Source organism: Saimiri boliviensis, chromosome 18 (genome assembly GCF_048565385.1).
Source record: "Saimiri boliviensis isolate mSaiBol1 chromosome 18, mSaiBol1.pri, whole genome shotgun sequence".
Lineage (NCBI taxonomy): Eukaryota > Metazoa > Chordata > Mammalia > Primates > Cebidae > Saimiri > Saimiri boliviensis.
The window spans coordinates 34,238,521-34,310,609 of NC_133466.1; positions in this window are offsets into that span (position 1 = coordinate 34,238,521).

Here is a 72,089-nt window from a genome sequence, read left to right on the forward strand (position 1 = left end):
GATTTGTCATGAACAAATACACATGAAATTTTAGTGTTATGTTCAATTGAGAAGCTAACAGATACATAAAGTTAATGCTAAAATTTAGAAAACTGGAGAACTGTTCAGTATTCACTGACCATATGTAATTGAAATATTATTACGTTTATTATTTATATATGCTCTGAGAAGTCTGGCCAGAGGGTAGGAGAAAAAAAAATTCCTCAAAATGTGTCCTCTGGAGTACTTTCAAGTAGTTATATGTGTTTTAGAGTATGCATCTGGCTGTGATCTCTTCATCATAACAAATAAACTCAGCTTTTGTAATTTGGAATATGACATATAGTTATTTCTGAGGTTCTCTCTCCTCTCATAAACCTTATGCTGCGTCGACAAAGTAAGCTAGAATATTAGGAGTGATGGTTTAATTTTATTTAACTTCCAGTTAAGTGCAATATTCCAAATGAGTTCTAGCCAAGGGCAAGGAAAGCATGGAATAGAGAGAAGAGAAGAGCAAGAGAGAAATGCATGTATATCTTTGAGAAGAGTCATATAGCGTGAAGCAATCACAAAATTACGTGTCTATTTTATTCATTCTTCATCATATGGTATAAAACATGGACTAGATTTACTTACTTATTAGGAGAAACACAGCTGAAAATTTTAGTGTTTTCAACATAAATGAAATAATGTTTCTTTACTGCCTAATTACATGTAAGCCTGTGTGTGTGTGTGTGTGTGTGTGTGTGTGTGTCTGTCTGTCTGTCTGTGTGAATTAATAATTGACATGTTTTAAATTATCAACAAGATATATAATACACATGAACTCCATACTGTTTAGTCACACATTAACTAAATCAAAGGATCATTAAAAGCAAAAAGTACTTTTCATACTTACCTTTGTGTCCCTCAAAATATCTAGCATGTTACCCTTAATCAACTTGATGAAAATATGAGAAATGAATAAATGCATATTGCCTCCCAGTGAATGAAATAATGAAAAGATATGCCTTCAAGATAACTGTCTAGCATTTAAAGTAACATCTTTCTAAACATAAAATAGAGTGTTTTTTTTGTAAAGTGGTATTTAGATATATGACCTTAACTTAAACATGACTGCTATCACAGGAATGGCAAGAGATTCATCTTTGTGTGCTTGGTTGGTTGGGACCAGCTCACCAAATGACTTTGTTTAAACTACTTCAGTGATTAACACACAAAAAGTATATAGATCAGTTGGCAGTGCCTGCCTTATACTCCAGACATGGGAGTATTGTCATGCATATTTGCTGACCCTGATCTAATTAATTTATAAGGTACTTCCTTCACAATATTTCACATTATAAAATGGGCTTCTTATGATAAAAAGGAGCTTACTGAAGAGAGAAACAATATAACAATTGACCCAGAGGCAAGACTTGGAAAAAAGGAAGATACAATTAGCCTTTGGAGATTGGTGAAAATGTTAGAACATCTGAGCAAAGGTAAATGCAAAAAATGACTATGGCTATAACATATTACACATTGGCTATGAATATCAAATATAGGCAGGGCCCATGTACAAACAGTTTTATTGAGTACTTCTAAATCACTTTATCTGCTGGCTCTGTGCCCCAAAACTCTCATTACCCCAGTTTATCTCCTCTTCTATGACTATTTTTCTCTCTCTACACCTACAATTCTTCAAAAAGTGGCAATTGGTAATTGCTGCATCTCTTCTTTCTCTTTTCTTACCAAACCATTACTCTTTTAATCAATTTGAAAAAAAAAATAGTCTGTTCTTCTCAACTATATTTAGTAAGCTACAAATATTCAATAACATCCTTCTAAATGTAGAATATTAAGACTCATCTTCACTGAGTTCACTTCCCAATTAGGTATTCAGAAATGCAGAGATTCAGTTACACAATATTCAAGTGAAAGACTGTCAACACACATTTGCAAAGCCATAAATGGTACTTCAAGCATTTGGAAAAGCTTTAGTGTTAATCAACAATTAGGAACTCGCCTTGATAAATTTCTTAAACATTCTCAGTAACTAGGCAATAAATATCCATTGATGAGTTTATGGCCTTTGCCCATCTCCAAAACCAAACAGAACCTTTTCAAGAAAAGACTATTGCAGTTCCTTCCAGTACTTTAATTCATTCTTGTCTATCGTCTACTTTAGGCGCTGTCTTAAGAGGCATTTTTGAAAGTACAAAGTACTCATTTTCCACTTACACAGAAGATGTGTATCTGACATTGACCCAAGGTAGCTGTCTTTAAATTTTTGTAACCTATACATAAAATTTGGTCTATTCTTCAGAATAACTTAAAAATGAAACAAACTGAACACTTAATGATGCATTTAAATATGAAAAATAAAGAAAATGGTTGTCAAAATGCATAAATTCAGTAAGTTATCAAAACATGAGATCTGCAGATGCAAAAGACAAGCTTTTATTTTCAGAGAAACAATCTATAGATTGGAGAGACTCAGCCTTAAATGCAAGCAAAAGTGCACTCCAGAAAACAAAGGGAGGAGGGTTTGATTTATTTAATAGAGAATGTTCCTGCTCTAGCTCCCCATCAGGTTCGTTTTCAGAGATGTTGGATTAAAACTTATTTATGTTGATTGGATGTTATAGCTGAGTCTTGATTGGTCAGTGCAAAAGAGTCCTGATTGGTTAATTTTGAAGTCTGAAATCGTAAGTCATTTTTAATTAAAGATTTTCAGGTGATTGATAGGGAATATTTAGTTCTGGGAATTAGGGGCCGCTCCTGCTCAGGGTTGTACAAGCAGAATGTTTGTCAAGGACTGCATTTTCTTCCATAAACACAGAGTGTGTGACCGCTTTCTCACCTCACTGCTGCTACCTGGTTCTGCTACAAAATTTGAAGTGTCTCTGATAGCCAGAGTATTCATTTTGCCTCCAGAGATTTTTTTTTAACAGTCATATTACTATTATTTAAAAAAATGATATGTTTTTATTACTGTTCTCATTTTCAAGTTATCCTAAGTTTCCTTTTAGAGTGACCGAATGAGATCAAGTTAACTGATCGGTGGAAATAGCAATACATTTATTGATCTGTGATTTACAAAGCAATACTGCCTAAAAATTTGTACAGGAAATAATATATTTTGCATTTTGTAGAAACCACAATAGAGATTAATTAAATTTGAGTGATGTGTTCAAAGTAACACTATCAGCAAGTCAAGAAATAAAGAGCAAAATAAGCATATCCCCATTGATTGTCATGCAATCTTGCTATTAAACTGTGATGCCCTTGATTCTTTTAAAGAATAAAACTATCAAAAATTATATTGCAATAATAGCCCTATTGCAAATCTTACCCTGAAATTATCATATGATTTTCCAGTATAAAGAATATTTTGCTTAGGAATGTCTTGGCTACACAGAAACTTTTTTGGTTCCATATGAAGTTTAAGGTGTTATTTTTCCAACTCTGTGAAGAAAGTCAATGGTAGATTGATGTGGCAAGCATTGAATCTATAAATTGCTATAGGTACTATGGCCCTTCTCTCGATTTTGATTCTTCCTAACCATGAGCATGGAATGTTTTTCCATCTGTTTGTGTCCTCTTTTATTTCCTTGAGCAGTGCTTTGTAGTTCTCCTTGAAGAGGTCCTTCACATCCCTTGTTAGTTGTATTCCTAAGAATTTTATTCTCTTTGTAAGAATTGTGAATGGCAATTAACTCATGATTTGACTCCCTGTTTGTCTGTTACTGGTATATAGGAATGCTTATGATTTTTGCACATTGATTTTCTATTCTGAGACTTTGCTGAATTTGCTTATCAGATTAAGGAGATTTGGGGCTGAGACGATGGGGTTTTCTAAGTATACAATCATGCCGTCTGCAAACAGGGACAAATTGAAGTCCTTTCTTACAATTCGGATACCTTTCTTTTTTTTATTTATTTTTTATTTTTTATTTATTTTATTTTTTTTGCCTGATGGCCCTGGCCAGAACTTCTAATACTATGCTGAACAGGAGTGGTGAGAAAGAGCATCCTTGTCTTGTGCCAGTTTACAAAGGGAATGCTTCCAGTTTTTGCCCATTCAGTTTGATGTTGGCTGTGGGTTTGTCATAAATAGCTCTTATTATTTTGAGATACATTACATCGATACCAATATTATTAAGTTTTTAGCATAAAGGGCTGTTGAATTTTGTCAAAGGCCTCCTCTACATCTATTGAGATAATCATGTGCTTTTTGTCTTTCCGTTTATGTGATGGATTATGCTTACTGATTTTCATGTTTAACCCAGGCTTACATCCCAGGGATGAAGCTGACTTGATTGTGATAGATAAGGTTTTGATGTGCTGTATTTTATTGCCAGTATTTTATTGATGATTTTATTGTATCAATGTTCATCATGGATATTGATCTGAAATTTTATTTTTTAGTTGTGTCTCTGCAAGGATTTGATATCAGGATGATATTGGTCTCATAAAATGAGTTAGGAAGGATTCCCTCTTTTTGCATTGTTTGGAATAGTTTCAAAAGGAATGGTATCAGCTCCTCTTTGTACCTCTGGTAGAATTCAGCTGTGAATCCATCTGGTCCTGGACTTTTTTTGGTTGGTAGGCTATGACTTGCTGCTGCAATTTCAGATCTTGTTATTGATCTATTCAGGGATTCAACTTCTTCCTAATTTAGACTTGGGATGTATAAATGTCCAGGAATTTATCAATTTCTTCTAGATTTACTGCTTTCTTTGCATATAACTGTTTGTAGTATTCTCTGATGGTGGGTTGTATTTCTGTGGAATTGGTGGTGATATCCCCTTTATCATTTTTTTATTGCATCTATTTGATTCTTCTCTCTTTTCTTGTTTGTTAGTCTGGCTAATAGTCTACCTATTTTGTTGATATTTTCAAAACATCAGCTCCTGGATTCATTGATTTTTTGAAGGGTTATTTGTGTCTCTATCTCCTTTATTTCTTCTCTGATCTTAGTTATTTCTTGTCTTCTGTTAGCTTTTGAATTTGTTTGATTTGCTCCTTTGCAGGAACATGGATAAAGCTGGTTCTTTTAATCATGACATTATAATGTCAATTGTAGATCTTTCCTCATTTCTCTTATGGATATTTAGTGCTATAAATTTCCCTCTAGACACTACTTTAAATGTATCCCAGAGATTCTTGTATGTTGTGTCTTTATTCTCATTGGTTTCAAAGAACATCTTTATTTCTGCATTAATTTCATTATTTATCCAGTAGTCATTATATATCCAGGCAGGTTTTGTAGTTTCCATGAAGTTGTGCAGTTTTCATTGAGTTTCTTAATCCTGAGATCTAATTTGATTGCACTGTGGTCTGAGAGACTGTTATGATTTCCATTGTTTTGCATTTGCTGAGGAGTGGTTACTTCCAGTTATGTAGTCAATTTTAGAATTAAGTGTGATGTGGTGCTGAGAAGAATGTATATTCTGTGTATTTGGAATGGAGAGTTCTGTAGATGTCTACTAGGTCCACTTAGTCCAGATCTGTGGTCAAGGCCTGGATATCCTTGCTGTCTCATTGATCTGTCTAATAGTAAAAGTGGGGTGTTAAATTCTCCCACTATTTTTGTGTAAGAGTCTAAGTCTCTTTGTAGGACATTAAGAACTTGCTTTATGTACTTGGCTGTGGGTGTTCCTGTATTAGGTGCATATATATTTATTATAGTTAGCTCTTCTTGTTGTATTGATACTGTTACCATAAGCTGGTGTCATCATGCTACCTGACTTCAAACTGTATTACAAGGCTACGGTGATCAAAACATCATGGTAGTAGTACCAAAACAGAGAGGTAGACCAATGGAACAGAACAGAGTCCTCAAAAATAACACCACATGTCTACAACCATCTGACCTTTGAAAAACCTGAGAAAAGCAAGCAATGGGGAAATCATTCCCTGTTTTAATAAATGGTGTTGGGAAAACTGGCTAGCCATGTGCAGAAAGCTGAAACTAAATCCTTTCCTTATACCTTATAAACAAATTAACTCCAGTTGGATTAAAGATTTAAACATAAGACCTAACACTGAAAAACCCTAGAAGAAAATCTAGGCAATACCATTCTGGACATTGACATAGGCAAGGACTTCATGACTAAAACATCAAAAGAAATGGCAATAAAAGCCAGAATAGGCTAACGGGATCTAATTATCCTAAACTATCCAGTGGATGGTGATCCATGTCAGTATCCTGGGGAAATACAGAAATACATTTCAACATGGGCCTTGAAGGATATATTGGGAAAAGTAATTTCATGTTTTCAGAGGAAGGGAGAATATAAAAAATATTCCACAAAGTATTAATACAGTTAACAAGACAAATGTAGTCCACTTGTCAATTAAAGGGACTTTGCATGGAAAATGCAAATATTTTAATCTTGAATTATTGTTTATTTTGTTCCTTTAGATCCATAGAATTTGGTTTGTGTATCTTCTTTTAAAATAGAGATCCTACTCTCCTGTGTGGTAAAATATTTGAAATATATATAAATATATATATATATATTATGTGTATGTATATATATATACACACACATATATATTTGTATGTGTATGTATATATATATATATACACACACATATATACAATATATATACACAGATAGACACACAAATACAAATACACACAAATACACATTATATATAAGAAGAATATTTAGAATTTCATCTAAATTTTTCATAAAAGTAACTAAGTCAAATGTATTTCCATTTAAAAATGACGTGATTTTATTATAGATATTTGACAAATAGCCTATGTTGAATGTTTAATTTATGAAAGTTTCATGTGATAATATACTTTTATTTTACTGAAGTTATATTTAATTTAGGAAAACGTTAATGTGTATAGATATTCCTGATCTATCACCTTAGCTATATTGATTAGAAAAAAATATAATTTCTGGATTATTAAATTTAATCACATCCTGTAAAATGAAGGTTATCAACAGGTAGTTGTCACCCAAGTCGATGTATTTGCAGTTCTTTCTAACTTCACATCTGGCATAAACTATCCTAAAAAATAAAATGATCCATTAGGTAGCAGCATGTTTTCTGAATACTCCAAGATCAAACTCATCTCAGTGATAAAATTTCATTTGCTTTTGAGTACAGGTTAGGAAAATGTTTCCACGTTAAACATTGTTAGTTTTAGCTTAAAAGTACAGAAACATTTCCAGGTAATAAAACATGTTTACCAAGCTGCACCGCCTCAAGGCTACACCACCTACACCATACAGAGCTGATCAAATGAAATCATCATTCTTTACAACAGGCCTGTCAAAAATGTTCACTGGAATAGTGCTGTCAGGTTATCTTAAATAAAGTAGGTCAGAGTCCTTGCACACAGCATTCTAGATTTCTCCACTGTGGTCATCCTATGTCATCCTCCAAATTTCTGCTCCTGTGGAACTCACAAAAGCTGGGATCAATGCAGATCCTGCCAGCTGATCAGTGATATTTTAACCTCCCTCGTTTGATAAAATAGAATGTAGGCTACATTTTTACACAAGAGTAACAAACATTTAAGAATAAGCCTTTGCAATGGAATAGACATACAATGCCACTCTGATGACTTAACTAAAACACTCTATGTTGAATTTTTATCTTAAACTTGAAGGCATTCTTTTAGTCTAAGGCAGGTATTCACATAATGATGAATACAATTTTAATTACATGGAATAATTGCTTTAAAAATCCAAACAGTGAATTTCTAAATATTTTAGAGAAAAATATTTACTATATGAAACTTGTTTTCCTTCTATAGCTTACCTGGAAGGGACTACTGTTATGTAATTGTGGGCTCGTATATTGCCTTTCCCTCCTTTCTTTGCTTTACTTTTTTCTTCATCCTTTTTGTTCTTTCGGCTTTCCCACAAATTATACCTCTGATTTGCTCATGAAAATTTCCCAGTGAATTAATAATAGTATACCTATTAAAAAATAAACAATCTTCTATAAATCAGATTGTCAAGAGTTTTAGATATGTGTTGCTGAAACAGTCCTATATTCTTTCTTTGCTGGATTACTTTCTAGTTGGGAAGATGACAGATTGGTCAATAAAGTCATTTGAAATGCAGCACTGTATCTTAAATTTTTATTTTATCTAAAATATATGAAAATAATAGATAGTAAAATAAGACAAATATCCTAAATTTTTATTTTATCTAAAATATATGAAAATAATAGATAGTAAAATAAGACAAACAAGTAAAAAATAAATTATTTCCCTTCTAGAGAAGAATAGATAAGCATATGTTTTTACTGTTGGCTATTTAAAATGTATATGCCAAATCAAATGCATATTACCTATAGAGTTCTCCATCCCTCCTAGGAAGCAACCCATCCTGTAGGGAGGTTAGCATATATGGAAAATTATAAATCATAAATATGAAAATACCTCTTACTTTCATTGTATAAAGTGTTTGAACTGAACTGTTCTAAAATGCTATGTTTCCAGACTGTTATTCATTCAGTAGCATTCAAACCCAAGTAGTTTTTTAAATGTGAGAAAAAGATCCCCGTTAGTACCCATCTTGAATGCAAAAGCCTATAAACTATGAAATTAAATGATATAATAAATAAATTCCTTAAGAAATCTACGAAGAGAACATACTGATGATTCGTGCATCTTTAAGCATATAAAAATACTGGACTACAGAGATATTGTTATATAAAAGAGTTTATATAAAATTTATAATCTATAGTTATTATTATATAATTTTTGCTAACTCTGGAGATTCTTTATTCTTCACCAAGCACTTAGACATGTTATGAACTATGATTATTGTTAGCAACTAACATCTTTCCCTGATCCCACACATAACCATGTTAAAATATCCTAAGTCTCACATTTATGGCAACATTGCAAGAGAGAATTTGCATTATGTTGATCTCATCTTAGATATTTGATTTTCTTACAGTTTATCAAATAAAATTTGACCTAGGATAACATATACCAATATATACATTAGGTATCACATACTTTTAGAAAACCATAAAAAATATTGCCAAGAGTACTCATTCACTTTATGAGGGCAAGCGTGTGGTTCTATTTTCTCATTTGTTTTCAGTTTATTTTTGATTGTCAGTTACTAGATGTCCTGTATGGATATCTCAGCGTTTGTCAGTTTGATACAATGTACAGCTTTACCTTTCTGAACTCATATGTGGAGGTTAATGTAGGTTTGAGTAGGCAAATATTTGGTGCTTTGAGCCACTCTTTACAGAAATACAGGCATACATTGAAGACATTATGGGTTTGATTCCAGATCACTACAATAAAATGAGTATTGCAATAAAGCACATCACACAAATTTTTCAGTTTCTCAGTGTATATACAGTTATATTTACACTATATTGCAGATGATTAGCAATTATCCGAGCCTTTAGTGAGTCATAATCTGATCAAGGGTCTTGCCTCAATGTTGCTGGCTGCTGACTGATCAGTGTAGTAGTTGCTGAAGGTTAGGGTGGCTTTGACAATTTCTTAAAATAACACAACAGTAAACATTGCCATGTTAATTGACCCTTTGGTTCATGAAAGTTTTCTTTGTAGCAGTGCAATGCTGTCTGATAGCATTTTACCTACTGAGGAGCTTCTTCAAAATTGAGATCAGTCCTCTCAAAATTTGCCACTGCCTTACTAACTACATTTATGTAATATTTTAAATGCTTTGTTGTCATTTCAACAATGTTCAAAACATCTTTAGCAGGAATAGATTCCATCTTAATAAACCACTTTCTTTTGTTCATCCATAAAAAGCAACTCCTCATCCATTCAAGTTTAACATAAGAGTGCAGCAACTCAATCCCATATGTAGGTGCCACTTTTAATTCTAGTTTTTCTGCTACTTCTAACATATTTACAATTTCTTTGCTAAACTCTTAAATTTCTCAAAATCTTTCATAAAGATTGAATCAGCTTCTTGCAATCTCCTGTTAATGTTGATATTTTAACCACCTCTCATGAATTGTGTATATTCTTAATGACATATAGAATAGCAAGTACTTTCCAGAAGGTTTTCAATTTTCTTTGTCCAGATTCACTAATGGAATCAGTATCCATGGAAGCTGTAGCCTTATAAAATGTATTTCTTAAATAAGACTTGAAAGTTGAATTTACTCCTTGATCTAATGGCTGCAGAATCAATGTTGTGTTAGTAGGCACAAAAACATTAATCTTGCACATTTCCGTTGAAGTTCTTATGATGACCAGGTACATTTTCAAAAAGCAGCAATATTTTGAAATGAATCATTTTATTTTTTCTGAGCAGGAGATCTCAATGGTGTGCTTAAAATATTCAGTAAACCATGCTATAAACAGATGTCCTGTCATCCAGTCTTTATTCAATTTATGAAGCACCAGCAGAATAGATTTAGCGTAATTCTTAAGGGCCCTAGGATTTTTGAAATGGTAAATGCACCTTAGCTTCAACTTGATATTATCAACTGCATTAGTCATTAACCAGAGTCAGCCTGTCTTTTAAAGCTTTGAAGCCAGATATTGTCTTCTCTTCTATATCTGTGAAAGTCCTGTATGGCATCTTCTCCCAACAGAAGGCTGAATCATCCACATTAAATGTATGTTGTTTTGCATGGTTACCTTCATCACTGAATTTAGCTAGATTTTCTAAATAACTAGTTGCTGCAGCTTCTACATCAACCCTTACTGCTTCACCTTGTACTTTTATGTTATGGGTATGGCATCTTTCCTTAAACCTCATGAACTGATCTCAGCTAGCTTCCAGCTGTTTTTCTGCATCTTCCTTATCAATCTCAGCTTCTAAAGAACTGAAGAGAGTTAGGGCCTTGCTCTGGATTTGGTTTTGGCTTAAGAGAATGTTGCGACTCATTTGATCTTCTATCCAGACCAATAAAACTTTCTTCATAAGAGCAAAAAGTCTGTTTTATATTTTTATCTTTTATGTGTTCACTGGGTAACACTGTTAATTTTCTTCAGTAACTTTTTTTTTTTATTCACAACGTGGCTAACCAGTCGGCACAAGAGGCCTGGTTTTCAGCCTGTCCTAATGTTAGACATGCTTTTCTCACTAACCTTAATCATCTTTAGGTTTTTATTTAAAATTATAGATATGTAACTCTTCTTTTCACTGGAAGACCAGTAGCCATTTTAGGGTTATTAATCAGCTTAATTTAAATATTGTTGTGTCTCAGGAAATACCAAGGACAGAGGAGAGGGAGAGAGATGAGGAATAAATAATTGGGTGAGCAGTCTGAACACACACATTTACTAAATTTGTCTTGTAACGGTATGGTTTGCAGTGCTCTAAAACAATTACAACAGGAACATCAAAGATCTCTGATTACAGATCACCATAACAGATATAATGAAAATGAAAAAGCTTGAAATATTGTAAAAATTACCAGAATGCGACACAAAGAAAGGAAATAAGCACATGCTATTGGAAATATGGCATCAACAGACTAACTTCATGCAGAGTGGCCACAAATCTTGACCCTTTGGTTCATAATAAAGTGAAGCATAATAAAACAAGGTATCCTTGAAGAACCTTCTTCAAAGCCTCTCAAAATCAACTGCAAGGAATCACAGTTTAAAAATGTATTTTCTACTAATCTCTTGATATTACCCCAAATGACAAATACAAATCACAAATTCTTAATTGCTAGAAGAAATAGGTAAGTAATGGGATGTTTTGTTTCAGGCTAGCTCTATTGTTCATTTTCCCCTTTCAGGCTTGACGATTTTAATTATTTTCAATTTGATTGAAGGTTGTGTTTTCTATTTACTGCTGAAATAAAATTTCCATCAATGTAAATGAAATTTTTTCAAGTTTTAATTAGGTAAAAGACTCAATAGTTATGTTTTGCGGTAAGACAATTTATTTTATTTTTTATTTTTTTATTATTTATTTATTTATTTATTTATTTTTATTGCATTTTAGGTTTTGGGGTGCATGTGAAGAACATGCAAGATTGTTGCATAGGTACACTCATGGCAGTGTGGTTTGCTGTCTTCCGTTCCCTCACCTGTATCTGTCATTTCTCCCAATGCTATCTCTTCCCACCTCCCCACCCCCCTTCCCTCCCCCATTTCCCCCCAATGGACCCCAGTGTGTAGTGCTCCCCTCCCTGTGTCCATGTGTTCTCATTGTTCAACACCCACCTGTGAGTGAGAATATGCGGTGTTTGATTTTCTACTCTTGTGTCAGTTTGCTGAGAATGATGGTTTCCAGGTTCATCCATGACAATTTTATTATTTACTTTCCCCAGTCCCCACTAGATAGAAGAAAATATATACATATATATAAGTTAGAATGCTAAAATAAGCTTGGGAAGTCTCTCATTCATATATTTGCAAAGGCTAGACTCCATTATTAAGAATGTAGTTTTCTGAGCCGATTTTATAGTGTCAGAGATGATAATGTTGTGATGATATTGTAAATATTAACTCACCGGGTAGAAAGTTTTGAGACAAAACCAAAAATCTTTAATCTATTAGAAAATACATTATATGGCGTTTCAATATGCCTTTTGCTGTTGAACATACTTTCAACATGCTCTTAGTTGTAGCATTACCAGTGTTCTTATTGAATGAAAAATAAAAGCACTAAAGCTATACTTTGGTGATAAAATTTAAAAGTTAATTTTAAGTACTCTATATGTGTTCATTATTGAATACATTCTAAGTATCTGCCATTCTGTCATGTGGTCTATGCATCATATTTATGATCATGTTAGAAAGATCAAAGAGCATACAAAAAGAACATTTGTAGTTGGCAAAGAGCTGATCATAGGAATTTATATTAGTGTCAACAATTGGTAAGTTCAAAATGGATAGAGAAACTGCAGAAATCTTCATAAATGAATTAAATCTTGCTGTCATAAAAATAGAAAACATTTAGCAAATATTTGTTAACATAATGAGGCACAATCTTATAAAATATCTTACCTAGATCACTGCAGTAACTTTAGAATTATCTCCATGACCATTTTTATATCCTATTCATCCTCTGCACTACTGATATTAGAGATCAAAATTGACCTGGTTGGTTCCACAAGCTAGAATCTAGGGGTTTCTTGAGTATTTCTAAACTTTCGGGTAAGATCTATAGTATATAATCTAATTTATTATATTCTAATATATGCACATATGTACATGTCTTCTTGACTTCAAAGACCAGCAGTGGTACAATGAGGCTGAGAAAATATTTGCCTTCCTATTCTTCCAGGATTAGTCCTCATTCACTAACATCTTAGTATGTTCTGGTAATGGTGTGGTGGGTGGGAAGAAGAGGCTCTTTAAAGTTGGGTCAAGTTGAGTCTGAGAGACATGAAGATAGATATATAAGAAAAAAAGTAAAATACTACACATTTATATTGTTTACTTTTAATTTTGCCTATTCTGATATCCAATACATAGATTTTGGAAAGCTGTGAGAATCTATTTTTAAAATCCATAAAATAGGCACTTTATGCACATATTTGTTGTTTTAAAATATCAATTGATTATAATGCTCTGTTACTATTTTATTTTAAAGACTATCAAATAGCCCTCAAATCTTCAAAGCAAAGCTCATGATTATTATAAATTTAGAACATAAGATTATCAAATAAAATATTTGTTAAGAAATAACTCCTCGTGAGATACTTCCCAATAAAGAATTGAAAGTATAAAACCTGACTTTAAAACTTGGGAAGGTCTATTTTCTATTATCAAGGTCTATGTAACTAATTCTTCCAGAAATAAAACAGGAAACATCCAACTAAAAATCAATTCACCACATCTGAGGCTGTCAGATCCAGAACAAGCAAGAGCAGACATAATATGATTATGAGGACACAGAACATTCAGGACATACAACTAAATCCCACATAAATTGCCAGCCAAAAGGAAATGTTGCTGGATGCCCTGCTAATAGGGATTTAGAATGATCAAGCTTTTTGATATGTGTTTCCATGGTGAGGTAGATATCATGTTCAAAAATTAGGCTTTTACCGTCACAGATTCTGCCAAAACTTTAGCTCATTACCTCTAAACAAGCGTTCAATAATTGCAACATTAATATTGTTGGGCACTTAGTGTATTAAAACATTTGCCACTGTAATGAAGATTTTCCTGAAAAAAAAAAAAAAAAGAAAAAAAAACCTACCTGAAATCATTTTGATTTTATTGTGAATAAAACTGAGAGACGAAAAAAAAATGCTTTTTATGATACGATGCAGTGTATTAGTGTAAGAAAGTATTTGAATAATTAATTTAATACTATCTGTGGTGGTATTTAATAATAAACCTTAAAAAATCAAGACAAAAGAATTGACCAAGTTTTTCCTTTATTTATGACAGTCTGTACATCAACTTTTTTGTATACAGACATGAAATCACATTTAGAATGCAAACATATCCATTTATTACATATGTACTCAGCAATACTTCATTGTAGAAAAATATTGTGTTAAATTAGGATAATGAGCAACATTATTTACATATGAATAATATTGCTAGCATACATTTTCCTATCTATAGAGCAGATATAAGGTGGAGCATAAGTTCTTAAGAATTCAACTTCTCCGCAACAGAGACAACAGAAGCAGCAGAACAGGACCATTGACCCAGCCGCCCCACATCTAATGCTGACAGGACAGAAAACTTTCCTTATATGAGACATTATCATCTCTTTATGGACTTGAATGTTGAACTGGTTGAAAAAGTATCCAAAATGATAAATTTGAATAATGAAAATGAATAAGGTATTACCTTGCAATTATTTTAGGCATGCAAATAGTGGCTAAAATTTATTAACATACTATTAAAATAGAAAATTCTTATCCTGTTCATATGTAATTATTTTCACCATCTGTATTCTTGTGTCTACATATAGATACATATTCATTTTAATATGCAATGCTACCTTTAAATATAAAAAAAGCCAGCCATCTGTTTTATCCCAGAGATGACTAAGATAGATTGTATCTATCTCTGGTTTTTAGAAGATGAAAAAAAACATGTTTTCTCCCATGAGTGAGTCTAATGGGGAAAATGCCCCTTTGTTTTGCAGCTATTACTAAACACTGTGGCACTCCCTGTGAATCACTCCTATATATCTTTTTTGAGATAGCCACCTGACATTGTGCTGTTAAGTCACTTAAACCCCCTATAAAACAGGATACAATTTCACCCACAGTATTTCCAAATCATAATGAAGCATGCTAATAGTAGGGCTGTTTCATGTCACCATTCATGATTTCTTAACTTCCATGTTGGTGTTAACAAAAGATACAACTACCTCTGGAAAAGTATCATCTTTATTTCTCTCTATCTCATCTTCAGAATAACAGTTTTGTGATTTGGAAGAAGCTCCTAGCTAGCAGGGAAGAAATTCGACCATCATGATCCATGACTTTGAACAATTGTCATTTTTGTTTCCAGAGTCATAATTATTTGTTGCTTTGCTTTTGAATTTTTGGTTATGAATCCCTTGCTGGATAGAGGGTTTGCAAATATTTTCTCCCTGTCTTTGGTTTGTCTCTTCACTTTCTTGACTATTTTCTTTGTGGTACAGAAGTTTTTAAAATCAGTATTATCCCATCTATGTTTGCTTTTGTTGTCTGTGGTTCTGAGGTCTCACCCAAAAAAAAAAAAAAAAAAAAAATACGAATAAAACTTTGCATAGAACAATGCCCTTTAGAATTTTTCAATGCTTTTATTTTCTAGTAGTTTTATAATTTTAGGTCCTACATTTAAGTCTTTACCTATTTTGAATTTATTTTGGTGTATGATGAAAATAGGGATATCTAATTTCATTATTCTGCATATAGATATCCAGTGTTCCCAGTATCATTTATTAAAGTACCATTTATTGAAGAGACTGATTTTTTTCTGCAATGAATGTTCTTGATGACTTTGTTGAAAATGAGTTGGCTGGAAGTGCATAGATCTATTTTGGGGTTCTTCATCTTGTTTTATTAGTCCATTGTCTGTTTTCAAGCCAGTACTATGCTGTCTTAGTTACTACACCTTTGTAGTATAATTTGAAATCAGATATTGTGATGTTCCTACCTTTGTTGGTTTTGTTAAAGATTGCTTAATTATTAGGTGTTTTGTGATTTTAGATACATTTAGGATTGTTTGTTCTATTTCTATGAAGAATTTCATTGTTATTTTAATAGAGATTGCATTGAATCTGTAGATTCCTTTGGATAATATCAATGTTTTAACAATATTACTTTTCCCAATCCATGAGAATGCAGTATCTTTTCATTTTTTTGTTCTCTTCAATTTCTTTTATTAGTGTTTTACAATTTTTCATACACACATCTTTTATTTCATTGGTTAAATTTTTGTGTATGTATTTTTGGATTATAAATGAAAATGACTTTTTGATTTCTTCTTCAGATTGATCACTGCTAGTATATAAAATTGCTACTGAATTTTGTATGTTAATTTTGTACTCTGCAATGTATGAAATTCATTTATTATAAGTTTCTGGTGAAGTCTTTAGGTTTTACTAAATATAAGATCAATTTATTTGTAAAGATAATTTGACTTCTTCCTTTAGAATTTGGATGTTCTTAATTTTTTTTTCTCTTGACTAATTTTTCTGGCCAGAACTTCCAGTGTTATGTTGAAAGACAGTTGTGAAACTGGACATATATCTCTCATTCCAGATCTTAGTGGAAACAATATTTTCCATTCAGTAGAATATTAGCTGTAAGCTTGTCATATATGGCCTTTATCATGTTGAGGTATACTGATTCTAACCAAGTTTGTTGAGGGTTTTTATCTTAAAGAAATGTTGATTTTATCAAATGCTGTCTTAGCATCTATTGAAATAATCCTATGGTTTCGTTTTTAATTCTGTGAATGTGATATATTATGTTTAATGATTTGCATATATTGAAGCATCCCTGCAACTCTTAAATGGATCCCACTTGTTCATGGTGAATGATCTTTTAAATGTATTGTTGAATTTGGTTTGCCGGTATTTGTTGATTACTTTCACAATTATGTTTATTTTGTTGAGTACTTTCATAACTGTGTTTGTGTATTGTTGTGTCTTTACCTTGATTTGGTATCAGGATAATGATTGATTTTATAGAATGAGTTTGGAAGTATTTTCACCTCTTCAATTTTTTGAATAATTTGAATATAGCTAACATTAATTCTTTAAATGTTTGTTAAAATTCATCAGAGAATCAATCATATTCTAAACTTTTCATTGATAGAACAAATTTTCTTAGTGCTTCAATCTTGTTATTGGTGTTTTCAGGTCTTCTGTTTCTTCATTGTTCAATATCTACAGGTTGTTTCTGTTCAGGAATGTATCTGTATCTTCTAGATTTTCAAAATGGTTGGCATATAGTTGCTAATAATAAGATGTAACAATCTTTTGAATTTGTGTGATGTTAATTATAATGTGTCCTTTTTCATGTCTAATTTTTTAATGAGTCTTTTCTTCTTAGTCTAGCTAAAGATATGTCAATTTTTAAATTGTTTTCTGAAACCATATTTTCATTTTGTTATCTTTCTTATTATTTACTTCATCTTGGTTGTATTCAATTATGCTCTAATATTCATAATTTATTTCCATATATTAATTTGGGATTTGGTGTGTTCTTGCATTTCTTTTTCCTTTTTTGAGGTGCATTATTAGGCTGTTTCTTTGCATGCTTTCTTTTTCTTTTTTGATGTAGCATATATTGCTATCAATTTTCTTTTTCTAAATCCCATAGGTTCTAGTATGTTGTGTTTTCATTTTCGTTTCAGTATTTTTTCAATATTCTTTTAATTTATTAATTGACCCATTGGCTGTTCAGAAGCATACTGTTTAGCACGTATTTCTACCACTTCACAAGTTTCTCTTATTATTAATTTCTAGTTTTATTCTAATTTAGCCAAAAAAAGATGGACATAATTTTGATTTTTTTGGAAATTTGTTATATTTGTTGACATTTTAAAACTTTTTTGAATTTGATTTTTTTGTATATGTTGAATTTTTGGAATTTGTGAAACTGTAAATAATGCATTTTGAATTGTGTTGTACCATTCAATGGCCTGTTAGGAACTGGGTGACACAGTAGGAGGTGAGTGGTGGGTGAGTTAGCAAATCTTTACCTGTATTTTCAGCTGCTCCCCATTGCTCACATTACTGCCTAAGCTCCACCTCTTGTCAGATCAGAGGCAGTATTAGATTCTCATAGGGGCACGAACACTATTGTGAAATGCACATACAAAGAATCCGGCTTGAGGGCTCTTTATGAGAATCCGATGACTGATGATCTGTCACTGTCTTCCACCAGCCACAGATGGGACCATCTAGTTGCAGAAACACAAGTTCAGGACTCCCATTGATTCCACATTATGGTGAGTTGTATAATCATTTCAGTATATATTCAAATGTAATAGTGATAGAAATAAAGTACACAATAATATAATGCACTTGAATCATCCTGCAACCCCCCCTGAGTCTGTGGAAAAATTGTCTTCCCCAGAACCAGTCCCTGGTGCTAAGAAGTTTGGGAACTGCTGGTCTCTGGTGGGGTATGTTCCATGTGCTAATGAAAGCAGTGTGTATTCTGTAGCCATTTAAAAAGATATTATATAAATGTCTGTTAAGTCTGTTTGTTCTAGGGTATAGTTTAACTCCAATGTTTGTCAACTTTTAATGTAAATGTGGATATGTTCTATTTTATATCATTGTATTTGAAATCAAATACACATAAGTTGCAAATAAGTAAGTAAATAGCTACTGATCAGTACATTTTTGAACCTCTTTGGGTACATTGCCTTGATATAAAGACTTGATGCAATTATCATAATTATTTCTTAGTGTTTTGTTGGGATTATAGCAGAAAATGAATGATAGAGAAGGCTAACTGGTGTTTTGAATAAAAAACTTGTTATATCCTGCCAGTTTATGTCAAGTATGGGGAAAATAAAGAACTCTTTATTTACATATATGTTTATTCACTTTTCAATTTATTAAAATATTAATTAAGGGATGATGTTGTAAAGATAATATGCTAGCTGCTGATAATTAAACCAAAAACAAATGAGACTTGAAAAAGTGATAACATATTTTTAGGTAGAGCCACATCTATTGAGAGAATAACAGGATCTCCAGGTTTCGACTTGGAGCTAAGAAAATATTTTTTTCTAAATGTCACTTGACCTAAGTCTTTAGGAATAAGTAGGACTTTACCATTTATAGATTAGAGAAGTAATAATGGGATGCTAACTTCACATACAGAAAACATCATGTATAATGTTCTTCCTCGGAAAAAGCAGAACGCAAAGGGAACTGATTAAGACAATTAAGGCTGACATACAGAGCATGACAGAAGATGAAAAATTTGAAGTGGAAGTAAAGGCAAATCAGATTGTGTAAAACCGGTTGGCTATCTAAACAATACATAAACTATATGATAGAATGTGGATGCTTGAAGATTTCTTGCATGCAATCTCTCCAGGAAACATAGCCCCACTCTATGATATTCTACAAGGACAAAGATCAAAGGACCCAAATTCAAAGCTAAATGTATAAGTAAGCTCTTTAACTTCCATCATTAGTGGTTGGTCACCCACAATGACCATGCTAACAAGTGAACATGGAAGTGCTATACTGGAACGTATGAAGGGACATCTGACAGCAAAGTACATGTAGCTGTCCAGGGAATCAGATAATTGATGGGCACAGCTGAACCACAATTCCAAGGCCAAATACGGGAACTATATTGTTCCGTGGTTCAACCAGATTGATGAATGTGAGACATTTGCTAAGCTGAAAATCAGTAAGTTGGTTTTGAGTGGGATCACTTCTCACTGACTCTCCTATATGAATTCAGAAACTACAAAAACATTAGCAACCAGGGCATGAGGATATGATGGCTCTGAAACCAAGGAATCTGTGGGCCTACTAATGCTTGCAAACGTGACAACTGCCTATCCTTTCCTGACATAATGGCCTGACCATGACAGGTAACTATCACATGAGTACAACAGTGAGTATGGCAGCAGAGTCAGGGGATGTCGTGAAGTGGGGCATTTTGCCTTTTCCAAGTTTGATGCTAAGAAGCTGTATATTATTTCATTCCAAACTTATTTTTTCACTTGCCAGGTGTAATAAATTAGTGTTTCCCTAATCTCTCCTCTCTTCTACACAAAAAATAGGTATTTTAGTATAAATAAGGAAGATTTATAAATGGGATATATTAGAATACATTTAAATTAACCAACTGAAGGGGTTATCTTGAAAGTGTAGGAGAAAGTGGAAAAAAAAAGGAGTGTTAATTCATTAAGAAGATAAGACAGAATGGAGTACAAATCACATGTGAAAAAATTTGCCTCCAGTACAAAGAAGGACACTTTCTTCTTAAAAGAAAGACAAAAATAAATCAAAACAGGGCATATGGCTGTAGGTTTCTAGAGTTACTGGTGGGAGATGAAGGAGTTCCCATCTGATATCTTCTATTTTTTACAATGAATTCTGTGGCAGTATCATCTGGTGAACATGTGTGTTGTGGGAGTTAGAAAGGCCTAAGATGTTTGAGAACAAAAAAATATATAATGGCAAAGTCTTTAGGGAACATGGGAGAATAATTCAGATAGGACTGAAGTCTCTACATTAACTGGTTTTCAAGAAATTATAAGCAATGGGTTATCTTTTGTAGGGCGGTTCAAGTTATGGTACCTGAGAATACACAATTATATAATGGGTTTAATCTCCCCAAAATAAAACATAGGTATCAGATAGTGCATAGCAGACTGGGCAGGAAAAGAACATTTGTAGCTCATCTTCACCAGGTACTGCCTGCACAACTTAGACAACTTTATAACTTCTGAGTTTAAAAATTTCAACATAAAACTTTAAAATAATAACAAATCTCATCTATCTAATGTATTGAAGGATTTAATATATGTGAAGCATTTATTACAAACCCTGGTGCATATTTAGTCTTCTTTGATGGTACTGGTGAGGGTAATAGTAGAGATAGTTATTACTATTTCAGACCCCCTTGATTGGGAGAGACACTAATAGCAAAATATATCATAATCTTTTTCCCAGATTTTTTTTTTTCAGGCAAAGATCTTCTTCACCATCTGCTTACTTCCCTGCTCTCTGCATATGCTCCTTATTTTCAACTTTGTCTGTTATACTCCAGTCTGGCTGAACTATTTACAGTATTCAAAAAATGCCATGTCACCTCACACACATGCACATTTGCACAGTTTTCTTGCTGCCTGGAAACACAACCAGTTCAACTAGTACCCCTATCAAAACACACAAGTACGAACATTTCACTCCTCTTTTGCCAAAGGAGAACTTACCCTTTAAAATTCAGCTCAACCACAGGTTAGGAGCTGAGTTGAGTTCCATGAATACAGGCTAGTGGCCATTCCTCTGTCCCTTCCTCTGTTGGAATCATATAATATTCTGTGTGTCATTTCAATTGATGGTGAGCTCCTTGGAAGAAAATGAGCAGCTTTTCTTTTACGTTATGTATCATACACTGATACTCACAAACAAAGGGCTTCATACATAGTCATTCAATTAAAAGACAGCACCTCTGAAAGCAGAGACAACTCCACGCACACTGTAACCCAGGGTTCAGAGACAGAACACTGTGCAAGATCAATGTGGGAGTAAAAACGCTGTAGTTTTTTCAAGTTATTAAAATCCTACCAACTGCACTATCAACAATAACAGTGGCAGTGCAGAGATCCAAGGTGGTGCCAGGTTTGTTAAGAAGAAGGATCAATAGTTGTGAAGGAGAATAAGCCACACCACATAGGTGAAGTCAGTGAAGAGGTGAAGGCAGGAAAGACTGAAGTTTTCCAATTAAAAAAAAAAAAAAAAAGCCTCAGATCCAGAAATTCTTGAAATCCAAATAAAATGAATGATGGAAGAATCCAAATTTTCTTTGGTGAGAAAGTGATTACAGTACCCTCAGACTTTCCTTCCATGTTGGGAAATATCATAAGATGGACATATAAAAAGTCAACATGGCTTTCTGTACTACTTTTTACTTTTGGGAAATTTTGCATGTTTGCAAATTCTGTTTTTTGTTTTTGGTTTTTTTTTCCTAGCATTTTATCTATGTTCTCTGGGATTTGAGAGACTTTTGTTAGTGTATCCATTTAATTGTTTTGTACTAGATTTAAGTGATAAATGTTTGGGGTATAGGTAACCTGAAAGTCGTTATTAGATTTTCCTTTACTTACAAAAGAATGTTGCCTAAGACCTCTCTATAACTTTGTCCTCCATTTTAACAAATTTATTGTCACTTTAATGACAATGCAGTGTGTTTCTTTTATGCAAAACATGGATTTGCAGAAAGAAAAAAGAAAGAGACGGAAAAATTACGTAGATAAAATGTTTTTTCTCATCTATATTTTACAGCAAGAATATAGTAAGGATGTGACAGTTTGGGCATTATTTAATGTATGGATAAAGAAGTCCATATTATAAACACAGTTTTAAGTCTTGGTATCTGATAAACAAGTTACTTTTTACTGTGTATACATTTTCAATTTGTCCAATATATCTTCTGTATGTAGTTGTGTTTTGTGGTTTTTTTGGTGGGGAGAGGTATGCTTGTAAGACTTGCCAACAATATTTTTTCATGTTTAATTTTAAGTAGTACTTCACTGACTTAATGTTGCTTAGAAGAACAAGAGTACATTGCAGAAACACATTGTTGAACTGATTGCTAGATAAAATTTTTGTTGATCAATGTCAATTCTTCCAGGATGCCAGATGGCATTTTCACTGACCCTTTCTTACCTCAGTGGTATTGCAGAACTGCCTGTCAGTGGGGAAATACATAGGAAAGATTCTCTCTCAAAGGGAGGGACTGATATCAGACCTTAGATACTATTAAGAGTAGGAAATAGAAATATTTTTTAAAAACCACTGTATTAAAAATCAATTGCACATGAGCTAAAGTAAACTAGCTTGAACTTCCAGGAGGATCACAAAGTAATTTATTTCCAACCCAATTTGAACGCTCTGATAGTGAAGATATTCAAGGGCCATTCAAAACATCAAAGCTCTTTACATATCATTTAAAATATTCTCATGTGCCAAGAATAATTTTGTCTAATTGTTCAAAGAAAATAATGTTTTCTGAAACTTGCTATCTATACTTGGTTGATAATTCCTGATAAATTATTAAAAATAATGTCACACATCGTATCTCAACTATGAATCCATTAGCTATGCATTGTCTTATAGTCATGAATCTGTAGATTATCAATCAAACTGAAGTAATTTCTATAGGAAAAGTATCTGACCTAAGTGTAAATGTTGAAGAAATATGTTGTAGAGAAAATGATGTTATAAATTTCAGGCAGCATTTTGTTTTCTTGATGGGTGAAAAACAGTTTGTGTTAACACAGACGTGTGTGTTTGATATTCAGTTATTTCACATAATGCTAGTGAATTCAAGTTGCTAGGTATATCTTAGGAAGAGGTACTAGCTCTTAATATCTACTGTCTTTCAGTTCCTATTATCATTGCATGCCATTCTACTAATTGATTTTAAATGGGTTTGTTGTTGATCATTGATTATCTTTTTATAGATTTCTAAGAACATCGTCCCCCAAGTAAGTAAAATTTATTTTGCCATGATCAAGTTTACCTTTTAACTAAAAACTTTTCAATTTGAAGCTGCATTACACATCATATAATAACTTGTATAGAAGATAAAGGATATTTAGGTGGAGGTTTCTGCTGTGACTTCGCCTGTTAAAGGATGATTCATTAGCATACAATATTGAGAGAAACAGTAATTTGTGACTATGTCCCACTCTTACTTGTTTAGACTGAGGCATTGCCTGACTTTTCCATGTGATGGATTTCATGCATTAATAAAACTTTCTACTTTTCTCAGACCCAACTTTTCTCTCTCTTTTAATTATCCAGTGTTCCAAAAGAAAAATTTCTGTTGGAATGATGGTTCCTGATTACATTAATCTTCTCTCAGACCCCACCTTCAACTTGTAAGTGATGTTAGTCAAACCCATCAAACCCACAATTTAAACTTTCAAAAAATTTTCTTTTCTTTTTCTTTTTCTTTTTTATTTTACTTTAAGTTCTAGGATACATGTTCAGATCATGCAGGATTGTTACATAGGTATGCACATGCCATGGTGGTTTGCTACATCCATCCCCCCATCACCTACTTTAGATATTTCTCCTAATGTTATACTTCCCCTATTCCCCCCACCCTCTGCTATTCCTCCCCTAGATCCCTCACTCCCTAACAGGCCCCAGTGTGTGATGTTCTCCTCCCTATGCCCATGTGTTCTCATTGTTCAACACTCAATTATGAGTGAGAAGATGTGGTGTTTGGTTTTCTGTTCTTGTGTCAGTTTGCTGAGAATGATGGTTTCCAGATGCATCCATGTGCCCGCAAACGATGTGAACTCACCCATTTTTACTGCTGCATAGTATTCCACGGTGGATATGTGCCACATTTCCCTTATCCAATCTATTGCTGATGGATATTTGGGTTCATTCCAAGTCTTTGCTATTGTAAACAGTGCCACAATGAACATACATGTGGATGTGTCTTTTAATAGAACAATTTATAATCCTTTGGGTATATACCCAGTAATGGAATTGCTGGGTCAAATAGCATTTCTAGCTCTAGATCCTTGAGGAATCACTACATTGTCTTCCACAGTGGTTGAACTAATGTACACTCCTACCAACAGTGTAAAAGTATTTCTATTTCTCCACATCCTCTCAAGCATCTGTTGTCTCCAGATTCATTTATTTATTTATTTTACAATTTTTTTGAGACCAAGTCTCACTCTGTCACCCAGACTGGAGTGCAGTGGTGCGATCTTGGCTCACTGCAACCACCAGCTCCTGGGTTCAAGCGATTCTCCTGCCTCAGCCTCTGAGTAGCTGGGATTAAAGGCATGAGCCACCACATCCAGCCTGTCTCCACATTTTTTAATGATCGCCATCCTAACTGGCATGAGATGGTATCTCAATGTAGTTTTGATTTGTATTTCTCTAATGACAGTGATGATGAACATTTTTTCATATGTTTATTGGCTGCACAAATGTCTTCTTTTGAGAAGTGTCTGTTCATATTCTTCACCCACTTTTTGATGGAGTTCTTTGTTTTTTTCCTGTAACTTTAAGTTCTTTGTAGATGCTGCCTATTAGCCCTTTGTCAGATGGGAAGAGTGCAAAATTTTTTCCCATTCTGCTGGTTGTCAGTTCACTCTAATGATTGTTTCTTTTGCTGTGCAGAAGCTCTTAAGTTTAATTAGATTCCATTTGTCTATTTGGCTTTTGTTGCCATTGCTTTTGGTGTTTTAGCAGTGAAGTCCTTGCCAATGCCTGTGTCCTGAATGGTATTGCCTAGGTTTTTTCTAGGGTTTTTATGGTGTTAGGTCTTATGCTTAAATCTTTAATCCATCTGGAGATAATGCTTGTATAAGGTGTATTTTTGTATACTAAATATATTTTCTTCATGATTTTTCAGAAACATATACCCATCATTCATGGACTCAGTTTAACTTTGAAAATCATATTCTGTAAGCTCTTACTTTACTTTCCTTAACTTCTGTGAAAGTCTTCTTTTAGTAAAATATAGGACTGAGGTAAAACAGTTTGTTTTTATTAGTGTCCCTGAAAAATAATGACATAAGTGATTAGCATATGACTTCCTCATATAATTATTTTTTGTTAGCAATTTGACTGCTCTTTGAAAATTGCCAAGCCATTGTCTTATAAAATGATTGAAGGTTGTTATTCTTCATATAGCAAAGGAAAGTGCTAGAAAAATTCTCTTTAAATTTAAAAGAAAGCAATAATTATTTTTAAAATGGGTTCCATGTGCAGTTCCAAACACTAAAAGAATTGCATTAAATTAGTGAAGCCATGTCTTCTTATACTAATTAGATACATTGCAAAATAACTGCCTTCATTTTTGTGTAATTGGGAAATATAATTTTAAGAATTTAAAAAAAAATATTTTGATGTAGAACATTATATTAAGGCAGTACCTAATTATTTGAATGTTTCATATTTCATGTTTATTAGGTATCATATGTTTAGTATGTGTACAGGATCACTTAGCCTATGCGGCAGTGGAACTTCTGATGCTTTTCTCAATCATAATAAGCTATATTATTCCTCAGTTAGAAAAAAATGCTCCATGTCTATGTGGCTTAAAACAATTAAGGTTTATTTTCACTCATGCTACATGTTTATAGTTACTGGCTGGCAGCTTTCTTCCAAATGTCTTGAGGGACACTTGGGGACATCGTCTGGCAGAGCCTTATAGCAATACTCCTCAATGTTTAATGTGCATGCAAATCACTTGTTAAAATTCACATATTGATTCACCTCTGTGGAGATGCCTGAGATACTGGATGACATCTGGGCCTAGAACAGGAACAGATATGGAAAATATGAGTGATTGCTGAAAACCTCCAACTTCTAGGAACCCTTGGATTCCTGCCATAGTGAACTTAATCTCAGATTAAACCTCTCTCATACCTTTCCCACCATTTCAATAATGAAAGAAACAGTTCTCCAGTGCACCAGTCCCATTTTCTCCTCAGCGACTAATACGCTATTCCATAAAGGCAGTTTCCCTTACAACAGAAAAATTTGATTGTTGCTTCTAGTATAAGCTTTACTCTTACTTTAACAGAGTATTTATCAAAATCCCCCTTGTCTATAATCAGTATTCTTCATCTTAAGACTGACAGTTATAAAGAATTCTGAAATGTTTTAACTCCATTAAATGAATCTGACACACCATGCCAGACACAACAACAGCAACACAAAGATTCATGGTGGTATCTACACATCAGCTTCAAAATACTCAGGTTAAACACACTGGCTTTCTCTACATCTGAATACATAGTCTCACCTGCCAACTATTTTGACTTCAGCTCAGTGCTCACACATGTAATTCATCTAATCCCCTTGAATTGTCAACCTCCCTCTGACTCTCTGTTTTTTCTCCAGACAAGATCTAATATTTGTTAAGATGCAGTCTCCATATGTACTCAGTAATTGAAATCCACAGGCAATGGTGACTCTATCTAGAATATTGTTCTGGCCTTAGTTACTCAAATAAATGTAAGAAAGAACACAATGTTTGTATCTTATGATTTCCTTGTACTTCCCAGTACTACCAAATCCACTAAACACATGAACAGCAATAGATTGCTTAAGATTATGGACAAAAGATCTTTGTGAATGTGCTAAAATAGTGTAAGGTATATATCATATAAAATTGTTGTGAGCACAAGGAAAATCAAATGAAAAATGTATATTTATCCAGGCACAGAGACTCACTCCTGTAATCCTAGCACTTTGGGTGGCCAAGAAGGGTGGACCACCTTAGGTCAGGAGTTCCAGACCAGCCTGGCCAACATGGCAAAACCAAATCTCTACTAAAAATATAAAAAATAGCCAAGTGTGTTGACTCTTGTGTGTAATTCCAGTTATCTGGGAGGCTGAGGCAGGAGAGTCATTTGAACACAGGAGGAAGAGGTTGCAGTGAGCTGAGATCACACCACTTCACTCCAGTCTGGGTGACAGAGTGAGACTCTGTCTCAAAAAACACAAAACAAAATAAAAAAGAAAGAAAACAATATATATCCACTATCTCTGTGAATGGCATGTATCTGCCACTTACCTGAAAACTGAACACAGAACCTGACATCAATTAGAGATCATCAAACTAGGTAAAACAAATTCCCAACCTTCTATGCATCTATTTCCTCTTTCTCCATTCCCTACCCTAATAAGATTAGGTGTTTTTGCATAATATTGCAAACATCATGGATAGCTTGTAAAAGAAAGAAAATTTGTACAGTGTAAGATAATTAATTGAAGAAGATGACAATCAGGACTAGGGTCGATTCCAGGATTTGGTTTTGAGGGAGTGATAGTCATAGCAAACATATAACATAAGGAATGTCACCTAATAGTGCATGTTATCTGAAAAGATTAAAATACTCTGAGTGACAAACAAATTCTGCATATTTTACTATTTAATAAAATGGTTTCTTGCCCCTATTTTTTATTAATCTTTTTTTTTTCCATAATCCTGATCAGTATATCTTATCCTCTGGGCGAGCTCCTCACTCTTCATTGAGGTATCAGTATGGGTAGATTGTGGAGCCAGAAAGCAATATGTGGGATGTCATTATGGTAACAATATTTACTTTATCATTTTATTTTGAGGAGAAGCTATTATATTCCGCCTCAGCAAGAAGCAATAAATACTCTAGAGTCCATTGATAGTGGACGTTCAGATCTTGCAAGAAAGATCAAGAAAGAGTTTATAAAATTTGGAGTCATACCCATAGAGATGATAGTTAAAAAGATATAATAGAGTACAGAAAATATAGACAGCAAAGGGTCATGGAGTGACTCCTTGGATAATACCTGAATTAGTAGAGTAAAGGAGAAATACAATTCGGCAATAGAGACACTAGGAAAAAATTAAGACAAGAATAGAAAAATTGTGATTTAATGGGCTGAGGAATCAGAAAATTGAATTTATAATGTAGCCATCAATCGTGATGAATAATACAGAGAATTAAAGATAAGGTAACTTTATATCTTATTTATTTTGGATTTTGATTTCTAATAAGAAAGCTCTGCAATTAGACAACCTGGATTTAAGCCCACGTTCTGCCTCTTGCAAGCTCTGTTGTGCCCTTAGGTGATAGTTTCTAAGTTTTCTATACTTCCAATTTCTTACTTATATGTAGGTTAAATTAAATAATCCATGTGAAGGCTTTAGGTTACATCTGGCATAAAAAGCCTTCAATAAAGATTAGTTTTACAATAATGGCATGATTCTATTTCTAAGAGCAGTTGTGGAGAATGATGAAAATTAAGCCAATTGGTAAGGGAGTTAGAATTTGGGTGTGGTTGTATACACTAATATGTACCACGGTAAGTGGACACTACTTGTCTAACTGCAGTGGTAGAGTGGTAGATCTATCAACTTGGATGAGTTGACAAATTGTGGCTAAATATATTTTGAGATAAAGTCAAACTCCAAGTTGGAGTGCAGTAGCGTGATCTCGGCTTACAGCAACCTCCGGTTCCCAGGTTCAAGCAGTTTTGATGCCACAGCTTCCCAAGTAGCTGGGATTACAGGCGTGGCCACACCCAGATTGCACCTGTTCTTATATGCCTTCACCTACGCATCTTTTCCATCTGTCTGATCACTGATATGTAACCTTTGTAATATCCTTTATAATAAACTAGTAAACATAAGTGTTTCCTCGACTTCTCTGAGCTGCTGTAGCAAATTAATCAAACTCAAGAGAAGATCAGCCAGGTGCGGTGGCTCCTACCTGTAACCCTAGTACTTTGAGAGGCCAAGGCAGGTGAATCGCCTAAGGTAAGGAGTTTGAGACTAGCCTGGCCAACATGATGAAACCCCATCTCTACTGAAAATACAAAAATTAGTGGGGTGTGGTAGCATACACCTGTAATCCCAGCTACTTGGGAGGCTGAGGCAGGAGAATCACTTGAACCCGGGAGGTAGAGGTTGCAGTGAGCTGAGGTGGCAGTGAGCTCCCAGCCTGGGATGGGAAACAAGAGCAAAATTACATCTCAAAAAAAAAAAAAAAAAAAAAAAAAGAGAGAGAGAGAGAGAAGGTTGTGGGAACCCTGATTTATAGAGAGTTGGTCAGAAATATGGGTTCTATTACTCCTGACTGGTATCTGAAGTGGTGTGTGGGGGCAGTAAGAGCACTGAGACCTCAACCTGTGGGATCAGAAATTATCTTGAGGTTGATAGAGTCCGAATTAAATAGAATTAGAGGACATCCAGCTGGTATCCATTGCAGAATTAATTGCTGGATAATTGCTTATTTTTTTGTTACTAGTTTTTAGAATAAACTACCTTGAACATATTTTCAGTAGACCAAAAGGGAACAGCAAAGAAAAAATATTTAAAAAGACAAAAGCCATATATGATAAGATGAATTACAATCCTAGTAGGAATGTTAGCCTTGGTAAGGGAGACTAATAGATATTCATCTGAACCCAGGGTAGAGGGGAGAGGAGTACAGAAATAGGTATAATGATGTTAGAAAATGGAGTTCTGTTTCGTTTTCTCAAATATTCTTAGTCAGAAAACATAATAAGAAAGGTTAGCTATAGAAAGAAAGAGTTGGGGTTTCATATTGAGAAAGCAGAAAAAGTTTGGCATAACACCAAATAGAAGACTAGATGGTGTCATTTAATAATGACTAAAAAAATTCCAGAACTAGGAAGATAACATAGGGAGGGTAGAGATCTATGGTATGCCTTCATCCAAATCACAGGACTTAGATGTAATGCTGCAAGCACTGGACAGCAAACAAAAATAAAGTTAATAACAAAAAAATTAAAATTGAGAATGATCAATCTCAGAGCACTAAAAAAATGCATTGGAGGAATGATCTTGAAACAAGAAAGACTGTTAAAATCGCCGTCTTATAAGAAAGAACTCAGCATGAAAGGCAATGGGTGTGAAAATGGGGACAAGAAAGATGAAATGAATGGCAGATACATATTCTTCTGTTTGATTGTAGTCATTTAGCTCACATTTCTAAAACCTACTACAATAAGAATATAACTATGATATTTTCTACTTGCCAACACAAATTATATCATAAAGTATGTAATGTATTTGAAACAGTTAATTTTCAAATGAAATTAAAATATTATGGCTAAATTTTCTTCAACCAAGCAACAGACTGGCCAGTATGAGAAACCACAGTTTTACTACACTGAAGGTACAATTAACTGGCATGGTTTGACGCAATGGAATCAGAAGTTTGGCTTATTTAATAAGGACCTTAGTATTACGTTTTCACAATTAAACTAACTCAACTTTTAACTTTATTTAAATATAACTCATATTTTAAAAGGCATAAGCAAGGACTTCATGGCTAAAGCATCAAAAGCAATGGTAACAAAAGCTAAAATAGACAAATGGGATCTAATTAAACTCCAGAGCTTCTGTACAGCAAAGGAAACAATCACTAGGGTGAACCAGCAAACAACAAACTGTGAAAAAAATTTTTGCAATCTACTCATCTGACAAAGGGCTAATATCCAGAATCTACAAAGAACTAAAACAGATTTACAGGAAAAAAAAAAAAAAAAAAAAAAAAAAAAAAAAAAAAAAAAACAAGCTCATTCAAAACTGGGTGAGGAATATGAACAGACACTTTACAAAAGAAGACACCTATGAGGCCAACAAACACATGAACAAATGCTCATCATCTCTGTTCATTAGAGAAAAATCAAAACCACATTGGGATACCATCTCACACGAGTTAGAAGCGATCATTAAAAAATCTGGAGACAACAGATTCTGGAGAGTATGTGGAGAAATAGGAACACTTTTACATTGTTGGTGGGAGTGTAAATTAGTTCAGCCATTGTGGAATACAGTATGGCGATTCCTCAAGGGTATAGAAATAGAAATACCATTTGACCCAGCAATTCCATTACTGGGTATATACCCAAAGAATTATAAATTGTTCTATTATAAAGACACATGCACTCGCATGTTCATTGCAGCACTGTAATAGCAAAGACCTGAAACCAACCCAAATGTTCATCAACAACAGACTGGATAAAGAAAATGTGGCACATATACACCATAGAATACTATGCAGCCATAGCAAACAATGAGTTCATGTCCTTCATAGGAACACGGATGAATCTGGAAACCATCATTTTCAGCAAACTGACACAAGAACAGAAAATCAAACACTGCATGGTATCACTCATAGATGAGTGTTGAACAGTTAGAATAGATGGACACAGGGAAGGGAGCATCACACACTGAGGTCAGTTGGGGGGACTAGGGGAGGGACAGTGGGGGGTGGGGACAATGGGGAGGATAACGTGGGGAGAAGTACCAGATATAGGTGATGGGGGGAGGAAGGCAGCAAACCACCTTGCCATGTATGTACCTATGCATCAATCCTGCATAATCTGTACATGTACCCCAGCACCTAAAGTACAATTTAAAAAAAAGGTTTCTAAATAGAAAGTTTCCAAAAGGCTGCTGAGTATGCGTTTGCAAAATTCTCACGAAGTGACTGCTTCCTTTGAATGTTTGTTTTATTTTGTTTTGTTTTAAGTTTAGGGCTAGTTCTTGGAATCAAACTCACAGGACCAATATGGTTATTGAAACTTTGTTCTAAAAATGAATGAAATGGAAGTCCTGTTTGTGGAATAAAACCATATTTTTGTGTGTGGTTTTTGTTTTGTTTTGTTTTGTTTTGTTGTTGTTGTTTGTTTTTTACGTAGGAGAAAAAGCAGTAGAAAATTCTTCCCTAGGGAAAAACATTCTTTGTTGATTTATATCTGCAATAGAAGAATAACGTAACAAATGTATACTGCCTGAAAAAAAGTGTATTCTGCACATGAGTTTAAATCACATACAACTGATGTTTTATGGTACAGTTGTGAATTGTACATTTTTGTTTCTATATGTAATTAGAAAGTAGAACAGATGTGAAGGTTAATTTTAATTTAGTGTGTCCATTACAAAGAAATATATGTACTGCTTTGGGAAAGGAGGCATTTTGTTTCTTGTATAAATGTTCTGCTCTAGTTAGATATAAGAGAAGAGAACTAGACTTTAGGACTCACTGTTTGGAAACATAGTAAGATGATTCATAAATATTGTTAACAGTAATTTATGAAGTATACTTTGTATTATGTGGTAGACGGGAAAGTTGGAGTTTTCTGCTTAGAGATTTAGAGGGGTGAAGTACTCGTTTAAGTAATACATTATTTCAGAAGATATTTCTACTTTGGGCTGGTTTATGGTGTGCACCTGCTCTTCGGAAAACATCCTTCTCCTACTCAAACCCAATAATAGGATTGGAGGGGACAGCAAGCACTCAAACAGGCTTTCTCTCTTTCCAACTGTGTATATTTTGGCTAGGGTTATTGCCTAGTGTCTGGTGCCTTGTAGGTTGGCTGTGTCTTTGATACTAGAAAAAGCAGATAAAATAAATCAAGCCATGGTAAAAGGACCTGAGAGCAGACTGTGGTAATGATTGTCAACTTCATATTTGCATCTCACAGGATAAAATAGGCCTCTGTGTTTTTCCTACCATTAATTTAATTCATACATGCCAAATTTTATGTTTTCAGTCTGCATTGGGAGACAAACATAGGATTGATGATGATCTGCCAGTTTTACCCTAAGGTATAGAATAATACTCTGTACTAGATGAGGAAAGGGTCAGCTAACAATATTTTGCACAAGATCATTTTGCCTGTGTAACAAACCTGCATGTTCTGCACATGTACCCCAGAACTTAAAGTATATTTTAAGAAAAATTCCTTATATTCTGAAAACCAAAAGTCAAGTGTAGAAAGCATTTGCTCCACATTTTCTAAGAAAACAGGTATTTAGCATCAATTGTCTATGATAAAGGAAATAAAACTTTTAAAATTATTCCAATCATTATCAAACTATACAATGCATTTTTGGATTTAACTGTATCTTAATATTAAAGATCTATAAGAAGATCAGTAAATAAAATTGTTTACAAAATACATAAAGAAAATTAAAATATTAAATCCATGGTGGCAACTTCCTCCTAAAATACTTGAATTGGACTGCAAAGATGAAAATAAATCTTGTCATTTGTGACATGCTTTTTGATGCCATTGACAAAAAATATTTTCAAAGACATCAGTTATTGTCTAAACATATGAAATGTACAACAGCACTTCATTACCTCATTTATGTATAACATGGATAGTAATACCAATTTCACCATGTTATTGTTAGAGTTCAATAAAATTTTGTATTACATTAAACCAACAAGGTTGCTCTGAGACAGAGTTGCCATTCAAGCCTGAACCCTCACCACCTAGTTCCCCTTGGCACACTGACATTTACTTGGTTTCAAATTCAGGTCCCAGCAACAGGAACTACTACTCTTTGTTATCATTACAAATAATAGTAGTTGCTGTTGTTTGAACTTGTTATCCCAGATTCATCCTTAACTTTGTTCTGAAGTTCTATCTCACTACCTAGTGTTTCCAAAGGCAAGGAAAATTGTCCAACGTCTGCAATAATTTTCTCTGATTCCATCAGCAATGTGATACACAGCTTTTATTAGTATTTGTTCTAAACTCATCGACCTAAATAACCTTCATGCTTACATTTGTTGTTTGATTTCAATTACCATAGTATATATTATATGGAGATAGAATTAGATAAGTACAGGTGCAGTTTCTTATTTAAAGCTCTGTGGGATTTTTCTTTAGCGAAACCATAGTGAATGGTAATAGTTCCAAATAGACGTTATTTGCTAACTTGCAAGGGAACAAAGTGAGTTTTAGCAGCAGGTGATGGTCACAGTATTCCAAGAAGGACCACATGAGCTGTGGATGAAGGATTGAGCCTGGATAATCTTGCCTTTGTGATGCTGTCCAATTCTGTAAATGACTTCCTCACTTCATTCAACCCCCTCCATCCAGTCATTGGCCAACCTATTCTATTTAAATTACCCTGTCTCAGCTTCTGGTCTAATCAGAATGGTAGTCAGCACTGCTCAACTCATTGTTCCTGCAGTGCTGAGCTCCACAGGAGACAAAACATAATGTACCTACATAATAGATGACTGAATTGGAAATAAAAATAAGCTATTTGTTTGAAATTTACCTCCCATTTATTATATACTTGTATAGGAGGTCTCCTAAGAGTCTGTAGGGGAGCTTGTCTGGAAACTGTATATAATATATGTTTATGTGCTGAGAGCAGAATACACATGTGATTACAACACTGTTTCATAGCATTGGTTTCTTTCTTTCTTTCTTTTTATTTTTATTTTTGAAATATGTTCTTCAGGGAATTGGAATGCATGTTCTATGAGCAAACACATTCTAGCTATGAGACAAAGAGTTACACAGAGGTAAATACACACAGATATAAATTACAGATTATAATTTAAATTCCTGTCATTAGGGGTTTCAATGTTCTTCAGCTCTGTGGTGGGCAGATGATGGTCTTATCAAAATAAATCATTTATCTATGCATACTGTGAGCTCTGCCGAGATTGATAACCCATTGTCTAATAGTTCAGAATTAAATATTATAAAGTTTCAGTTTCTATACCTGAAAGAGATATTACTTCAAGAATAAATGCTATCAGTGGGAGGAAAAATTTTATCCATATTTCACACTATGTTTCATTGAAAATGTACATCTATACATTTTACATTATTGTTATTACCGGATGGCCATTCAGCATGCAGTCATCAAATTGCATGATATATGCCTCTCCAGTTGAATACCAGATAGCTATGAGACAGTATAATTTGGCAGCTCTGGAGAAGACTGCCATTTACAATTTATGACTCTTAAATGGAAATTAAAGATGATATACAAAAGTTTGTGGAAGGAGTTACCTTTATGCAAAGAGGGTTAACATTAGTAGCCTGACAAGATTCAGGTGTTTCCTTAAAAGTCTCTTCGGCACAAAACCTTTATTATAGAAGGCTGTGTGTGAAAACTTGTGAATGCATCTAAGCCATGAATGTTTCTTTTCTGGTCAAAGTGTTATTAAAAAACATATTGATTTCAAGGATTTCAGATGTTAGTATAAATCTTCTTGTATATACTAGAGATTAAGTTAGGTTATTCCACAACTTAAACAAAGAAAAAAACATTGTGGTCAAAAAGTGAGTTGGGAAAATCCACTGCTTTTAGCTATCTACAGCAAATCATAAAAATTGAGTGACTAACTCGTTCCAGCTCCTTCCTTTATAATTTCATATCCAAGAAACCTCTTTTACACTGGGCAAATTTAAATGATGGTTGTATTTTATAGAGACAACTATAAAATGACAATGGCCCTTAACTAGAAGCTTCTGATATATATAATGGGATGATAGGAAGTAAATATATTTTATCTCCATACCACAGACCACACCGATACACATACAAACATGCACATACAAATGACTGGGTAAGATCAACAAGGAGGAACCGAAAGTTAGAAACTAGGAAATGAGTGATTAACAAACACATTTTAAAGGCAAAACAAAAGTTAAAAAATCCATAGTGTTAGCCCTAGCTATGCTAATTATGAAGCTCAATTCCCATAGATATTGAAGTGTGTTCAGCATACTCTGGGGGTTAAGAGCATAATCTTCAAAGTTGGGCTACTTATCAAACATGGATGTCTTTTAATAAGTTAATACGTATAAAACACCCAGAATATAATGAGTGTTGGTGCTATTATTTCATCTTCAATCTGTCATTTGATATGAATGACACTATATTTGCTGCTGGTTTCTTTACAATTGTAAATTTGTTTCTTGAAAAACTGAGATGGCATCAAGCAATAAGTAAAATTAAAATGAGATGTCATATATTTAGATAGTAATATTCATAATGTTTTTCATGTTAATTTAATCTTGATTCACATTTTGGCTATTCTCAGATACAGATATACAGATATTTTTAGACATTTCACTTTGAGTTAACAGTTATATAGATGAACCATACTTGTATGACCACAAATGAAACACCAGTAGTGCTCTTTGTAAAACACCCTTACGTTATTAAAACAGTTGACAAAACTAATAAACATAAAAATATTTATTTTGCATTAATTGTATAAATCACTCTTTGATTTATATGTATGCATCCTTTGATTACATGTATGCATCCTCAAGTATCATATTGGGACAGTCAGGGAAAAAATAAAAATTAAATGTAAAATATTAGTTCAATTTTTAATTTTAGCTTTATCAAGTTTATATACAAAGTTGTGTCTCTCATAAAATTTAATTAAAATATTGTGACAGTTGATGCTGCTCTGAAATTTTAATTTACAGAGAAGATGAAGGATATAAATAGTAAAGATAGTGAGTAAATGGTTTGGAATTAGGATGTATTAATAAAGTATAGTGCATTAATAAAGCTTATATTCTCATTTTTAGCCTATAAATGATAGAAAATAAAATATTTTAGAATCAGATTTATTGAATACACCAAATAAAATTTTTAAAATATCAGAGTCATAAATTGCAGGTTTATAGGAGTCTATTGTTTTTCCTTTTATTACCTCTGTCACTTCAATCAATATTGTGGTTTATAAAAGAAAGCTGAATAATGATACAAGGACAAATAGCTTGCTTTGTAGATAGGATTAAGAATAAAATCGATTAGATGTGTATTTGAAGGGAAAATTCTGTTTTCCTTCAACTGCATCAAATATTTACAAGAATCTATTTTGAGTTCTTGGGAAATGCTCTACCATATTAACCCAACAAAGCAGATTTTTTTTTAAATAAAAATCTTATAACTCTGTAACTCTATTATTAGTGCATAATTCAGTTGTTATTCTTTTCTTCATAAGTTATTGCAAATTTTATAGACATTTACATGTATGTATTCATTTAATTGGAATAATGTTAATGACTTCAACAATGATTGCATCCATAATTAACTTACCAGCTACAGTTGAAAACATTTAAAGCCTACTAAAACTTATAAAAATATACACATTTTATATAGCTAAAGAAAATATCTTTCCCATATATACATAAAATGTGAATTTATAAAATACGTGAATAGAGAGAGCACCCTGAAATTAAACTTGGGGTTTTCTTGTTGTTGTTGTTTTACTTCGTAGAGAAATGACATACTGGTATAGACTAATGGTGGCTCCTTTTTTTATAATATACTCTGTAGAAAGTATGAAGAAAATAGCTAGGCATGAAGCCAAGGAATTACAAATAACTTTTGGAGGCACTGTAGAGGGCAGGCCCAGTGACTCATGCTTGTTATCCCAGCATTTTGGGGGGCAGAGACAGAAGTTACTTGAGCCCAGGAGTTCGAGACCAACCTGGGCAAACATAGCTAGGTCCCATCTTATTTCAAATTAAAAGTGGTACATATACACCATGGAATATTACGCAGCCATCAAAAACGATGAGTTCACGTCCTTTGTAGGGACATGGATGAACCTGGAAACCATCATTCTCAGCAAACTGACACAAGAGCAGAAAATCAAACACCGTATATTCTCACTCATACGTGGGTGTTGAACAATGAGAACACATGGACACAGGGAGGGGAGCACTACACACTGGGGTCCGTTGGGGGGAAATGGGGGAGGGGCGGGGGGGTGGGGAGGTGGGAAGAGATAGCATGGGGAGAAATGACAGATACAGGTGAGGGGACGGAAGGCAGCAAACCACACTGCCAAGTGTGTACCTATGCAACAATCTTGCATGTTCATCTCATGTACCCCAAAACCTAAAATGCAATTAAAAAAAAAAAACAGAATGGGAAAAAATTTTTGCAATCTACCCATTAAAAAAAAAAAAAATTAGGCTGAGTACAATGGCTGCAGTCTGTAATCTCAGCACTTTGGGAGGCTGAGATGGGCAGAGTGCTTGAGTACAGGAGTTTGAGACCAGCCTGGGCAACATAGAGAAACCCTGTCTCAAAAAAAAAAGTACGTAAGATGTGTTTCAGCCGCTAGGGATGTTGGTGGTCAATTTTCTAGCAATCCTACTATTGTCTACATATCCAAAAAAAATCAAATGAGTGTGTCAAAGGATATCAGCATTTCCATGTTAGTCCAGCATTGTTCATTATAGTCAAGATAGAAAATAAATCTAAGTGGTTCATCAATGAATAAATCAATAAGAAAACCTGTTACACATGCCAAATAAAATAATATTCAGCTATAAAAGAGAAGAAATTCCTGACATTTGTGACAACATAGATGAACTTGAAGGACATTATACCAAGTAAAATAAGCCAGGCACAGAAAAGCAAATACCACATGGTCTCACTTACATGTAAAATCTAAAAAAAATGATCTTGTAAAAGTAGAGAGTAGAATAGCGGTTACTAGTGGAGTGGTAGGTGGGAGGTTGGGAGATGCTGGTCAAAGAATATAAAATTTTAGTGGAATAATTTTAAGAAATCCGTTATAAAATATGGTGACTAGAGTTAATAAAATATACTTTATTAAAAATATTTTTTTCATAATTAAATATTTAAATATAGATACAAACTCAATTTATTTTTTAATTTTTAAAATTAATTTTAGATTATTGTTTTCAAAACCAAAAAAGAAAAAAAAATCAGTGAGCTCAAATACCAGGCATTTGAAATTATTCATAGAACAAAACCTAAAAAAGAAAAAAAGAAAGAAAGAAAGAAAAAGAATGAAGAAAGTTTATGGGAACTGTGAAATATTATTGTGAATCTAATTTTCAGATTAAAGGAGTTAAACCAGGAATATTTAAAGAAAGGGGTCCAGAAAGCATATTTAAGAAAATAATGGCTAAAATTTTTCCAAATCTGGGGATATATGACAGCATCCAAGTACAGGAAGCTAAAGGGGTCTCCAATCAAATTCAACTCAAAATGGAGTTCACCATATAATATGTCTACACAATAATCAAACTACCAAAAATGGAAGCCAGAGAAAGAATTCTAAAAGCAGAATGAAATAACAAAGATATCCTCTTCAAAGTGGTTCCGTAGGCCACGAGAGAGTAGGACAATGTATTCAAAGTGCTTAAGTGCCGGGCTCTTGTACTTCCCGGCTCCAGAACAATGAGGCAAATAATATTTTATTTTAAAAAATAGATTACCCAGTTATGTGGTATTCTGTTTCAGGCAGAAAATGGACTAATAAATAGGAAAAAGTTTGTATGGCATTGGTCTAAGTAACGATATTTTATGTGTATTTATGAAAGCACGGATAACAAGAACTAATAGGCAAATTGAATAAAAACTGCTGTGGTTATCAAAATGTTGAGAGTTTCAGTATATCATTAGAGAACAGAAAGAAATAAAGTACAGACTAGGTATCAACTTGAGTATATAGGATAAAATGATAAACAGCAAGGGAGCACTCTTTAAAAAAATACATAAAAGTAATGACAGAGATTAATGACATAAAGAAAAACAAAAATAAATATAACAAATATACTCCTAAATTTGGTTATTTAAAATATTATTAATATTAATTCTCACTGATTGATAAGTGAATACAGTAATGGAGATAAAATTAAGAAAATGTGAAGTAAAAAATGAAATCACTTTTGATATCAAATATATTTAAAACAATAAAATATTAAAACCTTCTCTAAGGTCTAAAATTTTTATAGAAGTGCGTCTATCAGTTAGCGTTCTCCAAGGAGATAGAATCAAAATGATAGGTAGATAGATGAATGAATGGAAGGGTAGATAGATAGACAGACAGACAGACAGATAGACAGATAGATAGATAAACAGATGTAAAGGTATTTATTAAAAAATTGGCTCATCAGTTGTGGAGGCTGAAAGTTTCACAACTGGTGTCTGCAAGCTGAAGACCCTTGACTCTTAGTGGCATGGCTCGGTGCAAGTTTGATGGTCTCAGAACCAAGAAAGCTAATGGTGTAACTGTCAGCTCATGGTTGAAGATCTGAGAACCCAGGGGCTTACTGGTATAAATTTGGGGGTCCAAAAGCCAGGGAGCTTGAAATTTATTTGCCTAAGAACAGTAGATAAAAAGTGTACCCCACCTTTAGCAGACAGGTTGATATGTGTACTTCGTTTCTGTTTTTCTTCTTTCTGTGTCCCCAGCAGACTGTGTGCTTCCTGCCTAGGCTGAGGGCGGACCTTCCCCACCTGGTCCACTCAGACTCAATTCCTAGTCTTCTCTGGGAACACCCACACAGATACCTTCACAGACACACCCAAAAATTGTGCTTTAACCGCTTTTGACATATTCCCTAATCCAACCAAGTTGACAACTAAAATTAAAAATCACAGTATACTTTATCAAAATTGGACCATTACAAAATAGAAAATTTTATTGTTTTAATAAATAGAAATTGCATCTCTTTCCACAAGAAAAGAAGAAAAAAGGAAGTCCCAGATATTTTCATAAAGTATTTTGAACTTTTATGAAAGAGATTATTCTTCTCTTACACAATGTTATAGAAAATATTAGTAAGAAAACTCATTTTATTTTAAAATAAAATCAAACCTTCATTACACAACTAGACAGCCAGTTAAAGAGCCCATTTCAATTATAACCAGATGTGAACATCTTCAATAAAATATTAGCTAACTGAATCCAATGATGTATTAAATGAATGCTTTATGTTTAAATTAATAGGCTAATGAGAAAGAAAGAAAATCATTTGAATTATATTCATAAAAGAAAGATTAATATTTGATGGTGTTAAGCCTCAATTATGGTTTTTTAAAGCCTTAACAAACTAAGAATCAAAGATAAATTCCTTAAGATAGATAAAAGTTTTAAAAATCTGTAGCAATAATTATCCTTAATAGAGATACTTCCTGTACAAATATTCCTTTTAAATTTTAGAAACAAAAGAACAAAGAAAATAAAAATTAATAATAGATATATGCATAAGAAGAAAATAGATAATCTATTTTTTATTTAGAGATGACAAATATGACTTAAAATAGATTATAAAATTTATAAAATAAGCAAGTTCAGAATTTTTAAGATGTGAAAAATTCTAGCATATTTTAAGTATAAAATCAACTATAGAAATTATAGTCATCTGTACTAAGGATTAATAGATATAATTTATATAATTAAGCAATGAAACAAATAAGAGTAGAAAGCTGTAAAACACCGAAATATAAAGAATAAATGCACAATTAAAATCAAGTTCAGAATCTGTTTATAGTACAAATATTTAAATTTTATTAACAATTATACATAAAATTTAACAGCTACAGAAACATTGCATGCTCTTGGGTAGAAAAATTTAATGTTGTAAATATTTAAAATTTTCAGAAAGTTTATTGTAATTCCAATAAATATTTCAGTTAGACTTTTGTATAATTCAATACACATGTTTTCCTTTTATTGAGAAAAATACATTTCTGTGTTATCATAAGAAAAAAGTATGAAAGATGAAGACTTGCTTGTTGGATATTAAGACATAAGAGAGAGCCGGGCACGGTGGCTCATGCCTGTAATCCCAGCACTTTGGGAGGCCGAGGCTGGTGGATCACGAGGTCAAGAGATCAAGACCATCCTGGTCAACATGGTGAAACCCTGTCTCTACTAAAAATACAAAAAAGTAGCTGGGCATGGTGGCACATGCCTATAATCCAAGCTACTCAGGAGGCTGAGTCAGGAGAATTGCCTGAACACAGGAGGCGGAGGTTGCGGTGAGCTGAGATTCCGCCATTGCACTCCAGCCTGGGTAACAAGAGCGAAACTCCGTCTCAAAAAAAAAAAAAAAAAAAAAAAAAAAGACATAAGAGAGATTGAGGGCAGAAAAGAAAGATGTTTGGGGAAACTTGTACATTATATACAGAATAGTAACAGTGAATTTTAGCATGTAAGCTAAAGATAAACTCCAGGGGATTCAGAAATTAAATGTTGAAGCTAAAATGAATAAACTTGATGAATGTATTTTTTTTTTTTTTTTTTTTGAGACGGAGTTTTGCTCTTGTTACCCAGGCTGGAGTGCAATGGCGCGATCTCGGCTCACCGCAACCTCTGCCTCCTGGGTTCAGGCAATTCTGCCTCAGCCTCCTGAGTAGCTGGGATTACAGGCACGTGCCACCATGCCCAGCTAATTTTTTGTATTTTTAGTAGAGACGTGGTTTCACCATGTTGACCAGGATGGTCTCGATCTCTCTACCTCGTGATCCACCCGCCTCGGCCTCCCAAAGTGCTGGGATTACAGGCGTGAGCCACCGCGCCCGGTCGAATGTATTTATATATTAATACAAGTTAATAAAGTTAATAATAGTGCATACAACCTAGGTGTGCAAAATTTCAAAGTCAAAACCATGACCATCGAGTTGAAAAAAATTAAATAATCGATTTTGAAATGTATCTAACAGAGGCCCCTAGTGTCAAAATTAAGCAAACACCACTTTCTTAAAAAATAATGAGTAATTATGGTTTTGTCCTTCTTGCCTTCCACGTGAGGACCCTCCAGAGGATGCAGCATCAAGGTGTTATCTTGGAAGCAAAAGCATTACCTCAACAAGACATAGAACCTGCCAATTTCCTTGATCGAATTTGCTAACCTCCAGGACTATTAGCTGAATCCACAAATATGAAACTTGAGAATACAAAAGGCTAACGGTACTTCAGATCAACTGGCTATGTAAATGAGGGGTTTACATCTTTTCCCTCAGCTGGTGGATTAGAGGCTTTGTTAGTTCACCCTACCTACTTGGAAATAATAAAATTGAATGGATTAGTCACACTGTAAACTTTTTTTGTGGCTATTCCCTTTTTTTTTTTTTAATTGTGCTTGAGTTTCTGGGGTACACATGAAGAACATGCAGGATTGTTGCGTAGGTACAATACATGGTAATGTGGTTTGCTGCCTCCATCCCCTGTCACCTATATCTGGCATTTCTCCCCATGTTATTTCTCCCCAACCTCCCTACTACCTGCTGTCCCTCTCCTAACCCCCCAACAGACCCCAATGTGTGATGCTCCCTTCCCTGTGTCCATGTGCTCTCACTGTTCAACACCCACCTATGTGTGAAAACATGCAGTGTTTGATTTTCTGTTCTTGTGTCAGTTTGTTGAGAATGATGGTTTCCAGATTCATCTATGTCCCTGCAAGGGACAGGAACTCATCATTTTTTATGGCTGTATAGTATTTCATAGTGTATATGTGCCACATTTTCCTTGTCCAGTCTATCATCAATGGGCATTTGGGTTGGTTCCAGGTCCATGCTATTGTGAAAACTGTTGCAATGAACATAGGTGTGCATGTGTCTTTGTAATAGAATGATTTATACTCCTTTGGATATATATCCAGTAATGTGATTGTTGGGTCAAATGGCATTTCTAGTTCTAGATCCTTGAGGAATCACCACACCGTCTTCCATAATGGCTGAACTAATTTACACTCCCACCAACAGTGTAAAAGTGTTCCTCTTTCTCCACATCCTCTCCAGCATCTGTTGTCTCCAGATTTTTTAATGATCACTATTCTAACTGGCATAAGCTGTTATCTTAACATGGTTTTGATTTGCATTTCTCTAATGACCAGTGATGATGAGCATTTTTTTATGTTTGTTAGCTTCATATCTGTCTTCTTTTGCAAAGTGTCTGCTCATATCCATCACTCACTTTTGAATGGGTTTGTTTGTTTTCTTGTAAATCTGTTTTAGTTCTTTGTAGATTCTGGAGATTAGTCCTTTGTTAGATGGGTAGATTGCAATTATTTTTTCCCATTCTGTTGTTTGCCAGTTTACTCTAACGATTGTTTCTTTTGCTGTACAGAAGCTCTGGAGTTTAATTAGATCCCATTTGCCTATTTTGGCTTCTGTTACCATTGCTTTTGGTGTTTTAGTCATGAAGTTTTTGCCTATACCTATGTTCTGAATGGTTCTGTCTAGGTTTTCTTTCAGGGTTTTTATGGTGTTAGGTCTTATGTTTATATCTTTAATTCATCTGGAGTTAATATTAGTGTAAGGTGTCAGGAAGGGGTCCAGTTTCTGCTTTTTGCACATGGCTAGGCAGTTTTCCCAACACCATTTATTAAACAGGGAATCCTTACCCATATTTGTTTTTGTCAGATTTGCCAAAGATCAGATGGTTGTAGTTGTGTGGTGTTGCCTCCGAGGCCTCTGTTCTGTTCCATTGGTCTATATCACTTTTTTGGTACCAGTACTATGATGTTTTGATTACTGTAGCCGTGTAGTATAGTTTGAAGTCAGGTAGCGTGTTGCCTCCAGCTTTGTTCTTTTTGCTTAGGATTGTATTGACTACATGTGCTCTCTTTTGTTTCTATATGAAGTTTAAGGTGTTTTTTTCCAGTTCTGTGAAGAAGGTCAATGGTAGCTTGATGGGGATGGCATTCGATTCATTAATTACTTTGGAAAGTATAGCCATTTTCATGATATTGATTCATCCTAATTGTGAGCATGGAATGTTTGTGTCCTCTCTTATTTCCTTGAGCAGTGGCTTGTAGTTTTCCTTGAAGCAGTCCATTACATCATTTGTTAGTTGTATTTCTAGGTATATTATTATCTTTGTAGCAATTGTGAATTGGAGTTCGCTCTCGATTTGGCGCTTTGTTTGTCTGTTATTGGTGTATAGGAATGCTTGTGATTTCTGCACATTGATTTTGTATCCTGAGACTTTGCTGAAGTTGCTTACCAGTTAAAGGAGATTTGAGGCTGAGATGACTGGTTGTTCTAAATATACAATCGTGTCCTCTGTAAATAGAGACAATTGAATATCCTTTATTTGCTTTTACTGTCTGATTGCTCTGGTTAGAACTTACAATATTATATTGAAAAGGAGTGGTGAGAGAGGGCATCATTGTGTAGTACCAGATTTCAAAGGGAATGCTTCCAGTTTTTGCCCATTCAGTACGATATTGGCTGTGGGTTTGTCCTAAATAGCTTTTATTACTTTGAGATATGTTCCACCAGTACCTAGTTTATTGAGAGGTTTTACATAAAGGGCTGTTGAATTTTGTCAAAGTTATTCTCTGCATCTGTAGAGATAATTATGTGTTTTTTTGTATTTGGTTCTGTTTATGTAATGGATTACATTTATGGACTTGAGTATGTTGAACCAGCCTTCTATCCCCAGGATGAAGCCTACTTAAGGGATAAGCATTTTGATGTGCTGTTGCAATTGTTTTGCCAGTATTTTATTGAAGATTTTTGCATCTATGTTCATCATAGATATTGGCCTGAAATTTTCTTTTTTTGTTGAGTATCTTCTGGGTTTTGGTATCAGTATGATGCTTGTCTCATAAAGTGATTTGGGAAGGATTCCTTCTTTTTGGACTGTTTGGAATAGTTTCAGAAGTGGTACCAGCTCCTCTTAGTAGGTCTAGTAGAATTCAGCCATGAACCCATCTGGACCTGGGCTTTTTTTGGGTAGTAGGCTCTTAATTGCTGCCTCAACTTTAGCCTTTGTTATTGGTCTATTCAGGGTTCCAATTTCTTCCTGGTTTAGGCTTGGGAGGGTGCGAGTGTCCAGGAATGTATCCATTTTCTCCAGGTTTATTTGTTTATGTGCATAGTGTTGTTTGCAGTAATCTCTGATGATAGTTTGTATTTCTGTGGAATTGGTGGTGATATCTCCTTTATTTTTTTTATTGCATCTATTTGATTCTTCTCTATTTTCTTTTTTATTAAACTGGCTATCAGTCTGTCTGTTTTGTTGATCTTTTCAAAAAACCGGCTCCTGGATTTATCAATTTTTTGAAGTGTTTTTTGTGTCTCTGTCTCGTTCAGTATTGCCCTGATCTTAGTTATTTCTTGTCTTCTGCTACCTTTTGAGTTTTTTGGATCTTGTTCCTCTAGTTCTTTTAATTGTGTTGATTTTAGATCTTTCCTCACTTCTTGTGTGGGCATTTACAGCAATAAATTTCCCTCTAGACACTGCTTTAAATATGTCCCAGAGATTCTGGTATGTTGTATCTTCATTCTCATTTTTTTCAAAGAAGATCTTTATTTCTGCCTTCATTTCATTGATTATCCAGTCGACATTCAGGAGCCATTTCTCAATTATAGCTCAGTTTAATTTTTAACTGGCTCCCAAAGTCATTCTTAATCTCCAACATTTAAGTGCAGCCCAAAGGGAGGTGTTCTATGCAAATAAAACACTAATTGTTATTTACAACATTAATCCAGGGATACTGTCCCTGAAGTCTGTCCCATCTGTAAGGGTCTACTCTGTATAGCAGAACTATATTTCTGCTCTTTTGATATGTTTTATTTAAATGCTTGTAACCTTGCTTCAGATGTGTGATTCAAAGGTAGGGGACAATGTCTTTGCTGGGAACAGAAAAAGATGTCACTGCAAAATTTTTTTTCAGGTTATGATTTTATATTTCTGTGTGCAGACAGTACCCTCTATAATATGTATACACTATATTTATGTATTCATTTTTTTCTGAGAATTTCTAAGAAGTAGAAGCTTCCATGGCTTCTGTAACCTTAAAATGGAAAGCACCCATTCTTAGAGATTTGCTTAGCTTATGAAGAATTCTATAGAAGAGTGATAAATGCTAGTGTCTTTATACTCAGTTACATTTACAAATCACATTCCTCAACTTGGATGGAAAACTGAGTGAGAAACTAAAGACACATAGAATGGAATTTTTGTCCTTAATTTTAAGAGAAAATGACTCAAGAGTGTTTTTCTCCTTAGCTATTTCAGCTTGTTAAGTATTGACACAAAATCTCCTGAAACAGAGCTTTAAAATATCCCATTATTAAGACAAAAAATGAAGTTCATAGAGATAATGCTCTTTCAAACTGTAGCAATTTTTGCCTGAGAAGTAAAACAATGAATATCAGTTCTGAAAACAGGTTTTATATAATCTTTTTGTCATAATTTCATAATGTTTTGCAAAATATATCACTACTATGTATAAAATGTAAAACATTTTTTATAGAAAACAATTGAAGGATTTATTTGATTTATATAGATGGAATCTCAGTAAGTTACTAAATGTTTTCAGAATCTTATTTCCTTTCCTTTTTAAAAATTAACAATTTTTTTTCCTGAAGACTGCAATTCCTGAGGGTAAACAATGTCTATTTCTAAAATATCTGTGTCCTGGACAAACTTATTGACTTTCAGAGGAAGCATGCCGTCTTCATTCTTTCATGATCCTGGTATCCACTTGGGCTTAGTTCAAGCAGTAAGAAAAGAAATATTTGAATTGCCATTTCTTAACAGCAGCTGAGCACATTCATGGCACTCTTAAGACAATATAATATGTATTAATATGAGAAGCTAGAGATTCATCCCTAGGGAGATCAGGCCAATGTGCTGCAGGAGACAAAGGAGACAATACAATAGTTAACACCCTCAAGAGAGCTTTTGGAAGCCAGCAAACATAAAAGCAAGAGCAAACTCAAGAGAGCCCATATTATTCTATGCTTGTAGAAAACCTTAGCGCACCTGTACCTTGAATACTGCAAGCATTTCTGGTGATCACATTTAAGAATAAGTACTGGAGATGGTCCAGAGAGAGAAAAGTAAATGGTGAAAGGATTTATAAAAGAAACTGAACCTAGTGTTTCTCTGATAATGGGGAGAGAAAAAACAAAAACAGAAATGAATTAAGGTACAATTTTAAAATATAATAATTTAAGAGGTAAATATAAAAGATTTATTGATGTAAGTGAATAAAACACATGAGTACATTACACAGAACAAAGACTGTAATTTTTCACTCCACTACATAATCCAAGAAAATCTGTACCTTTAGGAAAGGCTTTGGAAAATACACAAATGGTAGCATGTAAAATCAATTCATGATGTTTAAGCAGGGTGTTCATATACTTTTATCATCCAAACAGGGATAATATTTAGAATAATACAGTGGTTAGAAATAACTATATGGATACAAGTGTAAACCAGAAAAGTCCCTGCCAAACTGAGAATTATGATCACATTATATTTAGGAATATATTCTTTTTTTTTAAGTTAATGTGAGGAACAAAATACATCTGATCTGCTACAGCAGAGAATAATGTTCTTGTGGCTACTGTTAAAGTAACTTCTACCTTAAATATAGATATCAGAGACTGTTCCCTGAGAAGTATGACATTTTGAAATGAAATAGAGCTAAGCTATATATCCTCTAACTCGGACAAAATGGATTTTTAAATTGTATCCTTAGAGTGACATTCATTGAAAAGAGAAGGAATTCTCCATTTTCTACATTGTTTTAAATAATTATATTCTTAGAGTGATAAAATATTCAATTTTATTACACTACAATTCAGTATCGTATGCTTATAGTTTTTAAGTGTGTTTTTATTTGTGCAGGAAGAACCTAGGGAAAAGAGAATAATAAACTCTGGGAAAGCCATACAGTATGATTCTTACAAAGCACTGTATTGAAAAAGATCAATCTAATATGCACAACAAGATTCAAGGAAGAAGAGCTCAAACATTAAATATTTTTGTTTTTATTTATTTTATTTTATTATTGCAACAGAGTCTCTCTCTATGACCCAGGATGGTGTACAGTGTCATGATCCCAGCTCACTGAGACCTCTGGCTCTCAGGTTGAAACAATTCTACTGCCCGAGCCTCCCGAGTAGCTGGGACTACAGGTGTGCACCACCACACCCGGCTATTTCACTTATTTATTTATTTATTTTAGTAGAGACAGGGTTTCACCATGTTGACCAGGATGGTCTTCAACTCCTGACCCCGGTTAATCTCCCAAACTGCTGGGATTGCAGGCATGAGCCACAGTGCCTGGCCTCAAACTTAAGATATTTCTTAGGTGCTTTGTTAGTGATATTTAAAAGGTACTTTGGAAGATGTAATGTGTTAGCAATAAGTGATTTGATGAAAATAGACACAAATATAATAACATATTCTGTAAAAATTTATTAAATAATTAATTAAATAATTAAAAGTTGAAGCAGAAAAACAATCCTGTAATATATCCTGTATATGCAACAGTCTATTAAACATTTAAGCTTAAAAATCACAGAAGCTTCCAATCACCACATGTTCAAAATTTACTCAGCTTCCAAAGCAAGTCATTTGAGAAAAGCATTCCAGATTCTGAAAAAGTTATATCCTTGATATGTTTTTCTTGCTAATTACTCTAATAATTCACCAAATTCTGTTGACATGACTTAAAAAAACTCTCATCTGTGAGCCTCTATCCACCTTCACCTTCAGCTACCAGAAAAACCTACCAGCCTCTCTTGCCTGAATTAAAACAACAGCCATTTAAATATTCTTCTGCATATGCATTTGTTTTCCCAAATCCGTTTTATACTCTACAGCCAGTGTAATGTTTTAACATAAATAATGATAGTTGTATCAGTCTTCATGACTAAAAATTTGTTGTTGCAATAATAAAAATTATGATCCTTCCTACATATTGCAAGACCATGAATTGTCTGTTCCAGCCTAACTCTCCAACCACATTCCAGCTACTCTTTCTCTTAGCCTTTTTAGTTTAGTTTCGCTAGCCTACATTAATGTTGATATCTTTTCATATCTCTATCTGTGCATATTATCTCTGCCTGAAATTCTAGCATACTATCTCTACTTCATATCAAATCCTAAATCATTTCTTGTATTTGTTCTTCAAATCTGAGCCCAGATATTACTCACCGACTGACCAAAATCAAATGATGCCTCAAATAACTCTGTGGAGTTTTTCTTTATTATTCATAAAACAGTTTATGATTTTTTTTCAAATTTTATTTTAAAATCAGGGTTTAACCCATGCAGGTTTGTTACGAAAGCATACTGCATGACACTGAAGTTTGGAACATGAATGAATCAGTCACACAATTAGTGAGTTAGTGAGCATAGTGCACAGTAGGTAGTTTATTTTTAACACTTGCCCCTTCCCTTCTTATTTGAATTTATGTTTTTAAAGATTATTTGATTAATATATGTTTTCATTATTAGACACTTAGGTCCATGGAAAAAAGGTTATGTCTTTCTGTTAATACATGTAAATAAATAATACATGTAAATAAATAAATAATTTTTAAATAAAAGTGTCCAGTGCCAGTATCTCCAGTGTTTATTTCTTTGGCCTTAACATTTTATTTGACTTTCTCTATCTCTTTTTAAGCACCGGTCTATCTCCAATATGGTGGGGTGGACTGTTGCTTTATTTATTTGTTTATTTTTAAATTATACTTTAAATTCTGGGGTACGTGTGTAGACGTGCAGGTTTGTTACGTAGGTATACACGTGACAAGGTTGTTTGCTGCACCTGCCAACTTGTCATCCACACAAATGCTATTCCTCCACTTATCACCATCTCTGCAACCAGCCCCAGTGTGTGATGTTCCCCTCCCTGTGTCCATGTATTCTCATTGTTCAACTCCCACTTATGAGTGAGAACATGCAGTGTTTGGTTTTCTGTTCCTGTGTCAGTTTGCTGAGAATGACGGTTTCCAGCTTCAATCATGTCCCTGTAAAGGACAGAACTTATCCTTTGTTTTTTTATGGCTGCATAGTATTCCATGGTGTATATGTGCCACATTTTTATTATTCTGTCTATCTTTGAAGGGCATTGGATTGGTTCCAAGTCTTTTCTACTGTGAACAGTGCTGCAATAAACATACATGTTAATGTATCTTTATAGTAGAATGATTTTGAATTCAGAGGAAAGCAGGTCAATGCTTGTAGTTCCAAGGCTAAAATTCTCTAATGAACAAGACCACACAGAAATCATTAGAGTGAGCAAAATGGTTAAATTTACCAATGTCTATAAAGGTTATACAGAGAATTTGCTTTAAACTAAGCCTTAAAATGAACTAAAATCGAATAATTAACTTCAAAGCGTTTGGAGCCCAGAAGCTAAACCAAAAGCCTCTTCATCAATGATTTAGACCTGAATGTTCTGCTTCCTCCTTTATTTCCCAATTTCTCCATATTAGGAACCAGGTGGTACAGTCTCTTAGGTGGCCCTATTAAAACTATCTCTTTACTTAATGTAAATTGTGAACAAACCCATCACAAAGACAAGCAGCAAAGCACCCAAAATCAAATGATCACCTGTCTTGTTGATACAAACTAGAGTAAGGAATAGAGCCAATGAAACTGCTAAAGTGTCTTGTTAGAAAACCAGCCAAGAGTAAGATCTCTTTAAGCAGAAATAGAGAAAGAAAATTATATCATTTTCTTTTTCTGCATAACAAATTACAGGAAACTGAAAGACTTACTCAATAGACATTAATTGTCTCCCAGTTTTTGTGAGACAGGAATCAGGCATCTCTTAGCTTGCTTCTCTGCTAAGGGTTCTCAAGTAGCCACCGTGGTGCATATTCATTTAGAGACTTAACTAGAAAATAATTTGCTGCCCAGCTTAGTAGTGTTGTTGGCAGAATTTATTTTCTTCCAGTCATATGACTACAGATTCCCACTTCTTAATGGCTATTGACAAGAAACCACCATTAGTTCTTAGAGGCCGTGACAGTTTCCTGCTTCTTGGCCCACTTTGTAAGAAGTTTACAGCATGATTCTTTGCTCCTGCAAGACTGGCAGGAAAATGTCTTGCTCCAATCTGCCAAGTCAAAGTCTTATATAATGTACTTGAATTATGGAAATGATAGTCCATCAACTTTGCCATGTTGTATTTTTTGGAAGAAAGTCAGATTCTGTTCAGACTCAAGAAGAGGGGAATCTTCACACAGATGGGACTCACTGAGGTCACCTGAAGGTGATTCTGTCACAGACCTTATGTCAGTTATTCATGGTACCAGTAAGAGAAAATAAACGGAATCCTATCAAGCGAACAATCAAAAATATCTCCCCGCCCCCACCAGAAGCACATCATACATTCCTGATCCCAAAGATTAGTAAAACAGTCTACTCTGAAGCTTCATTAACATTATATAAACTATTGTGATTCTGTTGGTCAGCATTATGCATCAGCTTGGCTAGGCATTCCGTTATTTTTTCTTTTTATTTTTTATTTTTTATTTTTTTTTGAGACTGAGTTTCTCTCTCGTTACCCAGGCTGGAGTGCAGTGGCGCGATCTCAGCTCACCGCAACCTCCGCCTCCTGGGTTCAGGCAATTCTCCTGCCTCAGCCTCCTGAGTAGCTGGGATTACAGGCACACGCCACCATGCCCAGCTAATTTTTTGTATTTTTAGTAGAGACGGGGTTTCACCATGTTGACCAGGATGGTCTCGATCTCTTGACCTTGTGATCCACCCGTCTCGGCCTCCCAAAGTGCTGGGATTACAGGCTTGAGCCACTCCGCCCGGCGGCATTCCGTAGGTGTTTTTGTGAGAATCATTTGTATATGTGATTAACGTTCATAATCAGTTGATTTAAAGTAAGATAGATTGTCCTAGAGTAGGCCTGATTCAATTCATTCTGAGCCTTTAAGAACAAAATAGGTTTCTCTGAAGGAGAAATTTTACCTTTGTATAGGAGCTTAAATTCATTCCTGAAAACTTCATCCTGCCCTTCTTTACGGCCCTGTTGATTCTAGACTTGCCATATTCTCCACAACAGCATAATGCAATTCCTTGCAATAAATTTCTCTCTATATAAAATCTTGCCTTAATTCTGTTTCTCTTTTTCAGCTCTGACTGATACAGTAATAAATTAAAATTTGTAAGACATTTGGTATGATTACAGTGCCATCTTTTACGTAAAATACCACAATGTAGATACATGGCATACTATGACCGAAAAAAAAACCCTTGATTTAAACAATTTTATAGGAATGTTTTACAGCTAGCTTCAAATTGAGTTACAAAGAGAGAATGATAACCTTGTATCTGTGTATCATGCCATTGTAAAAGAAGAATACTGCTTATAAGCAGAAGCAAACAGCCCAAGACAGCCAGCCAATCCCGGCCGTACATGGCCCTCTCAAGCAATGATGAATCTACATTGCAGTACAACTGTGATCTAATGACCCACAAAGCGGTGGTTTGGCAGTCTTAGGGAATCAAAATTATACAATCTGATTTTTTTGTCTCTGGATTTACTTAATTCAGAAATTAAACTTGTATATTAATTCAGAAATTAAGTCTAAAGTCAAGATTACTCCAGGGAAACATAGGCCTATGTAACAGAAAGAGTTGTTTTTCATTGCTCTTGTTGTTGTTGTTGTTGTGTTATATAAAATTCTAATTATTAGTCAGATAAATATCACAGGACTCCTACTAAAAATTATTACTTAAGATTTAGTATAGCTGTCAGTTTATACAAGCTGCTGGAAAGCAAAATAAAAAGATACAGAAGGAAAAACGTGTGGGCTCTGTTGTTATGGCCCAAAAAAAGTTAGTCAGAAATCTAAAAATATTGGATGGCAATGATTCTATTTATAATGTAAAGATAAAAACCACAATAACTTGAGTTTCTAGGTAGAAAAAGAAGCCAAAAAGTCAGAGTTTTCACACCTAGGAGATTGTTTGGATAGTATTTCCTTGAGATAAACAGTAACACAAAAAAGTAGACTGTTGATGCAATCAAGCAGAGAATATCAGTTCTCAAGTATGTGACCCTTGTAGGACCATTTAAAATTGAGGGTCATTATCTCAGGACTGTTTCTACAGAAAATACAGATTGTGAAGACTTCTACTTAGATGTGTCTTTACTTACAGGCTAAATATGGATAAAAGGAATGCAAGGAATCTGGAATTCCTACACAGCATCAAGGCAATGTCCAAAATTTAGGGAGTCCACATAATAAATGACTCCATTTTGCTATCCAGAAAAGTAGAGGCAAAAACAGTAAATCAAAGTGGTCCATAATTATGAGTGAGGCCTTCTCAGGCTGATAAATTCTTATCAACTATTTTTAACTCACAATCCAATAATCTTTGATGTGGCAAATTTAGGGCAGCAGCAACTTTTAGACTGAACATAAATTTATCAAGAAAAACAACACACATTATGAAAAGAATTAAAAACAAGCATAGAAAAAAAATATACCACAATTTTGCAAATAGCTCAATAGCTGAGGCTGATAGTTTTATCTGGTCAGAATAAATTTATCTACTATGAATACACTGTGGAAACTTTATAGTCCTATTTTTGATCTTTAAAAAAACACATCAAAATCAAGAAAGGAGGCTTGAAATAAATTCAACTCACTGTCACATAAACATTTAATGACTATTCACATTTGCGTGTGATATACATTCAGAAAATTATCATTTAGCACATTCATTATGTTTTCTTTTGTATATTTATTTGTTAGGCTGTTTATTCATTATATAAATATTCATTGTGCACAAAATATCTCCAAGGCCCTGAACTACAAGGACTGAAGAGATGGGCCTTGCTCTGAAAAGTTGATATTCTTCAGAAAAAAAGGCATTTAAATAGGTAATTAGTATTTTTATAGAAATCACAATATTATAAATAGGTAAATACCAAGAGGGCTTCCAGGTGTCATTTACATCTGATCTGAAATGTAAAGATTTATTAGCAAAGCATAAGGTCTTGTTTTGGTGAAGATAACTTTGTAAATAGAATTTAAATCAAATACAGGAAGATGAGAAATAACTTACTAGGTGCAGAGGCTTAGAGGCATTTTATAATTTCCAGAGAATAAAATTAAAGACTATGACATGTCTACGGAAACAAACAGGGGCTAGAGCCATATTTTAAGAGACTTGACATTATCCTGGGGCCCATCTGGGAAAGCAGATCTGTGGGTGTTAATAGATATTATAAAGGAATAAAAAATAGTTCATTGTTAAGTCAATTTGAGAAATACAAATTAAATAAGATTAAGCAGGCATTCTTTGAGTTTTTAATATAGCTGTGTGCTTTGTAAATTTCCAAATGTGATCCCTAAACTCACTTGTTCAGGTAATTTTTTACAAGGAATATCTCACAGGACTAAGATTTCACTAAACATTATCCTAAAAGAGTGGGAAACATTGAAGAGTTCATATGTGGAAATAACATGAGCGGATTTGCAAGGTAGAAATATTTCCCTGGGGATTTTTTTGGGAGACTTGGTTAAAGGTTAAAATAAAGTAAGGACAGTTAATTGGCTAGAGCAGGCAGGAGATAATGAAGTAGCACAGGAGCAGTAAAAATAGAGAGGAACGAGTGAAATATGTTAAGGAATTGAAATTGGTAAGATTTGGGACTGGATGAAAATGTAAGAGGAGAAAAATAAATCAATTACCATGTTTCTGGGTTTGTACACTAAATGACTGAGAAAGGAATAGACCACCAAATAAGATTTTAAAATACAGAATCTTTTGTGAGGGAAGTGATGAGTTATGATTTTGAAACACAGGGCATGAGATGTTTCTGTAAATATCATTGTTAATTTCAGTAAGCTATATTTACAGAAACCTGATACTCATGGGAAGATTTGTCATAAGAGGGAAATTCTGACATTAGTAGCTTTGGCTTTGTGTGGCAATCTTCAATACAGAATTTCATCTGTAATCTCCGTTTATATTACCTGTTCCTATATACATGATAGTATCAATCAAGTTTCTCACGCATGGCTCTTAAACCAATTTGTTTATACTTGAACACACACACACACACACACACACACACACACACACACACAGAGCTTCTATTTGTTCTATCTGTAAATTTGGTAAATGTCTCACCTAGAAATAAGCATTGGAATTGTTCAGAATTAGGTAAATTCACTTTCATTAACAAGTAATCCACAGATATCAAAAGATCGCAGAGTATTGCTAACTGTGAGTCCAGGCAGATGGAGTGATGGTTTCAATCCCAAATACTCTAATTTTGTGGCATCTCCATATCAATACGTGTTTTCCCTATTACTCAGACCTAGGAGAAACAAGCATGGAGGATCTAAAACTGGTTTTTAAAAACTAAATGCTTCCACTTAAAAGTAAAACATATTGCAAATTACCCATCTGACAAAGGACTTAAATACAAAATCTACAAAGAACTAAAACAGATTTACAAGAAAGAAAACAAGCCCATTCAAAAGTGAGCAAAGGATATGAACAGACATTTTTCAAAAGAAGACATATATGAGGCCAACAAACATATGAAAAAATGCTCATCATCACTAGTCATGAGAGAAATGCAAATCAAAACCATATTGAGATGTCATCTCACACGTTAGAATGGCGATCATTAAAATATCTGGAGACAACAGATGCTGGAGAGGATATGGAGAAATAGGAACACTTTTACACTGTTGGTGGAAGTGTAAATTAGTTCAACCATTGTGGAAGACAGTGCTGAGATTCCTCAAGGACTTAGAAATATAAATTCCATTTGACCCAGCAATCCCATTACTAGATATATATCCAAAGGATTAGAAATTGTTCTATGAAAAGGACATATGTACATTTATGTTCATTGCAGCACTGTTTACAACAGCAAAGACCTGGAACCAACCCAAATGCCTATTGATGATAGACTGCACAGGGAAAATATGGCACATATCCACCATGAAATACTATGCAGCCATAAAAAATGATGAGTTTGTGTCCTTTGTAGGGACATGGATGAATAGGCAACCATCATTCTCAGCAAACTGACACAAGAACAGAAAATTAAACACCGCATGTTCTCACTCATAGGTGGGTGTTGAACAATGAGAACACATGGGCACAGGGAGGGGAGCATCACACACAGGGGTCTGTTGGGGGGTACTGGGTGATGGACAGTGGTGGGTAGGGAGCTGGGGAGGGATAACATGGGGAGAAATGCCAGATATATGTGATGGAGATGGAGGCAGCAAACCACATTGCCATGTATGTACCTATGCAACAATCCTGCATGTTCTTTATGTGTACCCCAAAACCTAAAATGCAATAATATATATATTTTAAAAATACATTTAAAAAAAGAAAAACATGAGTTTTGATTACAAACCAATTCAGTATGCCTCCTATAATTTCAAAAAGATGAGAAAATGTAACAAGAAAAAAAAACATAGAAGTATTGGTGAGTAGTAGGAGACACTATTCTAAATTAACTAATCAACTAATTATTATTTTAGGGTCTAGCATATTTGTAGCACTTTGATAAGTCTCACATATAAATGATAAAAACTAAGTTTACTTAAAGCTGTTTCCGCTTCCTCCCTCAAATAAGACTCTAATAATGGATAACTAGAGAAATTTGCTATAGAAGATATGTTATATAGTGCTGGCCCTTCATTCGAGACTTCTTAGGCAGCACATTAGTGGAAGAGAATAATATAAGTATCACCTACAAATAGAGTACTACCTATAAATGAATATTACCTACAATAAATACTACCTGCAAAAGAATACTACCCAGAATGAGTACTGCCTACAAATGAGTAATATCTACCAATGTGAATGTAGGCCAAAAAAAAATTGTTAACGAAAAGCAATCATCTACTTTTGCTCTAAATTAGAAAAATCACAGTTAACTGAAAGTACTCTGTCATAAAAAAATAGTAAGGAAAAAAATACAACACCATCCATGTTCCACAGCCCCTCATGAATGTCACAGCCTATAGGCTAGATTATAGAAAACAGATCTTTGCTAACATTATTACAAATGAAATCAGACATTATGTGAAGACAGAAGATATTTATCAAATGTGTTACAATAGTTATTTTGTACTTAAGAAAAAATATCAAAATATGTATATTTAAATTAGTTTTGATTTTTCTTTTGTAGGTTCTGTTACTGTAAGAGAGAAGCTAACAGAATCACTGTGCTACATGCTGACTCTAAGGTATGATTAACAAATTTGGTTTCTAGAGATTCCTCCGTTGGCCTTAGCTTCTGTATTGCACAGAATCATTTTCATTTTAGGAAATGGTATTATAAAATGTAATGTGCCCTCATGTGATTTCCCAAACAAATGAGTGTTTTTAAAATATCACTTTGTAATAATAAAAATATACTCATGAATTTGAATTATTATACTTGTTATAACTATTCTCTTGGTGTGAATTACTTTGCGACAATTCATGGCCTGCTCACTTGGCTTAATTAAAGTGTTCCCACCTTTACAAAGTGCACAAATGAAGTAGAATTATTTTTAAATGTGTCATTTTAGGGGAAAGAGTCTGATTACTATTTGATTCAGTGGCATGGAGAAATGAATTTAGCCACAGGCAGCACAGCTGAGAATATTGGGGAAGGTGAAACTAAGAAGATTTAAAGAAGAAAATCCTTTCTGAATTTAAGCCTCTCTCCCCATATAATTAGGGACAGAATAATGCCACATCCCTAGTATTTGTTTTGTTTGTTTGTTTTTATGAGAAAGTCATGGTGATAGTAAGTGAAGCGCCCCCTGCATTCTGAGTTCTATAACCAACATGCAACATCATTTTTAAAATAGCATAGTATATTTTAAAATCTTAGTAACTTTGATATGCCATTGCAGATCATTTTAAATGCTCATAGTTACAGTAATGTATCTTTGTTAAAATATCACTTTTAGTTTTAACTAAATTTGTGTACAGTATACAAGAAAGAAATACATGATCACTTGAAAGTGAGAAACTATCCTATTTTCCAAAGATTTTTCTTAGATAAGAATTAGAAGGCTATATTATCTCATTAACCTTAAGCAACGGCATGCCCTAATGAAGTCCATAATTGAGGATTACACACAAAAAAAATACTGATGAATACAAAATATAAGTCATTATGATTAATATCATTTTGTTTAAAAGTTATTTCAGAATAGAAGACTTGTTAGCTAGACATGTTGTATTTAACCAAAGTACTGCATATTCAATTTCTATTATCCATGCACTCACTCAACATACGAACCAATGCTTAAGTGTTTTATTCATCATTTTGTGGGAGCTGAGACATCTACATTAATTAACGTAAGGTGGGAGAAACATGTTTAGTACTAATAGCAGATTGTTTTAAAAACAGAGGCACAGATCAGGTAACTATTTCTTTCATATGATTTATGGCATTTCTTCATCCATATTACTGCCCTTCATTTCAGTAGCAATAAAAAGCAAAACCCCTAGATATCAAAGTTATAAATTTCTTTCAATCGGAATATCTTTCTCTCTCTCTAAGACACTATACAATCACCAAAAGGGCATTATTTCCTAGAAATGTGAGAGTTAAATTTTTTAAGCATCATGATATGGGTGCTGTAATGAACACCATGCTGCATTATCATGATTCAACATGATCAAATGCTGCTTAGGCATCTGAGATTCCTGAAACAGAACTGAGAGTATCACAAGGATTAAAGACATATGAAATGTTAAATCTTTAATCATTTTTCACACATTTTATAGCTAGCCTATCCTTTCTCACAACTCAATGAAGTTGAGATGATGACAAGTGGAAAATAGTCAACTAATTAAATTTCAGACTTTCAAAAAGGTCAAAATAGTACACTATATTACTATACTTCACAGAATAAATGAAGCATGCAAATGCCAATACTTCATTCCGGTGACAAAACCAGGATAAAATATGAAAGAAAATTGAACAAAATTGTCTCATTTCTTCAAGGTGCGGCAGTCAAAATTTAGCCAGGATTTTAATTTCATACTGAGTTATTTGCTATAAAATACAAAAGGTTGCTTATGTTCTTATAACTGTATCTTGGAAGTTACTTCTAGTTTGTATTTCTTGAACATATTTTGCTGTAGACTATGAATGTGAGCCCAAATATTCCTTAGCTAAGTGTCTGAAAAACTTTTCTTTCTTTCTTTCTTTTTTTTTTTTTTTTTTTTTTTTTTTTTTTTTTGGTGTTGAGATGGGATTTCATTTTTTTTGTCCAGGCTGGAGTGCAGTGGCTTGATCTTGGCTCACCGCAACCTCTTCCTCCCAGGTTCAGATGATTCTCTTGCCTCAGTCTCCTGAGTAGCTGAGATTACAGGCATATGCCACCACACCTGACTAATTTTTGTATTTTTAATAGAGATGTGGTTCACCATGTTGGTCAGGCTGATCTCGAACTCCTGACCTCATGATCTGCCTGCCTTGGCCTCCCAAAGCGTTTGGATTACAGGCGTGAGCCACTGCTCTCCACCCCATAAAGCTTTATTTCATTGTCTTTAACAATAAGCTGAATTCCATTTTTTTTCCATTTAATAAACAATCACATTTTTTTCAGTATGGTCATAAGGAAGAAAATAGCCTACATAAATAACATCAAAAAACAATCTCCCAAATGGAAAAAGGCACATAGTCACATATATACAATTTATATTATATATACATAATTGTTATTGTGGGATGTTTTTGATACTTAAAAAAAAAACCACTAGATATGAATGCACCTTTTTATTCTTGTTGCTTTTTATGCTATTCTCCAGCCACTTAAATGCCACCCATCTCCCATCCTTCAAGGCACAGATTTTATTTTAATTTTACCATAAATATAAAATTCTACTATTTTCTTTTTTTAAAATTCTTGCTTATAGTCAGTCTCAACAAGATAATTTGTTATTAATAGTAAGATAATGCATTTAAAGAACATATCATAGGGCTTGACACAGACTAGATGTTTTAGGAAACATTGTCTCCTATTGGAAATAAGTTTTGAACCCTGACTTGCATTAGCTAAAAACGGAAATCTTACTCTTTCATAACTATATTTTATCCATAATATTATTCAACCTCTCCACTAAGCATTAGTTTTTTCATGTATAGAATGATCAAAATAAAACTTATCTCAAAGGGTTACTGGGGTGATTGTATTTGATAACGTTTAAGATGCTTAACACATTTGATACATTATCAGTGCTCAACAAAGATTCGCTTTCTTTCTACCATTTTAGTATAACTCCACTTTCTTTTTTAAAATATTTTTATTGTACTTTAGGTTCTGGAGTACATGTGAGGAACATGCAGGATTGTTGCATAGGTACATACGTGGCAATGTGGTTTGCTGCCTCCATCCCCCCATCACCTGTATCTGGCATTTCTCCACATTATCCCTCCCCAACCTCCCTATCCCCTTCTGTCTCTCCATTAGTTCCTCGCAACAGACCCTAGCGTGTGATGCATCCCTCCCTGTGTCCATGTGTTCTCATTGTTCAACACCCGCCTATGAGTGAGTATGTGCAGTGTTTGATTTTCTCTTCTTGTGTCAGTTTGCTGAGAATGATGCATAATATTCCATGGTGTATATGTGCCACATTCTCCTTGTCCAGTCTATCATCGATGGACATTTGGGTTGGTTCCAGGTCTTTGATATTGTAAACAATGCCACAATGAACATACATGTGTATGTGTCTTTATAATAGAACAATTTATAAACCTTTGGGTATATACTCAGTAATGATATTGATGGGTCAAATAGAATTTCTATTTCTAGACCTTTGAGGAATTGCTACACTGTCTTCCACAATGGTTGAACTAATTTACACTTCCACCAACAGTGTAAAAGTGTTCCTACTTCTCCACATCCTCTCCAGTATCTGTTGTCTCCAGATTTTTTAATGATCGCCATTCTAACTTGCATAAGATGGCATCTCAATGTGGTTTTGATTTGTGTTTCTCTAATGACCAGTGATGATGGGCATTTTTTCATATGTTTGTTGGCCTCATATATGTCTTCTTTTGAAAAGTGTCTGTTTATGTCCTTTGTCCACTTTTGATTTTTTTTTCTTATAAATCTGTTTTAGTTCTTTGTAGATTCTGGATATTAACTCTTTGTCAGATGAGTAGATTGCCAGTTCATTCTAATGACTGTTTCTTTTGCTGTTCAGAAGCTTTGGAGTTTAATTAGATCCCATGTGTCTATTTTGGCTTCTTTTGTTTTAGCCATGAAATCCTTGCCTGTGACTATGCCCTGAATGATTTTGCCTAGGTTTTCTTCTAGGATTTTTATGGTGTTAGGTCTTATGTTTAAGTCTTTAATCCATCTGGAGTTAATTTTAGTGTAAGGTGTAATGTAAGGAAGGGGTCTAGTTTCTACTCTGCTTTCAATTTAATCATTTCAATTAGCTGAATTCTCTCAGGCTTCTGAATATGTGGAGAATTCAGGAAAACCCTCCTGTATTAATTCCCTACTATTCCTGTAACAAAATACCATTAACTTGGTGCTTAAAACAATGTAAATCAATTATTTACTGACCTACAGTTATCAAGAACCTACAAATCTGTAGCTCAGAAGTCTGACATGGGTCTTGCTAGGCTAAGATCATGATTTTGGAAGTGTGTGGCTTCTTTCTCGGGGTTCTAGATTCAGTTGCTGTTATCCGTAATTACAGAAACAAAGCCTCTGCTTTCTGGTTGCCTATGAACTATGGTCCAATCCCAGCTTTTAGAAGGCACCCCGTTTTTTGGTTTGTAGCCATCTTCATCCTCTTCAAAGCCAGCAATGGCAAGTAGAAAACTTCTTGGGGTTTAAGATCTTTGTAATTAGATAAGACCCATCTGGATAATCAGAGATAATCTCACTTCAAGCTTGATAACCCTAACATATATGTAGATTCTCTTTGGCAAGTGTGATAACATATTTACAGATTCCAAGCATCAGGATTTGGATACCTTTGAGGTTCTATTATTCTTCTATCTGTATTCTTTGTAAGGTTGTGTCATTGGACCTGTCAGTCAGACACATTATTTTCACACATGAACACAATTCCACCATACCAGGAGTGATAATATGTAATTACTTCCATGTAGGAATTTCCCAGGAGTGCTAACAGAGGGACCTTTTTTCTTTCTTCCAAATTGCAAGGGGTAAAGTTACAGTGATGACTGCCAGCATTGGACTCAAAAGGCCATTGAAAATTTTGTTTGCCTTTCCTTGCCTGAATCAGTCACAGTTCACTCTGTTTGAAGATGCTGTGTAATTAATTACCAATTATAATGATTCACTGACTCATGTTAACCTAACTTGTTGACCTAACATGTTACTGTTAATCTAACTTGTTAACCTAAGTTGTTACTTGTTAAACTTACTTGTTATCGATCAGCAACCTAACTTGTTACTAATTACAAAATGGTAAAATTTAAACATATATATTACATTCTCAATTAAATTATGACCCTAACTGCTACAGGTTTCATATTGGATCCAATTTAAAAAATAATTCTCATATTTTACTTTACATCAAATTTTAATTGGTTTCATATCTAGTATTAATAGATGTATTAGTCGGTTCTCATGCTGTTAATAAAGACTTACCTGAGATGGGGAAATTTATAAAGAAAAAGAGATGTAATGGATTCATAGTTTTACATAGCAGGAGAGGCCTCCCAATCACGGCAGCAGGTGAAGGAGAAGCGAAAGACATTTTACTTGGCAGCAGGCAAGAGAGCCTGTGCAGAGGAACCACCGTTTTATGAAAGAATCAGATCTCCTGAGACTTATTCACAAGTACAGCACAGGGAAAACCCACCCCTATGATTCAATTACCTCCCACTGCATCCCTCCCATTACACATGAGCATTATGGGAGCTACAATTCAAAATGAGATTTGGGTAGGGACACAAGAAGACCATATCATTGGGTCTCTTCTTAGTATTACTATCAGTCACAAAACATATTCTTTTGCATTCTACATTCTGCTCTTCCTATTGCTATTTTGAGATAATCATCATCGGTTAAATTTTCTGTTTCCCCATTGAAACATGGAATCAAAAATAAATTTATCTGAAGTGTTTCTTCCAGTCTCCACTTCTCCAGATTTTTTTTTCCCCCAGAGAGGTGTCTTTGGTATTAAATAATAGTCAAATGAGACCTACTGTATTTTGCTCTTGTCACACTGTTCCATTCAATTTGATTAATTCCTTCCTGATCCTTTTGACTTCTTCTTCATTTGGGTCTTCTTTCTGATGCTTACAATTCTATCGTTAAGTTTACTTTTCTACCCCACTTGCTATTATCTTATCACATATATGTTTATGTAACCTGTGTCTGGCCTAGAGTTCTCCCCAACTGCTACAATGGTCAAGAATCCAGCGGGTATACATATACTTATATATTTCAAATTTAGTCAGAATGCTAATTTTATACTGAGATAAGTGCTATAAAATAGCAATGTAAACTCATAATTTTTAATATGAGTTTAATTTTTAATATAAATCTATGATTTTAATGTGTATACACATTGCATGCACATGTATGTCTGTATATTTATTTACACACAAGGAAATAGATGCATATGGTCCTACTGATGTGCATATCTATGCATGTATGCAAGAAGCAATAACATTCTAGTAACCATGAACATACCATTTTGCTTTCTAAACATTCTCCAATTAAAAAAAAACATATTTTTTAATAGAAGGGAGTTATTTCAGGGCAGAAGAAATATAATAGAAGCTGGAACTTCTTACAATTATGAAAAATAAAAGAATGCTCACACAAAAAAGGAAAAGATAAGATCTTGTTGAAAGAACGCAGATGCCATCAATTTGAATAATCTACAAGAGGCCAAAGCTGAAAAAAGAAAATGGAATAGCAAAATAAATAATAATAGTATTGAAATTTAACCCATAAAATAAATATTCATGTCTACATTGTGTTTATTTAATATTTAAGCCATAAAAATAAATATCCATGTCTATATTACAAAACTGTTTATTAAATAAACATGAGGATGACAGTCTGTTATTCCTTACAATAGAATTCTAATTGATATATGTACAAGGTAAGAAAAAGTACTGTTAAACACAACAATAATAAATCTTTAAGACATGTTCATTGATGGAAGCTAAAATTATAAGGCAAATTTTGAGAATTAGGTTTTATAAACTCAATGTATCTTCATCAAGATATTTATCAACTACGAAGAGAAAAACAGTAAATTGAGAGTGAAAAATCCTGTAAGAATCTACCTGAGCTAAGTTATTAACAACACCTAAAGTAAAATATTTTGCATTATGAACTACTTGATATGAAACACTGAATAGGATACAACATTATCTCTGTGGCATTCTTCCTGCCCACCCTCCGCCCAAGACAGAGTTCCACTCTTATGCCCAGACTGGAGTGCAGTGGCATGATCTCGGCTCACTACATCATCTGGCCCCTAGGTTCAGGTGATTTTCTTCCCTCAGCCTCCTGAGTAGCTGGGATTACAGGCACCCAGCACCACACTCAGGTAATTTTTGTGTTTTTAGTAGAGACAGGATTTCACCATGTTGGCAGGCTGGTCTTGAACTCCTGACCTCAGGTGATCCACCTGCCTCGGCCTCTCAAAGTGCTAGGATTACAGGCTAGAGCCACAGCACTCAGCCTGTAATATTCTTTAAACAATATATTATACCATTGCTATAAGGAGACATTATAAGACAAACCCAAATTGAGGGGCTTTCTACAAAATAATTGATCTATGCTTTACAAGGGACAAAGTGATGAAAGACAAGAAAAGACTGAGGAAATATTAGAGACTGGAGCACACTGAAGCTAAATAGCAGCTATAAATAATGTGGAGACTAGATGGAATTCTGAGCAGAAAAGGGCATGTGTGGAAAACCTGATGGAATCTTATTAGAAACTAGAGTTGCAAAATAGTTAATAGTATCATACCAATTTTAATTTCCTGGTTGTGGTTACATAAAATTCTAACAAAGGGGAAAAATAAATGAGTAGAAAAATTCATTTTATAATTTTGGCAATTCTTTGCATGCTTTAATTTAAAATAAAAGTTGAAATGGTGTAATCTAATAAAAGTTATTAGAACTATTCATGCACAGGCACAGATTAGCACACTGCAAGTGGTAATGATAATGATAACGTGTTTGAGCACATACTATTTAGAAATCATCAATTGACGTAATTCCATGATTAATTTATGTAACTCTCATTATGAAAGTTACATAAATTCACAGTCACAGTATGAAATAAGTATTAGTGTACCATCCACATTTTACATATGAAAAACTGAAGCACATAGAGAGTGAACTATTTTGCCCAAGGACATTGAATCCCAGCAAAGGGCAAGCTTTTATCTACCATGCTGCATGGCCTCTTTTGTAGGAAGCTTAATAAAGGTTTAATTAAGCTAACATTTAGATTGAAAGTTCCACAATTAAATCATTAAATTTTGAGAAATGGAGTTAAGAAATAGTCAGTGTAACTTCACAGTAAATATCCCACACTATTTCTGAAAGAATATTTTGAATTACAAGTAATAAAAATGAAGAAAATAATGAGAATATTTTCATGTTAGTATCTATTTTACCATTCCTTCAGCTTTTATTTCTGTGCTTGAAATATATGAAATTAGGGTCATTTTGATTTCTGTTTATTGTTCTTTTCTCCAAAAGTTTTGTTGATATGAAACGGGGCTTCCTGCCTTTTCTCTATTACATTTTTCCTTCTTTTTTGTCTATATTCCCTTAATAGATCATTTGTCTAACTTCCGCTGGCTCCTCCCCTTTTATTTCCTCTATTCCATTTTATACCTCACATAACTTGCTCTGGCTGGAAAGATAATGTGACTCAACACAGTACATTTCCTCATGTCACAGCAGCTAAAAGAGTAAGCATTAATTTTCAACTTAAGTATCAATATAAATTTCACTTTAAGATATATTTGAGGTTCTATTCTTGCAGCAGGTCTCTCTCATAACCCCATATTCATGATGAGTTTAGGCAATGACAAACAGCACACTGTGTCAAACTCTGGCTCTCTCTCATGTCTTCCCTTTATCAGCCTCTCTCAAATAAAAGTGGCAAAACTCACTGATGAGAATGTTATAAAATTTTCATTGTACTTTCAGATATAGAATAGTCGTTCTCATGGGTGAAAAAAAAGAGAATTATCTTTTACTTTTCTAGTTCAGAGACCATAAGTATTTCACTTTGAGCTTTACTTAATCTTTTTTTTTTTTTCTTTACTCTGGGATCATAAGCTTCTGAATTGACAGTTGAACATGCCAGAAAAGGTGGAAAACTAAAGAACCCCTTCGTAAGACTTAGTAATTCAACTTCAGAATCTTACACTCTCAGGGTAAGATTCAACAATAAATAAGCAGCATTGAGGTGGACACAGAAATGAATCTCAATTACCTCAACTTTGGCAAAGTAAATAAAAATCTCTTTTGCAACTTTAAAATTCTAAAGTGGCTCTAACACCCCTTTTTTTTCTTTTTATCCCAACATGCTACCTGTGTTCTCTGGAAAACATCAAACATCAAAGCAGGAATTAAATTTAAACTCGTTCTGGCTATTAGTGGCTCCAGGCAGGAAACAGAAGCAAATGCAAATCCTATCTGGAGAAACTTGAATCAAGAAATACCAACAAATGACCACAGATTAATTTCTATTAAAATCAAATAGCCCACAGGCAAAAATCACACAAATGAATTAGCCACTACTAAGTGAGAATCAGTGTAAACAATAGAGAGTGGATAAAGTCCAAAATTATTTTAAAAATTGGAACTTTCCAACATAATTTTAGAAAACAAATCTGTTTAATAAATTCAAAGGAAAAAAACTGAATATATTTGCAGAGAACACAAAATTATGAAAAATTGCTAAGAAGCTAGTTTTGGATCTGGCATTTAAGAAGTCTGGGAAACAAAAGAATCCTAATAACAGGTAAAACCCTGAACAAACAAACAAAAAACTAGCAAATACTAGATCTATAAGAAAAGTGGAGTAATAGAACATACCACTGCTTCCCAGATTATGGAGATGAGCAGGAGATTACTAAGAATCATAACGTACTGGAACAGGAGCACACAAGTTAAAACTAACCCAAATTCCCATCAATGATAGAAGGAGTAAAGAAAATGTGGCATTTATACACCATGGAATACTATGCAGCCACGAGAAAGGATGAGTTCATGTCTTTTTCAGGGACATGGATGGAACTGGAAACCATCATTATCAGCAATCTGAAACAAAAACAGAAAACTAAACATCGCATGTTCTCACTCATAAGTGGGTTTTGAACAATGAGAACACAGAGACACAGGGAGGGGAACATCACACTCTGGGGCCTTGGGGATGGGGGGCTAGGGGAGAAATAGCAGGGGCTGGGGGGATTGGGGAGGATTAACATTAGGAGAAATATCTAATGTAGATGATGGTGTGATGGATGCAGCAAACCACCACCATGGCACATGTATACCTATGTAATAAACCTGTACAATCTGCACATGTATGCCAGAACTTAAAGTATAATACATAAATTTAAAAAATAAATGCACTACTAACCCAGAAAAAAATACATATGTGTGTGTGTGTATACATATACACACACACATATATAAATACATACACCCACACACACACATATACATATATATGAAATACTATTCAAGCACAAAAGAAAATAAAATAATGTCTTTTGCAGGAAAATGATGGAACTGGAGACCATTATCATAAGTGAAACGACTCAGAAACAGAAAATCAAACCACATGTCCTCAATTATAAGGAGGAGCTAAAAAGCAAATATACATTGACATAAAAAGTGGAGTAATAGATATTGGAGATTCCAAAAGGTGGAGAGGTTAGAGGAGGTGAGCTATAAAATACTACCATTTGTTTACAGTGTACACTATTTGGGTGATGGCTACACTGAAGGCCCAAAATTGATTGCTATGCAATATACTTAAGTAATACAACTGCATTTGTGTCACATGTATCTAAAAATATTTTTAACAAGTAAACTGATGGAGAAAGATACAGCAGGCTTATACTAATCAAAAGAAAGCAAGAACAGCTATATTAATTTCAAATAGAGGAAGCTTCAGAGAAAGAAGTTATCAGGCTATTTACTCTGTTGGTAATTTCATTTGCTTTGTAGAAGCTCTTTGGTTTAATTAGGTCCCATTTGTCAATTTTGCTTTAGTTGTGATTGCTTTGTTGGACATAGCCATAATTTGTTTGCCAAAGCTGTTGTTGTAGGTTTTTCTTCTAGGATTTTTGTAGTTTGAGGTATGATATTAAAGTTTGTAATACATCTTGGGATAAAGATGGCATAAAGAAAATCTGATGTCATATTTGGATTGACTCCATGAAAGCTCTTGTGAATGGTGCTGTGATAAATATATGAGTGCAGGTGCCTTTTGGATACAGTGATTTATTTTCCTTTGGGTAGGTCCTGAATATTGAGATTGTTGGATCAAATGGCCGTTCTATTTTTAGCTCTTTGAATTTTTATGTATGCTGACAGATACAGTCCAGTTTCATTCTCTCCATATAGCTAGTTTGTTATCTCAGTGCCATGTATTAAATAAAGTGTCCTTTCACTACTGCTTATTTTTGTTAATTTTATCGAAGATCAGATGGTTGTGTGTGACTTTATTTCTCATTTCTCTATTCTATCCCATTGGCTATGTGTCTGTTTTTTTGTGTGTGTTTTTGTTTTACTAGGACCATGTTGCTATAGTTTCTGTGGCTTTATAGTATAGGTTGAAGTCAACTAATGCCATGTCTGATACCTCCAGCTCTTTTCTTCTTGCTTAGAATTCCATTGGTTATTTGAGTGCTTTTTTTGTTCAAAATAAATTTTAAACTAGACTTTCTAATTCTGTAAAAAATGACGTCGGTATTTTCATATGGATAGTATTGGATTTATAAACGATTTGGGAAGCATGGCCATTTTAGCAATATTGATTCTTCCAATCTATTAGCATGGAATGCTTTTCCATTTATTCGTGCCATTCTGATTACTTTTAGCAATGTTTTATAATTCTCCTCATAGAGATCTTTCACTTTTTGTTGAGATGAATTCCTTGATATTTCATTTGTTTGTGTGTGGTTATTGTAAATGGGACTTTGTTCTTCATTTGGTTCTTAGCTAGAACATTATTTTGGTGTTTAGAAATGCCACAGATTTTTATACACTGGTTTTGCATCCTGAAACTTTCTTAAACTCATTTATCAGTTCCAGGATCCTTTTGGTTGAGCCTTAAGTGTTTTGTACATATAGGATCATATCATCGGCAAAGAAAGTTAGTTTAAACTCTTATTTTTCTGTTGAAATGCCTTTCATTTATTTCCTTTGACTGATTGTTCTGGCTGGGACTTTCAGTACTATTTTTAATAGTAGTAGTAAGAATGAACACTCATGTTTTGTTCCAGTTTACTAATCTGTGTAATACTCTAATGCTATGTATATGTCATTATGTATTTGTCTAAATCTATAGAATGTACAACACTGAGAGTAAACTCTAATGTAAATTATGGACTTTGAGTGACAAAGACTTCTCAGTGCAAGTTTGTCAACAGTAATATATGTATTGCTCTGTTGGGGAATGTTGATAATGGAGAGGCTATGCTTGTGTATGGATTGATTGGTGGTATATGTGAAATCTCTGTTCCTTCTTCTCAATTTTGGTGTAAACCTAAAACGTCTCTAAATGTAATCTACTTTTATACTACAAAGGATTTGTTTAAAATAACCAGGTAGTTATTTTAGAAATAGTGATTGATATTGTAGTCATTTAGTTCATAGTAATTAAAATTAAAAATATATGGATAAGATTAAAGATTAATAAATACTAGAAGTAATTTTCCAGAGCATGGCCTAGGGTGGTAAAGAAAATATTTAATGTTTGAAAGATAGTTTAAGTTATATAAAGTAATGTATGAGAAAATCTTCAGTTTCTTCATGATTATTGTAATAGAGGAATGAGAGAATCGTTCAGAGGAAAATATAGTGACAGTTCTATAGAATTACAAAGGATGACAACCCCCAGAAATTCAAGAAAAGCAAGAAATCTCAATCAGATTGAATTAAACAGACATCAGCACATAGGCATTATTATGGAAAATACCAAACGTGCTATACGTCTCAATAGAATCACAAAGTAAAGAAGTCACCTTACAGGATGAAAATGTTAGGTTTACAAAAAATGCCACAATGGCAGTTATTAAAGTAAAATTTCGGATAAATTACTACATCACCAGGCTGAGAGAATATATTTTTAAATTATATGTCAATCTGCTCTTGTGAATTCTTTTTTTTTTTTTTTTTTTTTTTTTTTTTTTTTTTTTTTGAGATGGAGTTTCGCTCGTTACCCAGTTACCCAGGCTGGAGTGCAATGGCGCGATCTCAGCTCATCGCAACCTCCGCCTCCTGGGTTCAGGCAATTCTCCTGCCTCAGCCTCCTGAGTAGCTGGGATTACAGGCACGCGTCACCACGCCCAGCTAATTTTTTGTATTTTTAGTAGAGACGGGGTTTCACCATGCTGACCAAGATAGTCTCGATCTCTTGACCTCGTGATCCACCCGCCTCGCCTCCCAAAGTGCTGGGATTACAGGCTTGAGCCACCGCGCCTGGCCCGTGAATTCTTAATAAATTCTATTTATATTGTTTTGGAAGTAACCCTTGTGCAATTTTTTTTTTTCAATTTCTCTTGGATCAACTTCTAGAGCAGAAGTTATAAACCAGAATATTAGGGTCAAATTTGGCCTTTAGCCAAATGTGTTTGTGAAATTATTGGAACATAGCCACAAATATTGATTTAAATTTGTTTACAGCTGTTTTTGTGTGAGAATTGAGTAGCTGCAATGGAGGGCGTATGGCTCATAAAACTTAAAATACTCCTAGGCCCTTCATAAAAGAAATTTGGTTACCTCTGCTCCAAAAGAGTTTTATTTTCCTTCGTTATAGCTAAACTCATTATTAGGTAATATTCTTTTTTCCCGGGAAATGATACGATATTCTTGGCCAACTTTGTGCTTATAGAAAAAGAACCAAGGTTTATTTGAAGACTAGTGTGGTCACATGATTTATCATTCTCGACTGAATGTGTTTTTGGAGGTATGACTATG